The sequence below is a fragment of the Scyliorhinus canicula genome, chromosome 20 (assembly GCF_902713615.1).
Source record: "Scyliorhinus canicula chromosome 20, sScyCan1.1, whole genome shotgun sequence".
NCBI classification, from domain to species: Eukaryota; Metazoa; Chordata; class Chondrichthyes; order Carcharhiniformes; family Scyliorhinidae; genus Scyliorhinus; species Scyliorhinus canicula.
The window spans coordinates 33,381,169-33,447,758 of record NC_052165.1 but is presented as its reverse complement, the minus strand read 5'-3'; the positions used below and the strand labels follow the sequence as shown (position 1 = coordinate 33,447,758).

General features: G+C 47.0%; 1 protein-coding gene across 1 annotated transcript; it reads left to right on the top strand.

Moving 5' to 3' along the window:
• Window positions 1-44,992: 44,992 nt before the first annotated feature.
• avpr1aa (arginine vasopressin receptor 1Aa) lies at window positions 44,993-66,132 on the top strand. The gene is made up of 2 exons (XM_038781124.1): window positions 44,993-45,935; window positions 62,308-66,132. Exons 1-2 carry the CDS (start codon window positions 44,999-45,001, stop codon window positions 62,586-62,588), a joined length of 1,218 nt encoding a protein of 405 aa, XP_038637052.1. The 5' UTR covers window positions 44,993-44,998; the 3' UTR covers window positions 62,589-66,132.
• The last annotated feature ends 458 nt before the right edge of the window (window positions 66,133-66,590 follow it).

Sequence of the window (66,590 nt, the reverse complement as noted above, 5' to 3'; positions counted from 1 at the left end):
TCCTGTCATCTGCTTCCACTGTCTTTTGAGGAAGAGAGTTCCAGAGACTCTGAGAGCAGATTTCCCCTCATCTCTGTCTTAAATGAGCAACCCCTTTTTTTTTTAAGACAGTGACACCCGAGTTCTAGATTCTCCCACAAGGAGAAATAGCCTCTCCACATCTTCCTATGAAGACCCCCAGGATCTTTAAAAGTTTCAATTGTCACCTCTTCCTCTTTTAAACTCCAGTGGTTACAAGCCTAACCTGTGCAACCTTTCCTCAGAAGACGACAAACCCAATCCTGGTATTAGTTGACTTTAGGGTTTCTTCAGCTTTTCCAGCATTTTTCAAATATTATAATTCACCATGACCTGTGGTGGATCCCATGGATGTATCCAATGGAATCCCAGAGTTCCATGGAACCCAGTTTGGGAAACACTGGTCTAGTTAGAAAGACATCCTCTGACACTATTTTGAAGAAGAACAGGAGAATTCTCCATGGTTTTCTGACCAATATTTATCCCTCAACCAGCAGCACTATTGATTATGTGTCCGTTATCACACGTTTGCTTGTGAGAACTGGCTGTATGCAAATTGGCTGCCATGTTTTCTACATCAGGGTCACAAAGTTCCCTGTGTGGCCCACAGGTGTTTGCCGCTATAGGTGACATTTTGGGTCCAATGTGGTATTTGGGATATGACACACACTACTTGTGCTGGCCGTGCAAGATGACAATTTAGACGGGTCATTTACTCGGACACTGGGGACGGGATTCTCCGAAATGGAGGCAGAGTGTCCGCGCTGTCGTAAACCCCATTGCGTTTCACTACCGATTTTTGCACCCACAGGGGGCCAGCAGAGCGCTGGAGCGGTTCACGCCGCTCCAGCCTCCCTTCCCGGCACCAACTGGGTGCTGTGCCAACCCACTCATGCGCGGGGGACTTCCTCACCTTCCCGGCCCCGAAACAATATGGCGCGCGGGGGTCAGGGGCCGGCCACGTAACAAAATAGGGCCGGGGCTGGAGAGGCCGGCCTGCCAATCGGTGAGCCCCGATCGCGGGACAGACCCCATCGGACGCTCTTGAATTGCCCTTGAATTGGCAGCCCGGCCGTGGACAGCGGCTCGCATCCGGCGCAGTGCCAAACGCGGCGGCGCAAATTGCACCGATTCTCTGTTCCTCGGAGAATTGCGTGCCGGAGTTGGGGCGTCGGGGCGCGGATGCGTCGATTCTCCGGCCCGGCGTGGGGCTCGGAGAATCCCGCCCTGGGAGTGAGTGCCTGAAGCATGCACAGGGCAGATAGATCCTGACGTGTTCGTGTGTCATGCTAACTGTGTGTAATGCCAACTTGACTGTGTGTAATACTAACTTGACTGTGTGTAATGCTGACTGTGTGTAATGCTAACTTGCCTGTGTGTAATGCTAACTTGACTGTATGTAATGCTGACTTGACTGTGTGTAATGCTGACTGTGTGTAATACTAACTTGACTGTATGTAATGCTGACTTGACTGTGTGTAATGCTGACTGTGTGTAATACTAACTTGACTGTGTGTAATACTAACTTGACTGTGTGTAATACTAACTTATCTTTGTATAATGCTGACTTGCCTGTGTGTAATGCTGACTGTGTAATACTAACTTGTCTTTGTATAATGCTGACTTGTCTGTGTGTAATGCTGAGTGTGTAATGCTGACTTGTCTGTGCGTAATGCTGACTTGTCTGTGTGTAATGCTGACTTGTCTGTGTAATGCTAACTTGTCTGTGTGTAATGCTGACTGTGTGTAATGCTGACTTGTCTGTGTGTAATGCTGACTTGTCTGTGCGTAATGCTGACTGTCTGTGTGTAATGCTGACTTGCCTATGTGTAATACTAACTTGTCTTTGTTTAATGCTGACTTGTCTGTGTGGAATGCTGACTGTGTGTAACGCTGACTTGTCTGTGTGTAATGCTGACTTGTCTGTGTGTAATGCTGACTTGCCTGTGTGTAATGCTGACTGTCTGTGTGTAATGCTGTCTGTGTGTAATGCTGACTTGTCTGCGTGTAATGCTGACTTGACTGTGTGTAACGCTGACTGTCTGTGTGTAATGCTGACTGTGTGTAATGCTGACTTGTCTGTGTGTATTGCTGACTTGCCTGTGTGTAATGCTGACTTGTCTGTGTGTAATGCTGACTTGTCTGTGTGTATTGCTGACTTGCCTGTGTGTAATGCTGACTTGTCTGTGTGTAATGCTGACTGTCTGTGTGTAATGCTGACTGTGTGTAATGCTGACTTGTCTGTGTGTATTGCTGACTTGCCTGTGTGTAATGCTGACTGTGTGTAATGCTGACTTGTCTGTGTGTAATGCTGACTGTGTGTAATGCTGACTTGTCTGTGTGTAATGCTGACTGTGTGTAATGCTAACTTGTCTGTGTGTAATGCTGTCTGTGTGTAACGCTGACTTGTCTGTGTGTAATGCTGACTGTGTGTAATGCTGACTTGTCTGTGTGTAATGCTGTCTGTGTGTAACGCTGACTTGTCTGTGTGTAATGCTAACTTGACTGTGTGTAATGCTGACTTGTCTGTGTGTAATGCTGACTGTGTGTAATGCTGACTTGTCTGTGTGTAATGCTGACTTGCCTGTGTGGAATGCTGACTGTGTGTAATGCTGACTTGTTTGTGTGTAATGCTGACTTGTTTGTGTGTAATGCTGACTTGCCTGTGTGTAATGCTGACTGTCTGTGTGTAATGCTGTCTGTGTGTAATGCTGACTTGTTTGTGTGTAATGCTGACTTGCCTGTGTGTAATGCTGACTGTCTGTGTGTAATGCTGTCTGTGTGTAATGCTGACTTGCCGGTGTGTAATGCTAACTTGTCTGTATGCAATGGTTACTTGTCTTTGTATAATGCTGACTTGACTGCGTAATGCTGATTTGTCTGTGTGGAATGCTGACTTAGAACATAGAACATAGAACAGTACAGCACAGAACAGGCCCTTCGGCCCTCGATGTTGTGCCGAGCAATGATCACCCTACTTAAACCCACGTAACCCGTATACCCGGTAACCCAACAATCCCCCCATTAACCTTACACTACGTGCAATTTAGCATGGCCAATCCACCTAACCCGCACATCTTTGGACTGTGGGAGGAAACCGGAGCACCCGGAGGAAACCCACGCACACACGGGGAGGACGTGCAGACTCCGCACAGACAGTGACCCAGCCGGGAATCGAACCTGGGACCACTGGAGCTGTGAACCACACAGACAGTCAGCGTTACACACAGTCAAGTCAGCATTACACGCAGACTTGTCTGTATGTAATGGTTACTTGTCTTTGTATAATGCTGGCTTGACTGTGTAATGCTGATAAAAGCAAATTACTGCGGATGCTGGAATCTGAAACACAAACAGAAACTGCTGGACAATCTCAGCAGGTCTTGTAAAGTACTTTGCTTTGTGGATGAGGATGGCTTCAAGGTGTAGTGTCTCACAAGGAACATCAAGCTATGTTTTAAAGAAAGCTTATTTAATTAACACTACAATTAACTAGATTCAAACTTCTTACTAAGATATAAATGTTACAAAATGTAATTAGACTATGATTTTATCTACAGAGCTTCTGAAAACATGATTACTCTATCCTGCCTAATCATCTACTTCCTGAATCATGGGTATCACGTGATCCACATGCATGCACTTGATCACCATCTAGTTGTTGGATGCATTCACATTAAATTGTTAACCCTTAATTTACCAAACAATGTACATATTGTCACAGGTCTGACAGCATCTGTGGAGAGAGAACGGAGCTAACATTTGAAGTCTGGATGACTCTTTATCAAATCTCTTTATGTAACACTACCAACACCCTTCTTAGCCTTAATCACCCCCATTTACATTCCTTTTATCTTCTGTCCTCGACATCTTTGTCTATCTCTACCTATCGCTGGTCCCCTATCCAGCCTCACCACTCCACACCCCCCAACAACAGTATAAATCTGACCCTGTTTCCTGTTCTCTCCAGCTTTGCCAAAGAATCACCCAGACTCGAAATGTTAACTCCCTTCTCTCTCCACGGATGCTGTCAGGCCTGCTGAGATTGTCCAGTATTTTCTGTTTCTGTATGTGTAATGCTGACTTGTCTGTGTCATTTTGTACCTCAACACTCCAACACCGCCACCTCTATTTTCAAGTTTAGCGAGTTTCACGCCTTACAATGTCATTGGCTGTAATGCATTGTGGGATGTCCTGAGGTTGTGAAAGGCGATATTTACATCTTGTCGTCTTCTTTTACTTAACATCTCGCTAATGTCTGATTAATTTCCACATTTAACTGAAGCATGTACATCCTCATTGTGTGCTGCATCGTAACTGATCTTCTTCCAAAGTGTTGATGACAGAATAGTGATAATAAGAGCTTGTCATTGCTCTCCAGTGGAAATACTTGTTTCTCGATATATTTAGCAAACGGTTAGCGACGTCCTGTGAGTGTGATTTAGAATTTCTAACTTCAGTTAGCAGTAAGCCTTAGTCAGTAGCCACAACAAAACTTGCATTAATCATCTTTCAACATTTGTCAAGTGGCTAGTGAGCCTTTTGAAAATGTTTACTAATTCACCTGCAGTGTCTTGAATATGACTGAAAAAGTAAAAAAGATGCAAATGTAATGATGGATCCTATCAAAAATGATGGTAATGTCTGCAGTGGAATAATGTAAGCACAGTTTTGTTCAAGGGAGGATCGCCTCCATGCATCTGGAGATAAGCAAAATGATATTGTCACTGGACTAGTAATCCAGAGACTCAGTGTAACGCTGTTGCACGTTTTACTATGGGCGTAAAACGCGTTTATTGGGGTGTATTAACTTCCAAGTGCTTAACACCACTAGGCTCTGTTCTATGTATTTATTCAGCTTAGGAGTCGCCAGTTGCCGTATAGACAACGTCACGAGTATTCCAAGGTCAAGTTCAAAGTAATAAAGACGATACACCGATTAGTAAGGTCCAAACGATAATATTTATTATACAGTAATAATAAATATTCATGCACACACTAAGAGACTAAGCTATGACTAAACTAAAGTAATCAGAATACTTATCTAACAGGAACAGGCAAGGTCAGGGAGCGAGGCCTTCGTCCTGGTCTTGGGCTGCAACCTTCAGCAAGCGTTCTGGTCACTGGGGGTTCTAGCGGGCTTAGTTCGCGTAGCGAGCGTCGTACTGGCACTTACGGTTCGGCGGCTGGTGCTCGACGGCTGGAGTCAGAGTGGATCTTCAAGTTCTTGGTCAGGGCCGGAGCACGGAATAACAGACCGGACAACACGAGGTCCCTGTCTTTTATAGGGATCCCATTGTCCTTCCCTCTTCTTGGGCGGGCTTTAACCTTTGGATACCTATTGGGTCAATTCCTCATCGATACTGTTTTAATTCCCCAATGCGAGGGGGTCTCCGTGATGGGGGGGGCGTTTCTTATGCCCTTTTGTTTGGAGGTTTCTGGTGCCTTGATGTCTGGGCCTTGATTCAAATGTGTCCATTCAGAATCAAATGTATCTATTGTGTGGGTGTTCAGGTCTGATTGCCTCATTAGCATGCAAAGCGTTTTGCCATTTGCACCTAGCTAAGGTCTTCTCACCTGAGCCCAAACTGGTTTCTGCTACGTGCAGAATGCAAAATGCTCTCTTTGCAGACTGCCGTTCTGGCTAAACTGCCTGTTTCCCTGCAGTCTTAGCGCTTGGCTTATTTTGTAGCTCAGCGTCCATTTTAGGTGGCTACATTCCCTCCTTGTGATCCTCACAATCAAAATATTGTGAAGGATCACCTATGTGCGTCGCCTTGAGTGCATCTGGGTTGCCTTCTTTGTGTCCCCTGACCTCTTGCCAGTTCCTGGGCTACTCTATCTTAAACTACGGGAAGAAATTTTTTTTTACCTAACATCTCTACTTGGCGCTATGTCAAAGGGGACATGCATTACCATAAACGGGAACCTCTACCTATCACAATTATCCTTAACTTAACTTAAACATTTCCTCACACTCTAAAACCTTAACCATTCACACCACAACATCACACTTCCTAACTCGGCAGTCGAGTATAGGACAATATAATACAGGGTCGAACTTTATTTACAGAGTGCTTTAATCAGTGAGGGGCTGAGGGGCTTGGTGAAATCCGAAGATGGGAGATTGAACTCCATAGACGGTTGAGGGGCAGGAACGGGAGGCTCTCCTCTTCCACTTCCTCAACCTGAGGGTCTGTACAAGTATGGCGAGGATCGCAATCACCAGTAGTGATTCAATTACGTATGACATGGAGTACCATGTCATAAATTTTGTGCACCAGGTCTGAACCTCACTGATCAGAGCTGAGCACTGGGGAGTGGTTGTAAGGGAAACATTTACTGTGGGGGTTGTGGGGGAAACGTGTCTTGCTTCCACACAAACAGATATAACAGTTAAAAGCAATAGGTGAGCTTCCATCATCTTCAACTTGGTTTTCCTTCTTTCTTCCTCCTGTATGGACAATCCTTGCTTCGATCCCTGTCTCGTCCTTCGAAAGCTATGGGATCAAGCACAGTATCTGTCAATACACAGTTTAAGATCTTTACCTGTTAGTGCATCTGTCTTTTAAATTCCAATTGACCCTTTAAAAATGACTGGCCAAGTCACACCCTGTGACTCCCCTCATTTTTTTTTCAAAAGCGAATTTGAAGACCAGAATACACCTAACAGTCCTTCTCCTGCGAGCCGTCTCGCAGGCTTTGCTAGTTTACCATCCGAATGTTCCCAGATGTAAATAGCATGTGGGATGGCGGCCGAAGGGCTGCCTAACGAAAAATGAAAACAAAATTTTGAAAGAAACGTCCGAATGAGTTGCGTATGGGCCGCTACGGGTACGAGTTGGATGGGATCCCCGGGTAGGGCGTGCTGTGCCATACCCGAGCTTGGCTGACCAAAGTGGGTTCTCAGACAGGGCGGGTCCTCAGTGCCGTTTGTCCACTGCCTGAGTAACCTGGATTAAACGGGTACGAATGTGTTAACCGTGACTTGCAGCCTCTATTCACCGAATAGAGGGGCACCTAAAAACAATGGAGCCAAGATGCTCCTTTTGGGAAATGAGCTGGGCTTCAGACATTTCAGACGATAAGGTGAGCTGCTCACCATAGAAGTTCTCAGAGGTTTCGGCAGAGAAACTAAAGTGCGTGTAAGGTGGTCACAAGCCTTACAACTTTGAAAAGATCTCCAATCAAACTGGTTTTCTGGAACCGAAGTTCTCAAAGGTATCGGCGGACAAACTAACGTGTATGTGAGGTGGTCACAATCTATTCAGCTGAAAAGAAGATGTCCATCCTCCAGCTGAACCATTTACAGTACTGAGACAAAACAAACATAAAACGATAGACAAACATACGTGCAGGTTCCATCAGAAAGGACATCGTTTCCCTCAAACGATTCCTATTTTACATCATCTGGACACCTCACTTTTCCTCTGTCTCTGTGAACAGGGTCACAAAGGGGTTGCCGTATCGGGATTCAGACACCGTGTCGTCCTGCTCTCCCGGATCCCACACCCTTGTGTGGATCAGGCATGCTATTTTCGAATTGTGTGACCGGGGGTCACTTTCATCATTGCGGACAAGTCTGTATGAATTGTCCCTGTGCCATAGTGTTGTGTCAAGTGTGTTGTCGGGGTAGTCGGGGTCGGGTGGTGGTTCTGGGTTTTTAAGGTAAGTGACTTCCATGGGGTCACTGGAGTCGGGGTCGTAGTTGGTGCAGTGTGGGCTGTATGGCTGTGTGCTGTTGCTGTCCTCAGAGTCAGTGTCTGTCCTGCTGTCTCTGCTGTGGCAGCTTGTGGGCGTTTCGGGGCGTGGTCTGTTGTGGTCTGTGGGCGGAGTCGTGGGCGAGTCCGTTGATGAACTGGTCTGTGAGGGGGATGGTGGAAAAGTGTCTCTAGTGGGCGGGGTGAAGTGTTCTGCTGCATCTAGCAGTACATGATGAGCATGGTTAGACTGTGTTCCATATGCCTTTAACTGGTTGATATGGAACCACGCGGTCTTCCCATTAGGATATTTTACCCTGTAAACTGAGGGGCTAATTTAATCCGAAATTGAGTAAGGGCCGGAATATTTTGGAGCCAAAAAACTGCTGGGGTTGTAAACAGATAACATTACCTGTTGCCCAACCTGGAATTCTGTGGGGTGTACGGTCTTATTAAAACAAGCTGTGCGTTGTTGGCGGCGTTTGCCTAGCTGAACTGCGGCTGCAATCTGTGCAGACCTCACAGTCTCAACCAAGTCTTTAACCGTCTTTTCGTGTGTGAGGGCTGTCACCTCGGGGCTGGTCATGTCCAGTCCTAAAAGGAATTCTGTCCCTTTCATAGGGCGTCCGGTCATGAGTGTATGTGGTGTGTTTCCTGTAGATGTGGAGACAGTGTTCCTTATGAACATGAGTGCAAATGGGAGCACTGAATCCCATGTGGAGTTATTCTCCTGAACCATTTTTCTAAGGGTAGTTTTTAGAGTCCGATTCATGCGCTCCACAATCCCGCTGGACTGTGGATGATACGCAATATGAAAATTTTGTTTTATTCCAAATATTGTCAGGACGTTCTTCATGACCCGTCCTGTAAAGTGAGATCCCTGGTCCGAATCAATACTTCAGGGTAAACCCCATCTCGTGAAGATGTGGTGGGTCAGGATCTTTGCAGCTGTCTTAGCTGTATTTGTTCTAGAGGGGAATGCCTCCACCCATTTGGTGAAGGTGTCGATGACCACCAGAACGTATTTATAGCCATTCCTACAAGGGGGCAATGGTCCTATAAAATCGATCTGGAGGTTTGTCCAGGGGCCGTTAACTGGGCGAGTATGCCGAAGTTGTGCCTTCTTAGAATACCTCTCCGGGTTATTCTGTGCACAAATAAGGCAATTCTCAATATAATGCGTTACATCAGTCCTGAGATTAGGCCACCAACAGAGTTGCCTGAGGTGCCTCGTTGTTGCATCAATTCCCTGATGCCCGTGGTTATCATGGAATAAAGCAATCATTGCATTCCTGTCCTGCTGCGGGACCACATAAAGTTGTTCCTTTATGATCACACCCTCATGTGTGGTCAGTGCGTGTTTAAATCCCTCGTACTCTGGCACAAAGTTGCCTTTAAAAACCTCCCGGAGGTCCTTATCCTGCTTTTGTGCTGCTACAAGATCTTTAATATCTGTCTGTGAGATTTGGACTGCGCTCACAGGGGCGCTAGCTGGTGCGCTAGCTGGGGGGGGTCCATAAGCGTCCTCGCCTGGAACCTGCCTTAGCCAGTGCGTCGGCTTTTACATTCCCAGGGGGGGATGACCTATGGTGACTTCTTACCTTTATTATTCCGAAGGTCCTGTCCTTCGCTTTTTCTAAAATATGCTGGAGTAGAGGGGCTGATGGAAGGGGTTTCCCGTCTGCGGAGACAAAACCTCGTGTCCTCCACAGGGGCAGAAAATCTGTTAAGCTATTGCAGACATATAAGCTGTCTGAATATATGTCTGCTGGGCTGGGGAAAGAAGCGGGGTGGTCCACTATATACGCTATGGCCGCGAGCTCTGCTGCCTGCGCGCCTAAGTGGCCTGGTAACTTTAAAGCTATCTCTTCGAGAGCACGCCCCTGCGCGTCCTCTACATAGATGCCGCATCCTGTGATACGCTCACCATTTAAAACTGTGGAGGAACCGTCCACGTAAATCCTCAGGGGTCCACACGTGTCTGTGGGTTGGGGACTTTGTTTTGGGTTCCCTATCTTCCTGGGGGGTGTTTTTGCGATAAAGGGTCCTGTGTTATGCAGGGGAGCTACAATTTCACAGTCATGGGGCTGTCCGGGGTATTGGAGGTTGTCTGCTAAATATGTGTGTGTGCGGGTCCGTTTTACTGTAATGTCCCGTCCTTGTAAAAGTAGTGTCCATCTAGCTGCCCTAATCTGGCTAACTGAACCGTCCTTCAGTCGACCGTCTAGGAGTAGCTGTGTGGGTGTGTGTTCGGTCAGAATAGTAATGGGGTTGAGTCCGGTAATGTATGAGAAGTATTGTACAGCCCAGAAGACAGCAAGGAGGTGCCTCTCACAGGCAGAGAATCCTTGTTCTACCGGGTCTAACAGTCGGGAGGCATAAGCCACTGGTCTTAGCTGCTCGTGCCGTTCCTGAAACAACACGGCCGAGAGGGTCAGATCGGTGCTCGCTACCTCGATTGCGAAAGGGGAAAGTGGGTCTGGGACTAGCAGCGCGGGTGCTGCGCTAAGGGCTCTTTTTAACTCTTCCACAGCCTCTGTATGCTGCGGAAGCCATTCCCAGGGGGCTCCTTTCTTAAGGAGGTCTGAGAGTGGGGCGGCTTTTGTCGCGAATCCGTCGATGTGGTTCCGACAATAGCCAACCAGTCCTAAAAACGACCGGAGGGCCGAAACATTTTGGGGAAGGGGCAATTTGACGATCGAATCAATTCTTTTGAATTCGATCTCGCGTTTGCCGTGCGTGATGATCGTACCCAAATACATCACTTTATCTGCCAAAATCTGGGCCTTTTTCGGGTTAACTTTACATCCAATTTCAGTCAAGAGTCCCAGGAGTTCGGCCAGAAGCGTAATGTGCTCTGCCTTTGTGTCTGTCTGCAGTAGTAGGTCGTCTACATACTGTACCAGACATTCGGGTCGGGAAAATTTCTCTAAACCACTTGCCAGCTGTCGGTGGAAAATGGAGGGGGAATTGTGGAATCCTTGTGGAAGGCATGTCCACGTATACTGCTGCGATTTGAAAGTGAAGGCAAATTTGTACTGGCACGCTTTTGCCAATGGTATTGACCAGAATCCGTTACTGATGTCCAATACCGTGAAGTATTTGGAGTTGAGTCCCTGCTTGAGCATGGTCTCGGGACTAGTAGCTACCGTTGGGGCTACTGCGGGGGTTACTTTGTTGAGTTCCCGATAATCGATGGTCAGACGCCATGATCCATCGGGCTTCCTCACTGGCCAAATAGGGGCATTATTGGTCGAGGCTACCGTTCTGAGCACACCTTGCTCCAATAAGCTTCCTATCACCTTTTCTATTTCCACCTCTGCTTCCAGGGGAAATCTATACTGTTTCTGTGGTCGGGGGTCCTGTCCGGTAACGTGAACTGGTCCAGTCATTCTGCCGCAGTCATGACGGTGACTGGCAAATGCTGTCCTGTGTTTGTTCAGTAGGGCTTTTATTTGTCTGTCGGTGTGGAGTGTAGTCAGGTCAAATGAGTACTCTCCCACTGCGCTAATCCGATTAGCGTAGTCTCCTACTGTGAGAGTGGCGGGTGCTCTGTCTGATCTAGCCATTCGCCAGACACACTGGTTCACTGGGTCGAATGACAAGCTATGAGCGTTCATAAAATCTATCCCCAGGATGTGTTCTGCTGTCCGGGGAAGATTTACTCAAACTACGGGGTGTCTTGTGGAAATGATCCCTAGCTGGATTGCTACGGGTGCCGTAATGTGTCCCTGCTGCAAGTGTCCTGTGAACCCGCTAAGTGTAATGGTGGATGTGGTCGGCCACGTGTCTGCGTGTGCCGTGGTCGTAGAGTTAATGGTGGTGCGGGAGCCTCCTGTGTCCCACAGTAACTCTATGGGCTTCCCTTTTACTCTCGCTGTGACTACGGGTCTCCCTGATGAGTCCCATAGTGTGTCACAGACCCAAGTGGGGGAGCCCGAACACCGTCAGTTCGTCTCGTCCACATTGGTGGGTCCTGACTGTACTGCTATATTGTGGATGGGTTTTGCCTTACTGCGGTTCAGAGTGCCTGTCTGCTGGCCTCTCTGAGATCGCTGGGGTGCATTGCATTCTTTTGCCCAATGCCCTAACTGTCCACAGTTATAGCACTCCTGTCCTTTCTGTTGTGGGCTGCTCTTCCCTTCATTTACCCATGCGGGTTTCTGGTGCTCTCTCACTGCCTGAATATCTGCGGCAGCCTGAGCCTCTTCTGGGGATCTAACCTTACTCTTTCCCTGAATTGATTGCTCCCAAGCGCGGGACAACCTTTTCAGGACCCATTTCTCATTATGGGCCTCTTCTGAGGGGTCATAACTGTTGCAAGCGCTCTGTCCTGCCTCTGTCGCGTGTGAGATTATGGTGCGCGTCCATTTGACCATATTTTCCCGGTTCAAATGCGCTCTATTTAACTCGCCGAAAACTGCGTTGAAATGAATCCACAGCCTTCCTGCGAATGCTGTGGGGTGTTCGGATCTTTTCTGCCGGCACTTATTCAGTCCTTCCACGGGGTCACCTCGATTATACCCTATGGCATCTAAAATGGAGGTGTGCATCTCCTCTAGGGTGCCTCCGGCAACGTTCTGTGGGTCGGGGAGGGCTGCTACCACGGACTGGTCTAAGCTCAGCACGGTGAGCTTAACCTGCTCTCTCTCATCCAGGTCGTACATGGTCGCCTGCTGTTTTACTTTAGAAAAGAACTGGTGGGGGTCTGCGGTGGGGAGGAACGGAGTGATCTTCTCACATGCGTCCCTTAGTTGGGTTACAGTTAAGGGGGTGGTGTAAGTTATATCGGGTGCGCCGTCTATGGTCGCTTTTCTCTGGGTGGTGACTGGATTCATTGGAATGGTAACTGTGGGGGGTTGGGGTGCTTGCCTCTTCTGCTGCGCTGCTGGCGCACATGTTCCCTGAACATATCGCTGCGCTGTTTCACTTAATTCTTGCCAATCTGGGGCATTTTCTCCATCTAACTGGGTTCCAAAGGTGCTTTGAAACCCATTTTGCACCGAAAGCAGCGATTGCAGCTCTGCAATCTGCTTCCTGCATTTCACGTGATCCACAGTACTTTGCCTTTGCTCTGTGGTTGCAGCATGGAGTGCTCTCAAAGCTGCTTTGAGATCAGAGCATTGCCTCTGCAACGCCTCCACCTGCTTCTCTGATTCCTCTCTTATCAGAACGGCACGTTGCACGTCCTGATAAGCCTTTTCGTACTGGGTCTGGAAACTGCTGAGATGGGCTAGACGAGACTGATGTGCCCTCTTGGCATCATCCACCTCTCTACCTTTCTCTACCAACTTCCCTCTTAGATCCAGATTTTCCTTCTCAATGTCCCTGACATCGACCTTACTCATTCGGTTCCTTTCCTCTAATTCTGCCCGGAGTGTCCTGACGACCTCCTCTGTGCCTCGCAATTGTGCCAAACAGGACACAATCGCCATCGGCTTACGTGCTTTACTGAGGTTCTTTTTGTGAATTTGAGAGAGGTTCTCCCACCAAGTATGTCCTATACTTCCGGGACCTGTCTCCTCATTCAAACAAAACTCTTTCCAAAGGGGCCATCCCTTTCCCTGCAGATATTTGCGGAGTTCCAGCTCCCACGTGGGACACTGACCTACTCTGCTACTGCTGCTGGTCGCTGCGACCACAAACCTTTCTGGATCCATCAGACGTTCCATTGCCTGCATGGCCATTTTCTCTGACTCTCTTTTAGTTAATTTGGAACAGGGGGTTGCTGGGGTTGTGTTTCAAGAAACGGGTACGGCTTACACTATGTTCCGTTCACAAAACTACCGAAAGTTTGTCGCAACAAAAATGCTTTCAGTTTTACCTTACAGCCCTGTTAGTACGCATGCACTAAACACACTTCCGAATTACGCTTATTAGTTTGAACACCTTGAATACTCGTGATTTTCTTTACTTTCTTACTTTCTCTGTAATTTGGAGTTCTAATTCAAATTTCAGGGTCCTGGATGGTGTGGGGGTACCACTTGTAACCGTGTCCCGTCAGGGAGTCGCCACTAAATGTTGCACGTTTTACTATGGGCGTAAAACGCGTTTATTGGGGTGTATTAACTTCCAAGTGCTTAACACCACTAGGCTCTGTTCTATGTATTTATTCAGCTTAGGAGTCGCCAGTTGCCGTATAGACAACGTCACGAGTATTCCAAGGTCAAGTTCAAAGTAATAAAGACGATACACCGATTAGTAAGGTCCAAACGATAATATTTATTATACAGTAATAATAAATATTCATGCACACACTAAGAGACTAAGCTATGACTAAACTAAAGTAATCAGAATACTTATCTAACAGGAACAGGCAAGGTCAGGGAGCGAGGCCTTCGTCCTGGTCTTGGGCTGCAACCTTCAGCAAGCGTTCTGGTCACTGGGGGTTCTAGCGGGCTTAGTTCGCGTAGCGAGCGTCGTACTGGCACTTACGGTTCGGCGGCTGGTGCTCGACGGCTGGAGTCAGAGTGGATCTTCAAGTTCTTGGTCAGGGCCGGAGCACGGAATAACAGACCGGACAACACGAGGTCCCTGTCTTTTATAGGGATCCCATTGTCCTTCCCTCTTCTTGGGCGGGCTTTAACCTTTGGATATCTATTGGGTCAATTCCTCATCGATACTGTTTTAATTCCCCAATGCGAGGGGGTCTCCGTGATGGGGGGGGCGTTTCTTATGCCCTTTTGTTTGGAGGTTTCTGGTGCCTTGATGTCTGGGCCTTGATTCAAATGTGTCCATTCAGAATCAAATGTATCTATTGTGTGGGTGTTCAGGTCTGATTGCCTCATTAGCATGCAAAGCGTTTTGCCATTTGCACCTAGCTAAGGTCTTCTCACCTGAGCCCAAACTGGTTTCTGCTACGTGCAGAATGCAAAATGCTCTCTTTGCAGACTGCCGTTCTGGCTAAACTGCCTGTTTCCCTGCAGTCTTAGCGCTTGGCTTATTTTGTAGCTCAGCGTCCATTTTAGGTGGCTACAACGCGCTTGAGACCCAAACTCGAATCCCACCAGGGCAGATAGTGAAATTTGAACTCAATAAAAATCTGGAATTAAAAGTGTAATGATGACCATGAAACCATGGGGCATGTGAATTTAATACAAAATCTGGAATACAAAGGTATTCTCAGTAATAATGGTCATTATAAGCCCTTCTGGTTCACTAATGTCCTTTAGGGAAGGCAATCTGCCACCCTCACCTGGCCTGGCCTACCTGTAACTCCAGATCCATAGCAATAACTGTCCTCTGAAATGGTGAGGCAAGCTACTCAGTTCAAGGGCAATTACAGATGGGCAACACATGCCCACATCCCATGAAAGTATATATTTAACAAAATGAGGGTCAATACGATACTAAACTCTGCCCTAAACTACTCATGGGATCTGGCTGTGACTTTGGGAAAAGTTGCAGAACTTAAAAGAAATGGGAAATTAAGTTGTAATGTTGCTGGAAAATGTCAGGTAAAGACAAATGCTGGAATGACACATTGAACTGCAGGAGGGTTGATGCAAAATGAACAGAGTTAGACAAATTCCATTTTGGTGTATTACCTTTTGTATTTGTATATGGCATTTGTATGTAGGGCTTTTCACAGTAACTTCATTGAAGCCTACTCGTGACAATAAGCGATTTTCATTCATTTTCATTTCATTTCATTTCATGTGAGAAGGCGTTCCACAGAGCAAGGTATCTCCCTTTGTAGTGCATGAATTGCAGAGAGGTAATCTGGGGCGCAGCAGGTGATAAGGAAGTTATGTGTTACTAATGGAATAGAATATAAAAGTTGGGAAGTACTGTTGTAACTGTATAGGGCATTGGTGAAGCCGCATCTGGAGTCCTGCACACAGTTTTGGTCCCCTTGCTTGAGGAAATCCATTAGAGCTGGCTCAGAGAAGGTTCATTAGATTGATTACAGGGATGAAGGGCTTGTTTTTGTTTCTATAAACTTAGAGTACCCAATTCACTTTCCCAATTAAGGGGCAATTTAGCATGCCCAATCCACCTATCCTGCACATCTTTTGAGACGATTGAGCAGAATTTCAAAATCAATTCACAGCTGAAGTGTGCAGTAGAATTCCCCCTATACCAAAAAGGGTCGATATTCTAAATGGTGAACAGGGATTCTCACTCACTGAATCCGATGCAGGCTTCAGTGGATGCTATTCCGGTCAAACTATATTTTCAAGTTATCCCCTGGTATAACCCATACCTTCACCGAAGATTTTATCTACTTACCACTTAGTAGCATCGATGTCCTGGGTGCTGCATTGCTAAGTAAGTAAAGTAGACTTTAGGAAAAAAACAGTTTTTCAGGTTAAGTTATTTTATTATTATATTTTTTCTTTTAAAAGCTGCAAACACTTTCTTTACAGAAAGGTAAAAAGATCTTGCTTCTGGATCCTGCTGGTTGGTTGAAGGGACCTTTAGGCCCAACTTGACAATCAATCTTCTTTAAAGTCTGGTCTTGTTGAGATGTGTTCGCTGGTTCGCTCTGTTGCTGTGTCTTGTCGATCCCATGTATTGAGCTGTAAGAGCTGGCTCTGCTGGCTATCTCTCAGCTGCCTCTGACTCCTGTTTAAATTCTAATCTTCCTTAGCTGTTTAAACTCGGCTGCTTGTCTTGTCTTTCCCATGACCGAGCTGTGAGAGCTGAATATGCTTCTCTCCTCTCTCTGAGTTCTGCTCCCCTTGCCTTTTTTTTCTGGTTCTGCTCCCTGGGTTTATATTCTCTTTCTAACAATTATTAAGTTTTTATTACCTTGTTGTCAATTAACTTATTTCCACTTTGATTGTTAAAAAGTATCTTTGATCCAAACATTTTAATACAACTAAGTATTCATTTTGGGCGTGGCCTCACCTCTCAGATCTGATTACATTGTCCTTTGTGATATTCAAGGATGCTTTGGTTTCAATAGAGGTGTTACTTTTAATTCTGTGATTTTGACAGTTTAATTTTCCAAATGTCCCCAGCTCATAACTTTGCCTTTGATTTTGACTTTAAATTATGTTTCTCATACAGGTTGTCTCCAATTTTCTTTAATTTACTTGACGTTAGTAGAATTTCACACTTAGAACTGACACCAAATTCGACTGAACATCATCCATTCTTTCCAGCTGTTTACTAAGAGAGTTAATTTCAATGAAGGTGTGAAACCTTTGCTTTTAACTAAAATTTCACTTGGTTATGACTTGAAAGACCTGCCTGTTTTAAATATTCGTCACTTAATTCAATTGAAACCTTCATCCATGCTTTTCCAGAAGCTTCCTAAGATATTTATTTTCAATAAAGGTGTGAACCATTGTTTTTGGTTTAATACAAGAATCCTGAGTTTGATAAGCCTGTTTGTGAGAAAGAATCTGCATTTTATAATCCTGCTCTTTGCAGCTGCTTTTAACCCTTCATGGGATCTTTCCCTGTATCCTCTCATGTTTCTCTCAGACCAGATATTGCCAGACTTCCATGTTTCAAATGACACATTTTTCTGTATTTTCAAGAACACTGGGCTTTCCTATCAAGAACATGCTGCTGCCAGTTCTTGCCACAAGCTTGCACTGCATGTTTGGTGTCTCTGTGGTCCAATTTGTACCACACAGGAATGTAATTTAGCAGTCTCACACAAATCAGCAGGTTGAACTCTTGTTGAATATGGATTTGAGAAAAGATGGTTCACATTACGGTGCTGAACACGATGCCTGGCTGAGACAGTACACTATGTACAAGTTTGCTCGCATCAGGTCAACTTGTTTCTGACATCAAGCTGCTTCAAACTTTCAACGTTTAAAATTAAAAAGTAAATCAGACAATCTCCCTATCATTTAAGAAACTTTGAAGTATAGATTGTAAACCTATTTCTTCCATCTGATCTCCACTTTGAATTTGGCAGGACAAATTGATAAGCCTGTATTAATCGATAAGCCTGTATTAATCATTCAGAGGTTGTAGACATTGATGGTAAGATCAGTATTATCGTAAGGTAAAGTCGCCATAGTCCTCGATGACCGCAGACTGCTTTCCTCTTTGAGGGGAGAGCTGACTGATGTGATTTAACCTGAGGCTCACTACACCTGAGGAGAGGAGCAAGGTTGAGGGGCGGCCCTTCATGAACAATCTTATCCAGTAAGGGAATTGAACCTGCGCTGCTGGCCTTGCTTTGCATCACAAACCAGCTGTCCAACCAACTGAGCTAAACCAGCCCCATATAAATTGCCCTTGATTAATTGTAGTGAGCTGCCTTCTTGAACCTCTACAGTCTATGTAGTGTAGGTACACCTACCGAGCGATTAGGGAGGGACTTCCAGGATTTTGACCCAGCGACAGTGAAGGAACGGAAATATATTTCCAAGTCAGGATTGTACGGTTTGGAGGGGAACATACAAGTGATGCTGAACATGGCCCTTGAGGAACACCTGCAGCGATATCCTGGGGTTGAGTTGATTGACATCCTGCATCCACAACCATCTACCTTTTTCCAGATATGCCTCCGGGAGAGTTTCCCCCTGGTTCCCATTGACTTCAATTTTGCAAGGGTTCCTTGATCAATTATTGATCAAGGGTGGTCACTCTCACCCCACCTCTGGAATTCAGCTCTTTTCTCCATGTTTGGACCAAGGCTGTAATGAGATCAGAGAGTTGAATGGCCTTGGTGGAACTCACACAGCAATAATTTGCCCTCTGACTAAGTGATGCGTGATGGAACTGTTGACAATGCAATAGTTTAATAAACCCAAAAATGAACAAGTTGAGGCTTTTACTTTTGAAGGTGATTTGTGCAGTCCCTTTGCATCTATGACGTATTCAATAGAAGATTTGAAGAATTCATATTTATCCTTGCGTATATTGTAAATACCATTAAGTTACAATAAACCAAAATTGCTTTTTACTAAACTTGTTTTGGACTCCTTGTGGTCTACAAAACTGCCGATAAAACTGGAGTACTGTCGACGCTACTACACTCTCTGGTAAACCACCGCCTTTATGAGGGCAGCACGGTGGTGCAGTGGGCTAGCTCTGCTGCCTCACGTTGCTGAGCTCCCAGGTTTGAATCCCGGCCCTGGGTGACTGTCCGTGTGGAGTTTGCACAGCCACCCCATGTTTGCATGGGTTTCACCCCCAAACCCAAAAGATGTTGAGGATAGGTGGATTAGCCACACTAAATTGCCCTTAATTGGAAAAAAAATTAATTGGGTACTCTAAAAATTTTAAAAAAATATATCATGAAGTATTCAGCCCACATGATGCAATCAGGCACACACACAGGCATACACATACATACGTGTATGAGAAATAAGGGAAGTTAGAGACCCAACAAAAAAAGGAACAATAATAGACAATTAAGTGTCCTTTGGTCCATATGGCATTGATTTAAAACGTTGCAGCCGATTTAGCTTAGTTGGTCTCTTCAGAGCGATCAGATGTAGAATAAAGCTGCTCATTGGGCAGCACTACATTTTCCATCACCTCCCCCAAAGGTAGAGAATAGTGAGGTTAGGCCAATCAGTACAGGCTAAGATTACTTGGTCAGATTTATTTACGAATAAGATGACACATGAAAGCCAAAATACACAGGGTGGGACTCTCCATTGCCAGACGTTGATATCATAATCGGCGATCGGGCGGAGAATCCATTCCGCCGCCAAAATCGGGGCCACCACCGGTTTGACGCCAGTTTGCGAGTCTCCGCCCCCTCTGAAATGGCATCGTCACGCCGCGCGCCACACGTCTTTGCAATGGCGTTGGTGTGTCATAGGCAGACCATCCCACGATGCTCCACCCCGATGGGTCAGTTGATGTGTGGTCTGAGTGATCGGGAATCTGGCGTGGCAGCTGTGGACTGTGTCCAGCACTTCCACATTCGGCCGGGGTCTGCGCTGCTGGCCGGGGGTGGGGGGCTTCTGCGAGTGCTGGGGGACTGGTGGGGAGTTGCCAGGGGTGGCCAGAGTGGGTGGCCTATGGGTCGCGGATGGCGGGTCTGATCCATGCATGGCCGGCGCCATGTTGTACGGAGCGACCGCTGCAGGTCGTCACCGTACGCCTGCGCAGCCAGGGATCCGGCCATTCTCCGGCTGGTTTCAGCATGGGAGCAGGGAGTTTCACCCGGTACAGGAGATAGCCCCTCATCAACCCTGGAATTGGTGAGGATTCGGTACCAATTTTGGTGTCGTAAAACACTCGCAAATTCTCCATTTCAGCTGTCACTTAGCCGCTGAAGCGTAGAATCCAGCCCCCAAGATAAAAGCCCAAATTTTGCCGAAGCAAGGTATTTCCTGTTGTGCCCTATTAGACTTGTTCAAGCATATTTATACTTCCAAGCATTTGTCCACACAGTTGCTGGAAGTGTAAACTGGTTGGTGAGGGCATGTGGGACTTTGTGAAAAACAGGGGGCTTAATTCTCTGCCCTGCAGTGCCACATTTCTGCCTCGACCTCGACCCACTGGTGGGATTCTCCATTGGATTTCCCCAGGGTCCAAAGGTCGTTAGATAGCAGTGGGGAACTCGCTGGCAGAACCGATAGGAAACGCCCAGCAAAACCTCCCACAAATGACGCAGAGAGGGTGGGATTCACCATTGGCAAACACTGAAACTGCGAAATGGGCGGAGAATAGGATACGAATGTCAAAATCACGGCGGCGCCGATTTGGCACCAAATCGCAATTCTCCGTCACCTTGACAGTGGCGTCAATGCGTTCTGGACAGTACATACAGTAGACACCATTTGAATGTCATTAGCGGGCCCGACCCAGTATTCCTTGGGGCCTCCAGCGATTCTCCGCCTCCGATGGGCCAAGTTCCCGTCAGCGCGGTTCACTTGTGCTTTTAAAAAGTGTACATCCAGCGTCTGGTTGATGAGGGAGAGAGGGGAGGTAGGACACAGAGAGGCGTGAATGTGTGCTGCCCGGTCAGACACTGGCCGGGGTGGGGGGGGAGGGGTGTGTTGGCAGGGGTACAGGCCAAGTGGCCGGCGTGACCCCCCCCCCCCCCCCCCCCCCCCATGGGACGAGGGAAGTGTCCAGGCATTGCCATGTTTATCTTGTTGCGCACCCCACTGACCACCCACCTTGGCACCTGGTTCTGCAGAATGACAAAGGCTTATGGGTTCCCCCACCACCCACCTGGCCAGCGGGGCATCAGGCGGCCCACACATGGGCAGTGCCCACTGTAGCTACTATGGGGATGCCGGGCAGGGGCAACGGAGCATACCACCGGCAAGGACAGTGCCAGCTGATGGTACCCCTGGCATCAGTGACAGGCGCGGATGAGAGGCCCCCATGGTGTCAACCACCGACAGGGCCGGGGAATGAGGGGAAGCCCGCAGTGCCAACCAGGGGCACTGTGTAGCCCGTTGGACCAGCTTGTGCACAAGGGTACATATCATGTTAATATGTCGGTCTTTCACCACCTGCAGACAATGGATATTGGAACTCAACCAGCAATGGTGTGGTTCCTGCTAGGCGCTGCAGCTCTGGGGGATGCCCTGCGGCTCTATGAGCTGGTGCTGCTCAAAGAGGAGGAAGCTGCAACTGCAGATTGTGCAGCAGCAGAGCCTGCCCCAGAGAAACAGGAGGCAGCAGCCCAGGATGGAGAGCCGGCTGCCCAACAGGCCGAGATGGAGGTGCCAAGGAAGCGCTGCATAAGGCCTCATGTGTACCGGCAGTGGTTGTTGATGTGTTATCTGTGTTGGTCTAACATAGACTGCAACTGGATGCAGTAAAATGAGAAACAGGCTTCCGACACATGAGATGGTCCAACACTGTTTTATTGAACCTGTTGATTGCTGTACATAATCTGCTGTGGGTTGACACTCTATTAACCTAACTGATAACCTCCTTCTGGCTTCACCAGACTACCTCTCCATCACATGGTGATGATGTTCATTGGCCTGTGCACTGTGACTATCTCCCTAGCTGTGTCCTGTGAGAGAGGAAGAGCCTTAATGCCCTGTGGGCTTTATAGTGGTGGTGTCCTGTCTGGTGATTGGTTGTTCTGTGTCGTGTGTGTTCATTGGTTATCCTGTGTGTCAATCACTGCCTGTCTGCATCTCATGATATACATGAGTGGATATTATGACATCTCCCCCTTTTAAAATAAATTTTGGAACGTGGCTGTATATGCATGCATAACTATGATCAAGTGGGGAATGAATGAACATATGTACATGGGAAGGTGTCTATCGTGCAGATACAGAGCAAACTGAACAAAATTTACAAGATGTAAGTCTATAGATTCAGTCTATGTGGAGGGCAACGAATTCTCGTTGATCGCGGCAGAGGTGGAGGGGGGGACGCCTGCACCTGGACAGGCGGGATGGCTGCCATTTTGATGGCCTTGTGGACAGGTAGGATCGCTGCCAGATCGGTGGCCTTGTGGACAGGCGGGATCGCTGCCATATCGGTCGCCTCGTGGTGCAAGACGTCCGGAGGAGGCATGATGACATGCAAAGAAGTGCGGTTGGGTGATGGGCAGGGAACTTTGCGCAGCGCCCTCCTGTTGTGCCGTAAAATGGAGCCATCAGCCATTTGGACAACAAAAGACTTGGGAGCAGCCTGTCTGACGACAACAGCTGGGGCTGACCAACCTCCCTCAGGCAGCTGAACGAGAAAAACCGTCTGGAGCCAGCGCAGGCAGATCCGTGGCATGAGCATCATTCGTGATCTTTTGCTGGTCCCTGGATCACTGCACATTCTGCAGCACTGTGAGGTGGTCAAGGTCTGGAACATGGATGGCTGGAACAGTCGGCCTCAGGTTGCGGTTCATGAGCAACTGCGCCAGAGACAAACCAGTCGACAGAGGGGTTGCCCTGTGTGCCAATAGCACCAGGTTGAAATCCGAGGCTGAGTCTGCAGCCTTGCACAGCAACCGCTTGACAATATGGACCCCTTTCTCGGCCTTCCCGTTTGTATGCGGGTAGTGGGGACTGGATGTGATATGACTAAAGTGGTAGGATCATGCAAAGTTGGACCACTCTTGGCTGTTGAAACATTGTCACTCATTACCGTGAGTGGTATCCCATGCCTGGCAAACGTCTCTTTGCAGGCTTTGATGACGGACTTGGACGTGAGGTCTGACAGTTTCACCACTTCTGGGTAGCTGGCGAAGTAGTCGACAAGGAGCACGTAATCACGCCCATTGGCGCGAAAGAGGTCTATCCCCACCTTGGACCACGGAGAGGTCACGATCTCGTGTTGATGTTCATTGGCTTGTGCACTGCGACTATCTCCCTAGCCATGTCCTGTGAGAGAGGGAGAGCCTTAATGCCCTGTGGGCTTTATAGTGGTGGTGTCCTGTCTGGTGATTGGTTGTTTTGTGTTGTTTGTGTTCATTGGTTATCCTGTGTGTCAATCACTGCCTGTCTGCATCTCATGATATACATGAGTGGATATTATGACAGCTGTCATTCGAGGACCTGCCGGACCGGGCATGCCGTCGAAGACTCCGGCTAAGCAGGGAGACAGTGCGACATATCGGCCAGATCATGGCACCATAGGGGTATGGGGGAGTACACTCGCTTCTGGTGGCTGGCAAGTTGACGGTCGCCCTGAACGTTTAATCGACGCGGTCCTTCCAGGGGCCCATTGGATGTCCAGGATGTCACAGATCTCGGTGCACAGGTACATCCGTGCCATCATGGAGGCCCTATATGGCCAGGCAGCTGAATGCACCACTTAAAGGTGGACCGAGCCTACAGGATACCTGAGAAGCGGGGTTCGCCACCATTGACTGGATGCATGAACAGGATGCCTACCCCCCTCCAAACATCTGCAGATGACAGGCTGCTCTACACAAATCGAAAGGGGTTCCACACGATGAACGTGCAGCTGGCAATAATCCTTATTAATGTCACAGGTAGGCTTACATTAACACTGCAATGAAGTTACTGTGAAAATCCCCTAGTCGCCACATTCTGATGCCTGTTCGGTTACGTGGAGGAAGAATTCAGAATGTCCAATTCACCAACAGGCACATTTTTGGTATATGTGGGAGGAAACCAGAGCGCCCGGAGGAAACCCATACAGACACGGGGAGAACGTGCAGACTCCGCACAGTGACCCAAGCTGGGAATCAAACCCGAGTCCCTGGCGCCGTAAAGCAACAGTGCTAATCACTGTGCAACTGGGCCACCCGTCAGCTGTGATCATCAGCTGCGCATCATACATGTCTGCACCCGATACCTGGGAGTATGCCTTCATCCTGGCACACATGACAATTCCTGATGCTTCCTGACATGTTCGAGACAGCACACCCCTGCCCTCTGCACCCAGCTGGGGTTTGGCTCCTGGGTGATAGGGGCTATCCACTGCAGTTGTGGCTGATGACACCTGTCCGGAAGCCACAGACCAACGAGAAGACCCACTAAAACACCCATTCAGCAACCAGGAGTGTGATTGAGCGGTGCTTTGGCCTCCTGAAGATGCAGTTCAGGTGCCTGGACTGCTCTGGAGGGGCCCTCCAGTACGGGATGCTCTATTCACCTCCAGGTTCACCAACCAGGGAGGGGGGGGGGGAACTGGCCAGGGTACGGACACCTCCCTCATCCCACCCACACACACCTCTCGCCCACCACAGCCACTCACCTGCCTGAACCCCCTTCTGTGATACTTACATGCAGCGCTATGGGGTGGCCCTGGGTTGTCAGAAATAGCGAGTACGGTCCTTGGGATGGGGGGTGATGACGGCCCGCTCTACAATGAGCTCTGGTGCTCCACATCGTTTGGAAATGTCTGACTCCTGCCCATGGTCGCACTTTTCACCATCCACCGAGGTGATCCTGCATGGATGCTGGCCATTCCATCGCTCGGCCCCAACGAATCCTTGGCATCGGTGAAGCGTGGGGCCACACGTCTTATTGCCATCTTGTTGGCTGGAATGGTGTGTGTGAGGAGTGAAGTGTGAAGACGCTGCTGCAGCTTGTCAGCCTCCTGTGTGTCAATCTTGGACCTGGCGAATCCGGCACCGTTTCTCATTGGAATCCGCATGACGCCTGGGCTAGCCCCTCAAAAGTAGCAGAATTGGTCCAGGTGCAGCGCCGGTTTCTGTGCTGGCGTCAACGCTTAATCTCAGAAACGGAGAATCCAGACAGAAACTTTCGCGTTAGATCACGCCCGAATCTAACAGTGGAGCATCACAAATGGCCAGTACATGCAGCAATTGGTAATTCATGTAGCATCTCTTTCTAGCCACATGTGCTGTTACTTTTTCAGTGAAACCCGCTGAAGGAGCACAAAACGTTTCTGAAACAAAAACCTGAAACAGTCCAAAAGGGTTTCATGCATTGTCTTCACAATGGTATAATTTGTAGATATTGACGAACAAATTGGCCTTGGGAAGTATTGAAGGATTTATCTTTTTTGCTGGACTTCGAAGATGAAGCAAATTCTAGTTTAGCAACAGAAATTGGGCTCCCGCTGTGCGAAGTGACATGTGAAGCAAGACAGCTGATATCTGGTTGACCACCCATTATACACAGTGCTTGACATTCAGTCACATTTCACTGGATGGAATCAAATTTCAGGCACTGCACAAGATCCATTTCTAATCTTTTGCTGGAACTAAATCTTCACCCAATGAGCCACCTTTCATGTTATATCCAATTCAGTTAACCAATCAAGCAATTGTAAGGGCTCAACGCTGGCAGCATGAAGTGTTGCTTCTGCTTTCTCCACCTTATTTCCGGAGGGGCCACCCTGTAGCTCATGTCAGTATTTCATTGAGTAGACTAGGCCTTTATTTCCTGGAGTTTAGAAGAATGAGAACTGATCTAATTGAAACTCACAAAGATTCTTTCGGTGTTTGTCAGAGGGGATGTTGAGAAGATCTTTCCCCATAGCTGGGGATTCTAAAACTTGAGGGGCAAGGATGAGGAGAAATTTCTTCACTCAAAGACGTGAGTCTTGGGAATTCTCGACCCCAGAGAGCTGTGGATGTCCATCCATTGAATGTATTCAAGGCAGAGGCTGGTAGATTTTTGGATACTAAGGGAATTAGGGATATGACGATTGTGGGGATGTTGGCGTTGAGGTAAAGATCATGCTGAGTTGCAGAGTAGACTGGAAGGGTCGTATAGCCTACTTCTCCTTTTTCACATGTTTTTACATTCTTACGGTCTTGTGTCTGAACAATGGAAATCCATTCACGACTGTGAATAAGTCTGTGTGCATGAGCCATGATGTAACAATCCTGTCACAGGACAATATGCTCCTCCCGCAGGCACAGCTAGATGAAGCTATCTGGATCTTTATCAAAAATAATTGGTTTTATGACATCTGAAATTACATTAAAAAATAAATGCAGTCCACCTTTTATCACACTAATCACAATCAGCAAGATCTGGACCAACACTTTCACAGATGCATTCACAGTTCAGTCAACGAGTGATAATTAAAGCTTCATCTACAGGCTGTTATTTACTAGTTAATTAAGATGTTCCCATTATATGTCCTATTGGTCGGAATTTTGCACAATGAAATTCAATCCCCTCTTAATGGGCTTTGACAAAAACACATTTTCAAGCGTAGTTCTAATAGGTAAATGCAGAAACCAATTTGCTGCTTCGATAAACAAGCACTGTAATATCTTTCACATTTAACATGACTCTTGCTGAAATGCCTTATTTTGATTCATAACGTCAAAAACATTCAATAAAAGTACAAGGTTTTCTTAGGAACTGAAGACAAAATTCAGTGGTTTGTTTTTACTTCATTATATTTGAAAATTGAATCAATCTGTTTGAAATTACAATCAGCAGTTGGAAGTTTTGACTCTTGTGTATTTTAGTTGTGGGTAAATGGAACAAATGTACAGTAAGCTGGGGTAGGTTAGCCCCACATAAAACACATGCACATGTCAGTCTCCCATAGATTTTCACATTGGGAATCAAAACCAAGTATAGTCTTCGAGAGAAGATTTTGATTGATTCATGGGATGTGGGCATTGCTGTCAAGGTCCATCCTTTACCTGCCAATAATCCCTCTCAAACACAACTCATACCTGACATTCATACATTGCATCACACCTTCACGCACACTTAGGACTGCCACATCTTCCAGCTTGCACGCATTGCCAGCTATACAACCATGAAGGCCACATCAGCCAAACAGATTGCTCCCATTGGCTGATACACTTCTCTCTCCCTTGCAGGACCAGAGAACACACAATCAGAGACAGCAGGAGCTAACTGGACGGTGGTAGGCAAGTTCAGTCTGCCCTGCTAGTAGGACAAGACTCACACAGGGATGGTGATGATGGTTTCTGGGACATTAGGTGCAAGATATGATTCAGTGAGTATGACTATATCGGGCTGTGGGACAGCTGTCCTAATTTTGGAACAAAGCCCTCAGATGTTAGCAAAGAAGACTTCCCAGGATTGACAGGGTTGGATGTGCCATTGTCGTTTCCAGTGCCTATGTCGATGCTGAGTTGTCCACCTAATTTTATTCCTCTGCGTTTACTGTCATGATCTGATGCAACTCAGTACTTACTAGGCCATTGCTGTGGTTTGGGGTCACATGTGTCCTAGGCTCAACCATCTTCAGCTGCTTCAGCAATGACCTTCCCTTCTATCATAAGTATCATAAAATCAGATTTGGTTCACTCATGTCCTTTAGGGAAGGTCTGGCCTACATATGACTCCAGATCGTCAAGACTCTTAACTGGGATGGGCAATAAATGCTGGCTCAGCCAGCGATGCCTGCATCCCATGAATGAATAAAAGCTAAACTACCAACCCACAGTTCAGCACCATTCGAGACTTCTCAGATACTGAAGCAGTCCATCTTCAAATGCAACAAGTGCTGGACAATATCCTTTATGGCCTTTATGTGACTCCAGACCCGCAGCAATGTTGACTCTTAACTGCTCCCTCAAGGACAATTAGGGTTGGGCAATAAATACTGGCCCAGCCTGCGAAGCCCACGTCCCATGAACGAATAAAAAAATTGAAGATTGAGAGAGAACTATAATGGGCAGTTGATCTATTGATCAAAGTCAAAATTCCCCAAAGTGATAATGTTGCAAATATGGCATCCATGCACATGCTCTGATAACACTCAATAAAATGGGTGACTGGTTAATCTGCTTATGGTGGATAAAATGTTCCAAAGTTTGGCTACCAATATCTTCTCCCTCCCTCCTACCCATGTTTGAGACGGATGCCTGAAATCGCAATGTTGAACTTTGACACAATGTAAAGGAACTGTAAAGGAACAGTTTGGTTGGACAACCAAAGTGATGCTTTCCATAGGGAAGTCCACCGGTGATACCTGATCAGTGTCTTTCAGGGTGAGCGCTGGGGGTGACTTTGGTGTTGGTATTTCAAATAAGTTGGCACATATCAATGTGGATCAGAAAACAATACGGGCAAAGGGCTGAGCGTGAATTGGGAAAATATAGTGAAGTGAAGGAGCAGGCATGAATAATGCTAGATAATGAGCAGACTGAATGAATGAAGGCTGAGCTGTACATGACGCATGCCAATTTGCATTCAGCACTTCATGAAAGACTTAAATACCAGACTCAAACAGAAAACATTTTTTGCATAATTACAAAATGAGAAATCAGATTAGTGCAGTCAAAGAAGTGTTTTTAGATATCGTGACATGGTTAATTTACTATTGTCTCTCGCATGTAGCCCAGTACAATCAGGATACTGTCTGTCCTGTGTGGTGATATGCATCACTGTAAATACACAAGGGGTTAATGTAAATACACTACAACTAATTAAACACTAGAAGGAGCACTGGAGATGTCATGATATGCAAACATGCAGCTAATGAACATTTAGAATAGGACACAACCAATGAGCAGTCAAGACACCCAGAGGTGGCATTACCACAAGGGGGCACTTCACAACCTATATAAAAGGACAGGGCACACATGTTCTGCCTCTTTCCACAGACAGACATCTAGAGAGTACATCAGGGTTGATCAACAGCATCACACCCAGCACGTGGCTTACAGCAGACTGGTTTAGTTATACTGAGTTACTACAGTTAGATTAGCAGGAGAGTCAAACTCATTTAAGAACTGTGTTAATAGTTCAATAAACAGATTGAACTCATTACAAAGTCTGGACCTTCCTTTGTCAAAGCATACATCAAGGAAGTAGCTTATGATACACGAAGAAGCATAACACAACATCCTGTACTACAGTGCAGCCTGTGCACGAAACAATTTTGTTCAAGGTTAATGTGCACTTTGCAACTTCAACTAAACAAGCAATACATACATTCAGACTTCCAAAGGCAAAACAACTGCAATGTGTCTATACTGCCAAAAAAAAGCAACAAACAAATTGAACTGCCAGCTGTATTTCCAAACACTGCAGTAAAATAAGTAAATACATGCAGTGAGGCAACTCTTAATGATCAGCTCGTTCGCGATGATTTGGGCGTGTCTGCCTGCTTGTCTCTAGCTAGAGTGTCCATCATCAGTATCAGAAACATCTCTCTCCAATACCAGCAAAAACATCACCCTTCCTTAGTTATATAAGTCCAGTAAAGTACTGAGGGAGCATTGCACTGCCAGAGGTGCCAGCTTTCAAATGAGATGCTAAAGTGAATGGCACTGTTGTGAAGTAGAGTTAGGGAGTTCTCCCTGATCTCCTGGCCAGATGTAAATTCAATTTTAGTTATAATAAAGCTGAAAATTGTTTCATAAACAAATGATTTGAGAAAGTGCCCAGTCCAAAAACTGCAATTTACTATCATAAAAAAGTTTATTTAAGTTAAACCATTTAATAATTTCACTGGTGTACACTAGTTAGAGGGGTCCGTGTGGTGCAATGGTTCCTACCTCATTTCTGCCTCTGAGCCAGAAGCTCCAGGTTCGAGTCCCACCCCAGGATTTGATGGCCAAGGAAGGTGTGTTCATGATGTGGCCAAACAAGCTGAGCATCAACCCGCAAGAGGGTTAACATTAGAAGACGGTGTCAGATGATTACTTTAATAGAAACAATGTGCAGGGGTATGGGGACAAGGCAAGGGAATGATACAAAGTCATGATCTTATTTTGGAAGACAGTACAGACACGATGGGCCAAATGGCCTCCTTCTGTACCGTAACAATTCTGTGATTCTGCAAATTCTTCCAACACATGCAATGGTAGGTGGTAATTGCTGGTCAGCCATGTGATTGGACAAAATTGGAACCTGTACTTGCCTTTGACAAGGTCCCACATGGGAGACTTATAAAGAAGGCAAATACACATGGGGTACAGGGCAATTTGATAAGGTGAATTCAAAATTGGCTTAGTTGTTGGAGACAGAGGGGGATGACAGATGGCTGCTTTAGTAACTGAAAGCCAGTGTCCTGTGGTGTACCACAGGAATCTGTGCTAGATATCCTGTGATTCATCAGCTATACAAACGACATAGATGACTATGTGGGAGGTAGGATCAGTAAGTTTGAAGGTAACACCAAGATTGGCCGGGTGGTTGAGTGACTTGAGTTACAGGAAGACATAAATGAAATGGTCAAATGAGCAGTTAAGTGGCTGATAGAATTTAACCCTGAGAAGTGAGTTGATACACTTTGGAAGGAGAAATTTGATAAGGAAGTATTCAATGAACAGCATGACACTGGGAGTACCAAGTAACGAAGGGACCTCGGCGAGTTAGTCCATAGAACTCTGAAGGCAGAGGGCAGCTAAATAGGGTGGTGAAAAAGGCATATAAGACACTTGCCTTTACTAATCGAGGCATAGATTGCAAAAGCAGATGGGTCATGTTGGAGTTGTATAAAACTTTGATGAGGTCACAGCTGTAGTACTCTGTGCAATTCTAGTCACCATGTTATCGTAATAATAATATTCTTTATTGTCACAAGTGTAATGATACGTATATATGTAGATAACTAAAGGGTTAATTATCACATCTCCGTGTAACACAGCCACTAGGCAGCACCACTGGATCCACTATAAATAAGAACACCAAGAGGATCTTGGTCGTTCTTAAAACCAAAAGTGACTAGACAGCAGAGTGTAAGATAGATCACAGCATAGTTTAGCACGTGCAGTTTGAATTAGTTAATACTTTAATATAAATTACATGATTGCTAGTATAGTTCTATGGAGTGTGCAAATTCAATATTAATCAATCGGTACTCAATAAATTAGTTTGCTTTAAGTTGAAGATATGTGTTTTCGTCAGAATCATAACATTAGACCATTCAGGATAAGAAGCAAAGAGTAACGAGATATATTACCAAAAGAGTGACATAACATGGTACCAGACTTTTAGCTACAGAAACAAGCTAGTATAATCTAGTAAAATAAGAAAAAAGTAAAAACTTAGCAGCTATTCGACTGGCGAAGCATCATCTTCCAATTGCAGAACTTCGAAGAATCCCAGCTCAATAGACAAAACTCAAGCTCCTCGACCTCTAAGGATCACCGGTGACTTAAATGTAAACTGCCGTTTATTCAAACAGCAATTTCAGATTTATTTAGAAGCTCCTAACTTAACTAATGCAACAGATGCTCGTAAAATTGCTCTGCTATTAACTATGGCTGGTCTACATACAATTGAGATCGACAATTTGTTTTATTACACTGCCGGTCAAGGTAAAACAAAGTTTGATGTAATTCTTGAATAAATTGAAAGCCATTGTAAAATTCAAACTAATAAAACGTTTGAGCGCTACATATTTAAGAGATTACAAAACAAAGGTGAGTTGTTTAACAGCTTTGTAACTGATCTAAGACTGCTAGCACAATCCTGTAACTCTTCTGCACTTAATGATTCGATGATTCAAGACCAAATAGTGTTTGGCATTAATGATGAACATCTAAGAGAAAGATTACTGAGGCAAAAGGATCTAACTCTCGAAAGCGGGATAGAAATGTGTATTGTTCACCAACAATCTAAAAATCAGGACCAAGAGTATTTTATCCGTGAAAAGGGTGCGAAAATTCACCATGAGGTAGAGTGTGTTAAAACAGTCAAAAGATGCGAGACGGACAAAAGCCAATCTGCGCATGCACGAAGAAGTATTATGCGTAATGACATCGACGTCTTGACATGTTCAAGGTATGGAATCTCCCACTTTCAGAAAAAATGCCCTGCCAAAGGAAAACAATGCTCACAATGTGGCTAATTAAATCATTATGCTGCACATTGCAGATCTTCACTCACATTTAAATCTGCTCGACCGATTTCAAGACAGATTAATGTTTGCAGTGTTGAATCCAAGGGAGAAGATTTAGAACATAATTTTTCAACAGATTCAGATAGTGACCTGGAAAATACGTTCTTTGTAGGGATCATTGAAATATATGAAGACTGAAGTAACATCGGGCAGCGTGGTAGTGCAGTGGTTAGCACTGTGGCTTCACAGCACCAGGGTCCCAGGTTCAATTCATGGCTGGGTCATTGTCTGTGCGGAGTCTGCACATTCTCTCATAGCTGCGCGGGTTTCATCCGGATCCTCTGGTTTCCTCCCACTAGTCCTGAAAGACATGCTGTTGGGTGAGGTGGGGGGGTTCAGCGATGATAGCTTTTAACACTAGATTAGTTTTACATAACTTACTTTATTTTATTTTATTTTATTTTTTAATTTAGATTACCCAATTATTTTTTCCAATTAAGGGGCAATTTAGCGTGGCCAATCCACCTACTCTGCACATTTTTGGGTTGTGGGGGCGAAACCCACGCAGACACGGGGAGAATGTGCAAACTCCACACGGACAGTGACCCAGAGCCGGGATCGAACCTGGGACCTCAGTGCCGTGAGGCGGTTGTGCTAACCACTAGGCCACCGTGCTGCCCTATAACTTACTTTATTAAGGATTGGGATGAATTATAGAAAGAGTACCGAGGAATCATTATGAACCATTAAACATGTATTTTTAGGACATAGCAGTAGTAAGTAATCAATAGTGAAACAATCCAGGGTGCTGGTTCTGTTGTTCTGTTTCTCACAAACAGCACAGGATATTGCGATTGTACATAGCTGTCAGGATGAGGATCCTGGCATCAATCATGGGTTGGTTGTGATTCTATTGGGTGGAGTTTAAACATTGCTTGGAATTCTATTGGGTGAAGGTTAAACATTACTTGTGATTCTATTGGGTGAGTTTAAACATAGCAGCTTCAGGGATTGGATCACATTCAACTGGGCCGGGCTATTGATTTTTGAATATTGTATATATGCTGAGTTTGTGTCTTTGTTCTGTAGAAGGACCTTGGCAGCTTTCCAGGTCTATCTCTCATGTACATGAAAGCAAGCTTGTAGAATATTAAACAGTCTTCAGGTTGTTGATGTGTCTGCTGCTCTTTGTACTGAGAAAAGCAGTACACAGGAGAAAAGCCCACGTGGAAGCCGACTCAATACACAGGCCTTGAAACCGCTCCTACATTGGGTAATTTGGACATTCTGAATTCTCCCTCCATGTACCCAAACAGGTGTCGGAATGTGGCAAGGGGCTTTTCACAGTAACTTCATTGCAATGTAAGCTTACTTGTGATAATAAAGATTATTACCATTATCACCTACCAAATTAACTAATTCCATTAATTCCGACACAGAATGGAACACAGTGTTAAAAGTTAACGACTGCCCAATTAATTTCAAGTTGGACACAGGTGCTTCAGCTAATTTGTTTTCAAAGCTTGATCTTACAAAGGCTTAAGCAAACCCCTAAAATACTTCCAGCTGCCTGTAGATTAAAAGACTGCAATGGCAATTCAATCTCATCAATTGGATCATCCTATTTGATAGTTTCCGACAAGGATATTGAGACAACACTAAGATTTGAGATTGTCAAGTCAGATACATTATCACTCTTAGGTGCACAAGCCTGCAAGGAGTTACACCTAATACAGCGAGTTTCCAACAACGATATTGAGACACCACTAAGATTTGAAATTGCCAAGTCAGATAAATCATCACTCTTCGGTTCACAAAACTGCAAGGAGTTACACCTAATACAGCAAATTTATACTGCAGCTTCATCTCAACCAGTACTGCATGATGATATCCAAGGTATCCTTGATCAATATCCAGATGTCTTCAAAAGCATGGGCACGCTCCCATTAAAATACAAGACTTTACTAAAGACAGATGCAAAACCTGTAGTTCATCCACCACCTAGGAGAATTCCTGCTCCACTAAGAGAAAGGTTAAAGCTAGAATTAGAAAGGTTCCAACAGCAAGGAATAATTTCCAGAGTCACTGAACCAACTGACTGGGTTAGTTTGATGGTTTGCGTAAAGAAACTGTCAGGTGATCTGTGGATATGTATAGACCCCAAGGATCTCAACAAGAATATCATAAGGGAATACAATCCCATTCCAAAATGCAAGGAAATCAGCGAGATCTCAAAATGACATGCATCGCAAGGTTTCTGGCGTATGCAATTTGATGACTCGAGCAGAAAACTCTGCGCCTTCAGTACACCTTTTGGCAGGTATTGGTTTAATAGAATGCCTTTTGGAATAATCTCTGCATCTGAATGGAACAGATGACTGAGGGAATACAGGTGTTTGTGTCCATGTAGATGAAATTATCAAATGGTCATCTACAAAGAAAGAACATATCTCGAGACAGCAAAGTTTTTCAGCACATACACGAGAATGGCCTTAAGCTGAATCAATCTAAGTGTAGCTTTGGCACTTCTTTTTTATTAAAAAGTATTTTTATTAAGGTTTGGCAGAATTTTTCATAATAAAACAGAAGTAACAATAATAACAAAACAAACTAGAGTGAACATTAACATAGTGTAAAAAGAGAATATACAATAACAATTAAATCTCATCAACTGTCTTCTACCCCAAAAAACTTGCTCATTCTCGCTGCCGTCATGTGTGCCCAGTGGACCACCTTAAATTGAATTAGACTGAGCCTGGCACATGATGAGGAGGAATTAACCCTGCCCAGGACCTCTGCCCACAGACCCACTTCCAACTCCTCAATTAGCTCCTCCTCCCACTTGCCCTTGAGCTCCTCCACCGGGATTTTCTCCGCCTCCAGTAGTTCCTGGTAGATATCCGACACCCTCCCCTCCCCCACCCAGGTGCCGGAGACTACCCTGTCCTGTATCCTCAGTAGCAGCAGCGTCGGAAAGGCCATTGCCTGTTTTTTCAGGAAGGCTCGTACTTGCAGATATTTAAAGGTGTTTCCTGGCGGCAGATTAAATTTGTCCTCTAGCGCCTTCAAACTGGGAAAGCTTCTGTCTATGAACAGATCTCCCCTTGGCCTGGATCACAAACAACTCTCTCTTTCCCATGTTCAGTTTGTACCCTGAAATACTACCAAAATCCCTCAGGATCCGCAGAACCTCCCCCATCCCCTCTACAGGGTCTGAAATGTACAGGAGCAAATCATCGACGTATAGCGAGACCCGATGTTCCACCTCACCCCCCCGAACCACTCCCCGCCAGTTCCTCGAGGCTCTCAGCACCATAGCTAGTGGTTCTATAGCTAGGGCAAATAGTAACAGGGAGAGGGGACACCCCTACCTCATTCCCCGGTGAAGCTTGAAGTACCCCGACCTCAGCCAGTTTGTACATACACTTGCTACAGGCGCCTGGTACAGCAATTTCACCCAGCCAATAAAGCCCTCACCAAACACAAACCTCCCAAGCGTTTCCCACGGGTACTCCCACTCCACCCGGTCAAAGGCTTTCTCTGCGATCGCTGTTACCACCTCCACCTCCCCTCCCTCTGAGGGCATCATAATAATATTCAAAAGTCTCCAGACATTGGTATTGAGTTGTCTGCCTTTAACAAACCCAGTCTGGTCTTCCTCTATCACCCCTGGGACGCAATCCTCAATTCTTGTGGCCAGAATCTTAGCTAGCAATTTGGCATCCACGTTTAAAAGCGAAATTGACCTGTATGACCCGCAATGTTCCGGGTCCTTCCCTCGTTTAAGAATAAGTGAGATCAAGGCCAGTGACAAGGTTGGGGGGAAGGTTCCTTTCTCTCTAGCCTCATTGAAGGTCCTCATCAGGAGTGGGCTCAATATTTCCAAAAATTTCTAATAGAATTCTACCTGGTAACCATCCGGCCCCGGGGCTTTACCCAATTGCATGTCCTCTATACCCTTGACAATCTCCTCTAATTCAATTGGGCCCCCAGCCCCTCCACCAGGTCCTCTTCCACCTTTGGAAACCTCAACTGGTCCACAAATTGACTCATCTCTTCTGCTCCCCTCGGGTTTACTATAGAACTGCTGAAAGATTCCGTTCATCCCCCCCCCCCCCCCCCCCCGGATCCAAGACCATGTTACCCTCCTTATTCTTTACTCCCCCGATTTCCCTGGCCACTTCCCTCTTTCGTAGTTGGTGTGCCAGCACTCTACTCGCTTTCTCCCCATACTCATAGACTGCCCCCCTTGCCTTCCTCAGCCGTGCTACCGCTTTCCCTGTGGTCAGCAGTTCAAACTCCGCCTGCAGACTCCGCCGCTCCCTCAGGGGGCCTCCGCGTATCTCCTGTCCACTCGGAGTATCTCCTCCACCAGTCTCTCCCTCTCGGCTCTTTCTCTCTTTTCCCGATGGGATTGAATTGAGATGAGCTCCCCTCTGACAACTGCCTTCAGAGCCTCCCAGACCGTTGCCGGTGCTATCTCACCCGTATCGTTTGTTTCCAGGTAATCCTGGATGTTCCTGCTAATCCGTCCGCAAACCTCTCCGTCCGCCAGCAGCCCCACATTCAGTCTCCAGAGTGGGCGCTGCCCTCTCTCCTCACTAAGCCGCAGGTCCACCCACTGCGGGGCATGGTCCGAGACGGTGATTGCTGAGTATTCTATCCGCACCACCATTGGGATTAACGCCCTGCTCAAGACAAAGAAGTCTATGCGGGATTAAACTTTATGAACGTGGGAGAAAAAAGAGAACTCCTTCGCTCTCGGCCGCACCAACCTCCAGGGATCCACCTCCCACCATCTGCTCCATAAAACCCTTCAGTTCCTTAGCCATTGCCCGTCGCTTCCCTGTCCTAGACTTCGACCGGTCCAGCTCAGGGTCAATGACTGTGTTAAAGTCTCCCCCCATGATCAGGTTGTGTGACTCTAAGTCCGGGATTTTGCCCAGCATGCGTCTCATAAATTCCACATCATCCAATTAGGAGCGTAGACGTTCACAAACACCACCCGAACCCCCTTCCACTTTCCACTCACCATTATGTACCTGCCCCCCTTATCTGCCACAATTCTCCCAGCCTCAAATGCCACACCCTTACTGATCAGGTCTTCGAATCCAGCCCTGAATGGAACACCTGGCCTACCCATCCCTTTCTCAATCTCGTATGATCTGCGAGCGTTAAATGTATCTCCTGAAGCATTGCTACATCTGCCTTTAACCCCTTTAGATGCACGAACACAGGCGCTCTTTTGACCGGCCCATTCAAACCCCTCACATTCCACGTGATCAGCCTGGACGGGGGGCTAACCACCCACCCCGCCCCCACCCCTGCCGACTAGCCATCGCCCTGTTTTGGCCAACCTCGAGCCCGTGCCCTTCGCTTCCTCGAGCGCCCCCACAGGGAGCCACCACCCCCGACCCTCAATTGATACCCCAAAATTGATACCTCCTCTGTCAGCAAAGCAGCATTCCCCCTCCCTTCCCTCCCAACAGCCCCACGACCCAAAGCCCCCTGCCAAGCACCAGCTCACCCCCCACTACGCTCCCGAGAGTGAGCTGACCCATGCTGACCCCGGAAGCTCCCGCCCCGCCGCCGATCAGACTGTCGCCTCATTGTCCAGACCCCTCTCCCCAATTAGTTAAACCAATTAAACTACCTCTCCAGCCCCAGTGAGTAAATAGTAAAACGAAATGAAAAATAAACAGAAGACACCGACATTGCCCCGTGAGGAGACACTTGTTGAACCAAGGCTCCAGCGTCCCCAAAATTCGCACAAGTACAGGCCCGTCCCCCACCCCCGTATCTCAACTTTGCCGAAAACACTGCACCCTCCAGCCACCACCACAGCCCTGACACGCACCCAACATCATATACAATCTTATATTAGAAACGGTACCGTGTTACCCAGCCCCACCGCCGCATTCCACCAAAGCTTTAATTCGAGTCCAGCTTTTCTTGTTTGATGAATGACCACGGCTCGTCTGGCATCTTAAAACAGTGATCAGACTGTCGCCTCATTGTCCAGACCCCTCTCCCCAATTAGTTAAACCAATTAAACTACCTCTCCAGCCCCAGTGAGTAAATAGTAAAACGAAATGAAAAATCAACAGAAGACACTGACATTGCCCCGTGAGGAGACACTTGTTGAACCAAGGCTTCAGCGTCCCCAAAATTCGCACAAGTACAGGCCCGTCCCCCACCCCCGTATCTCAACTTTGCCGAAAACACTGCACCCTCCAGCCACCACCACAGCCCTGACACGCACCCAACATCATATACAATCTTATATTAGAAACGGTACCATGTTACCCAGCCCCACCGCCGCATTCCACCAAAGCTTTAATTCGAGTCCAGCTTTTCTTGTTTGATGAATGACCACGGCTCGTCTGGCATCTTAAAACAGTGATGCCATTCCTTGTATGTGACCCATAGCCTCGCTGGGTGTAGCATCCCAAATTTCACACCCTTGCTGAAGAGGGTCGCCTTCACCCGGTTGAATCCAGAACGCCTCTTGGCCAGCTCCGCACCCAGGTCCTGGTAGATGTGTATCACGCTGGTCTTTTGCCCATGGCAAGACAAGGTTTTTTGTCCGAGAAGCAATGAACTCTCACCACCATGGCCCTCGGCGGTTCATTCACCTTGGGCTTCCTTCCGAGGGCTCTGTGCGCCCTGTCCAGCTCCAGGGGTCGAGGGAATACCCCTGTCCCTATCAGCATCTCCAGCACCTTGGACACAAATGCTCCCGCATCCAACCCCTCCACACCTTCGGGGAGGCCCACTATTCTCAAGTTCTGTCTCCTGGACCTGTTTTCTAGGTCGTCCAGCCTCTCCTGCCACTTCTTGTGGAGGTCATCCTGCACCTCCACCTTAAGGGCCAATACGACCAACTTGTATAGTCGGATAGCTTTTTCTCCATCTCTTTAATCGCTTTCCCTTGTGTCGCCTAGTTGTGATCATTTGGTCTATTGATGCCTTCATCGGGGCCAGCAGGTCCTTTTTAAGATCAGCAAAGCAGCCCCCAAGGAACTCCTGTTGCTCCTGTGCCCACTGCGCCCAGGACCCTGGTCTATACCGGCCGCCATGCTGTGCCTCGGCACCCGCTCCGCACGCTTCTGCTTACTGGGACTTAAACGCTTCACCCGGCCACTCCTGGCCCAGCTATCCATACAACAGAGGGGGAATCCTTTTGGCAGTGTTCACTTCACTAATCTGGCCCAAAAAGTCCGTGCAAACTCCTGATCAAAGGTCTGAGAGTCCGTTTCAGACAGGAGCTGCCGAATGTGCGACCTACTCCTCCATGGTTGCCACCGGAAGTCTCGTCACCGCTTCTTCAATGGCCTTGGCGAGATCTTTTCACAGTTTTTCCCTCTGCTGCTGGAATTCAGCTTTAATAAAGGCCATCAAGTCAGTTTGAAGCCTGTGGTAAACCACTGTTACACCTGTATTAGGTGATGTTAGGTAGGACCTGTACTACAGGGTCGCCGGTAGCCTCTGCCTGCTGGCTCCATCCAGTAGGAGGAGCCTGTCCACTATTCAGCAGCCATTTCGCCAGCTGCTGTGGGAGGCCACACATCTTACTGCAATAAAGCCACAGTTGTATCCAACCTTAGTCTTTGTACAATTGATTGTGCATGAAAGCCTTTGAGCTTGCCCTTCCCCAGCCTGCCTGCTTTAAGAGGCTATTGTCTTTGCTACAGCACCAATCAAATCCATCACTGTTTCCGCCGGGTCTGGTAACCAAGAGACATACCATTCCTGGGGGAAAGTACTCCTCCAACATTCACCTACATCTTTTCATCAAAATTCCACCCCGTATTGATTAAAAAAGAGCTCTTTTCTGTAACCTTGGGCAGGAGCTGCCTTGTATGTGACCACTTACTCCATGGTCCACACCAGAAGTCACTGAGCTTTGGCACTTCTTCGCTCAAGTTCCTTGGAGACCAAATTTCTGAAAACGGTGTGCCTGACACTGACAAAATCACAGCCATTCAAGAAACCAAAGTCCCAGAGGGCAAAAAAGCAGTTCTACATTTTTTAGGCATTGTCAACTTCTTAGGCAAATTCATACCTAATTTATCAAACCAAACAACAGCTCTTAGAAACTTGATCAAGAAATCGACCTCTTTCGAATGAGTAAGTTATCATCATCAGAGAATCATCATAGAATGTTCAGTGCAGAAGGAGACTATTCGGCTCATCAAGTCTGCACCGGCCCGTGGAAAGAGCACCCTACTCAAGCCCACGCCTCCACCCTATCCCCATAACCCAGTAACCCCACTTAACCTTTTTGGACACTAAGGGCAATTTAGCATGACCAATCCACCTAACCCGCACAGCTTTGGACTGTGGGAAGAAACCGGAGCACCCGGAGGAAACCTATGCAGACAGTGGGATAACGTGCAGACTCCGCACAGGCAGTGACCCAAGCCGGGAATCGATCCTGGGACCCTGGAGCTGTGAAGCAACTGTGCTACCATGTTGCCCCAAAAATATCATCAAAAAGAGTGGCTTGATTTGAAATCATAACTAACAACTGTGCCAATATTGGCATTTTTCAATCCAAACAGGGAGACAAAAATTTTCACTGATGCGAGTCAGGAAGGAATAAGAGCAGTGTTGTTGCAGAAAGATGACAGTTCGTATTGGGTTCCTGTTGCATATGCATCCAGAGCGATGACACCAACTGAATGTTGATATGCTCAAATATAAAACGAATGCCTTGGTCTACTAACCGGCACATATGAAGTTCCATGACTATGTCTATGGACTCCCCACTTTCACTGTAGAAACAGATCACAGACCGTTAGTTCACATTATACAGAAGGATCTCAACGACATGACTCCACAACTCCGAAGAATTTTGATCAAGCTCAGAAGATACAACTTCGACCTCATCTATACACTAGGAAAAGATGTGATCATAGCAGATGCATTTCCACGCTCCAGCACTTCACAAAGTGAACCATTTGAGTTCATACAACATGCTGAATCTCAAGTATAACTGCGTGCAGACAAACCTCCAGCCTCGGATGAAAAGATCAACCTTATCCGAGAAGAGACAAAGAAGGATGCATTGCTACGTGTCACACACCACATCAATAATGGATGGCCGAAAGGGCAGTGTCCTCAATTTAGAAACGTTCAAGCAGATTTGACGATCGTGGATGGTCTACTTCTTCGACTCGGCCGGATAGTCATACCGCCACGTCTCAGACCAATGATACTCAGTCAGATTCATGAGGGTTATCTCGGAATTTAGAATTATAATAGAAGGGCTGGACAAGCAGTATACTGGCCAGGTATAAATCGGGACATCACTGACATGGTACTTGGATTTGAGGCACGTCAGAGGTTTCAGCCTACGCAGTATAAGAAGACTCTACAGCAACATGAGTTGGAAACCTCTCCTTGGGCCAAAGTAGGTACAGACCTATTTCATTCAAATGGTCGTGACTATGTGCTCATTATCGACTATAACTCGAATTATTGAAGCTATTGAAGTTACCTGATCTGACATCCAAATCTATAATAAAAGTCAGCAAAGAAACCTATTCCAGACATGGAATACCTACCACTGTCATGTCAGACAATGGAGCGTGTTTCAACAGCAATGACTGGGCTGAGTTTTCAAAACTCTACAATTTTAAACACATCACTTCAAGTCCATAACTCAGAATAAGAAGAGCCCTTATCATAGAATTTCATAGAATTTACAGGAGGCCACTCGGCCCATCGAGTCTGCACCGGCTCTTGGAAAGAGCACCCTACCCGAGGTCAACACCTCCACCCTATCCCCATAACCCAGTAACCCCACCCAACACTAAGGGAAATTTTGGACACTAAGGGCAAATTTATCATGGCCAATCCACCTAACCTGCACATCTTTGGACTGTGGGAGGAAACTGGAGCACCCGGAGGAAACCCACGCGGGGAGGATGTGCAGACTCCGCACAGACAGTGACCCAAGCCGGAATCGAACCTGGGACCCTGGAGCTGTGAAGCAATTGTGATATCCACAATGCTACCGTGCTGCCCTAGCAGTTTGGGTCAGGTAACTTTGTTGCCACACAGTCTCGACTCACAAGTGTCCCCCATAAGTGAGGGAGGAGCAGTGTGTTTCTCCAGGCAGGAAGAGCCAGCCCAGCCTAAGTAGGTGCAGCTTATAACATGGGGGAACCATCATCATTTCTGCTGCTGTTTACTCCAATGGTTGCGAGTAATTTCTGCAAATATTCAATGGTGAGTGATATGAAGTCACGCTGGGAAAGTAACTTGCCCATCGTGGTTTTTTTTTTGACGGATCCAAGCGCTTCACCATTTCATTCTCAATATCGAACAAAGGGTCATCAAAGTTTCCTCAGTGACACTGAATGAATCCAGGGAAATTTCCAGCACTGTTCACTGTTTGTGTCGCATTAATCCTCTGCCTGTGCCTTATGGTAGCCATGATGTGGAGATGCCGGCGTTGGACTAGGGTGAGCACAGTACAAAGTCTTACAACACCAGGTTAAAGTCCAACAGGTTTGTTTCGAATCACTAGCTTTTAGAACACTGCTCCTTCCTCAGGTGATTCACAAACCTGTTAGACTTAAAGCTGGTGTTGTAAGACTTCTTACTATGCCTTATGGCAGGCATTTTCAAAGTCGGGGGCACGACCCGCAGGTGGGTTGCGGGCGGGTGTCGGGAGGGTCGCGGAGACGTCCGCCGCGGCGTTCCCGATTGCGCAAATTCGCACACAACAGCCGCAGCAGCCGGCTTTTAACAATGCCGGCTGCTGCGGCCTTCAAAACGGCTGCGAGCATAGAAAAAAATGCGGCCACATCCACAGCGTGCCCACTCGTCCGTGCACATGTGCAGAGTATTGCGCATGCGCACCGATGAGCAGGCAGGCATGTGCAGTGTGGCCGCATTTTTTTTATGAGCTCGCAGCCTTTTTGAAGGCCAAAGAAGTGGCATTGTTAAAAGCCAGTTGAAAAAAGTTTGGGGAGAATGATGTGATTGGTTACTTTCTGAACTTTGATGCTGATGAAGTGGAAGTCTCTTACTCCAAGAATGGTCAGGATCTGGGTGTCGCATTTAAGATTGGGAAAGACAGTCTCGCTAACAGAGCCTTATTTCCGCATCTGTGCTACAATTGTACTGTGCAGCTTAACTTTGGACAGATGGAGAGTCCATACTTTCCGACACAGGAAGGCTTCACCTTCATCCAACAGGTTCCATTGGGACCCAAAGCCATTCCCTCCATTTTGTCAGTAGCAAACAAGGTAAGAGGAAATGGTGGGTCGTGAAGATCAGCCATCGTGGGTCACGAAGGTCGCTTCGGTGTGGGTCGCGAAGGCCGGCGAAAGTCAGCCGGGTTGGTTCCCAAAGGTTGGCCGGTTGGAAAAATGGGTCCCCGGGAAAATAGTTTGAAAAAGACCGCCTTATGGGGTTCACATCACTGGAAAGAGAAATCGAGGGAGAGATTGATGGATGGTTTCCCCTCAAAACCCATACCAGCATCTCAAACAGGCTCAGAAAAGAACCTTTTTATAGCCTCCTCACCAAAAAAAAATACTTAATTCATAATCGTATACCAAATTCATTTGGTTTCAATGGAAGGGGGTGGGGTATCATCTCTAATTGATTCTGTGGAGGAGTCAGTTTGTTTTTACAGGGTTGAAATCCAGCAGTATGTTGTTGGACAATGTGGGGGTAATGCCGGGTTATAGCTCACGGGAAACTGGCGCCATTCCAACATCTGGATAGTTGGTGTGAGCTGTGAGCTGATTTGCTAGTGCACTGTCCTCTAGACCAGACGGCTATGGGTTCAAATCCCACTCTAGCATTGGGAATAAAAACTCCACAGTACTGAGGGAATGCTGCACTGCCAGTGGGGCTGTATTTGGACTGAGATATTAAACTGAAGCTCTGTCTTCCCTCTGTACTCAAAAGATGCCATTTGTTTTAGAAGTCTCAGAATCGTTCTCCCGGGTGTCCAGGCCAACATTTATCCCCAAGTTAACAACACGCCCACAGAAACAGATTCTCTGCTCACTATTGCTGTTCCTGGGAGCTTCCTGTGCACTTCATTGATTGATGTGTTTCCAGCATCACAACAGTGATCACACTTCAAAAGTTAGTCCGTGGCTGTAAAGCACCTTGGGCTGTCCGGTGGTTGTGAAAGGTGCTATACAAATGCAATTCTTGCTTTGCAGGTTTTGGTTTTCCACCAAAGTCCCTGTCCAGGTTTATCCTGACATTTATAAAAGGCAGTTTGGGTACTGCTAAAACTCATCGTTTCTTTCACAGGAAATATCGTTGCAACCACCCCCCACACACACACACACATCCCCCCCCCCCCCCCCCCACACACACACACACATACACACACATCCCCCCGCACAGACATCTCCCTTTCCCACATCCCCCCCCCCCCCACACACACACACACACACGCATTCCCCTTCACCCTCTCCACACTCCCCCCCCCCCCCCCCCACACGCTCACAGCCCCCAAACACACACACACCCCTCACACACATGTACACCACCCCACCGCACCGACACACACACACACAGATAGTGTGGTTGCAGATTAATTCTGTCTTTATGGAATCAAAGAATCACACCGGACTGTAGCCCAGGGGCTATACTGGGCGCAAAACAAACTCCAGCCAAATACTTGGAACATTTCCTGTCTGGAAAATTAACGATAAACATTACAGGGTCATTCCGCGGTGGAAATTATTCACCCAGTGGTATTTTCGTCCCAACATCAGCAGTTCATGGTGGAATCGTTCAGAATATTTCAGGATTTGAATAAAAGACTAAACTTTCCGCACTCTGCTGAACAATTTTCTTGTTCAGAAATCGAGTTTGCTTCATGAGAAACATCCAAGACATTATTTCAAGCTTTCCCCACTTCTGCGAAGTTGTTCTCCTCAGGACCACCCCCCCCCCCCCCCCGTGTGGGTGGTGAAGTGGGAGTTGCTGATGTTGTCCGATTGATCGCTTCACGCGTCCCCACAAGTTGAGTTCTGTCAGGAGATGTGCAGAGCAGACTCCCTGCTCCCGCCATCCAGTAGATTGTGCCTGTGAGACCCTCCTCCCTCGTCCAACCATTGGTCCCACCCCTTCCCTCTCCCCCCGCCCCCCTCCCCATCACCAAAAAGGATTGAGTGTCACCCCTGCCACACTCTCCTCCCCTCACACACCCCTCCCGCTCCACCATGCAGCACACGGGAGGCTCTGGACGGGACCTCGGCGTCTTCAACTTCACTCAATCCCACCTTCCTCCGGCAGCCTCCACCCCGGGCGACAATCTGACCTCTGCCAACCGCAGCGACCCGTTCGCCAGGGACGAGCGCTTGGCCAAGAGCGAGATCTCGGTGCTGGCCATTATCTTCCTGCTGGCCATCATTAGCAACCTCGCCGTGCTCCTGGCTTTGTACAAGACCAAGAAGAAGATGTCGAGGATGCACCTCTTCATCAAGCATCTGAGCCTGGCCGACCTGGCGGTGGCTGTGTTCCAGGTCCTGCCCCAGTTCTTCTGGAAGATCACCTACCGGTTCCAAGGTCCCGATGCCCTCTGCCGCATCGTCAAACACCTCCAAATCTTCGGCATGTTCGCCTCCACCTACATGATGGTGATGATGTCGGCGGACCGCTACATCGCCATCTGCCACCCCCTGAAGACCCTGCAGCAGCCCACCCAGAGGTCCTACGCCATGATCATCAGTACCTGGGTGGGCAGCCTGCTCCTCAGCAGCCCCCAGTACTTCATCTTCGCCCTCCGGGAGATCAAGGAGGGCTCCGGGGTCTACGACTGCTGGGCAGAGTTCATCTACCCCTGGAGCATCAAGGTGTACATCACCTGGACTGCCATCGCGGTCTTTGTCATCCCCGTGCTCATCATGGTGGCTTGCTACACTTGTATCTGCTACAACATCTTCCAGAACATCAAGTACAAGACCAAAGCTGCGTCTGAAACTTCCTTCAAGAACGGCCTCATCACGTCTGGTGTCAATAACGTGAAAACCATCTCCAAAGCCAAGATCCGAACTGTGAAGATGACTCTGGTGATTGTCTTGGCTTATATTGTGTGCTGGGCTCCCTTCTTCATTGTCCAGCTGTGGTCTGTCTGGGACAAGGGGGCTCCGCAAGAAGGTATGTGCACGCTCGATATTTAAACAGGCAATTCCCATTCTCAGTTGAGGACTCAACCCCCTTAAAGGGACAGGCTACCCGCATCCTCCTTTATACAGCAGCCGAGCTGGCGATTAAATAGCTAATCATTAGCTGGGAACACAGCAAAATTCAGGTCTACCTCTCATTATTGTAAAGTGCAACTTTAGATTCCTTTTGTTTTCCAGAAGTTCCCCCCCCCCCCCCCCCCCCCCCCCACACTTTTTTTTTAAGTCTCGAGACACCATGGGACTGGAATTAGATTTAGAGTCTGATACTGAAGTTTTAGAATGACATTAACTAACGTGAGTAATGGTCTCTTAAACTGAACTGAGCAACCTCACAATAGTATCGGTAATTCTAATGATATTTAATCATGAACTGAGCAGTACTGAAAAAGGGACATCTTGTCAAAGCTTTTTGTCTTGCACTCATCAGGTCGGATTCGTAAATCCCAATGTGTGCAAGAGGAAAAGCTTCAACAATGTGTCTCTTATTTTCAACAATACTTAACCTCTGCACTACCAGGTAACTAATAAACTATCGTATTAAAATGTGAATAATAATATTAAAAGGCGGAACCCGCACCTATGCCTGTAAACTCACACTCCTATCTGGTCTCCCAGATACTGCCATCCAAAAAATTGAGGTCTTTCAATGATCTGTCCCGTTCACCTATTGCCTCACTGCTTACTGATCCACATTGGCTCCCTGTCAAGCAACATCTTGATTTTAAAATTCTCTTCCTTGTTTTTAATGGCTGTCAGCTTCCCTATCAATATGACTGCTGAGATATCTGGGCTCATACTGTTCTGGCTTCTGGAGCACTATTGGTGGCTGCACCTTCAGCTACCTCGACCTGAAGCTCTGGTATAGTCTCTGTACAATTCCCTATCTCTCTATCTCACTTTTCTCCCTGAAGACACTCTTTAAAACCTACCTTCTTTGATCAATCTTTTTGATTATCTGACCCAATATCTCTTCAAGTGGATCCCTGTCATATTTTGTTTTAGAATACTCCTGCGAAGTACGTCGGGATATTTTAATTACTTCCATCGTGCTCTATACGTTGTTCTTGATAACTCAGGTTACTAATAATTACATTTATTTGATCCCTGGGGATAGAACATAGAACAGTACAGCACAGAACAGCCCCTTCGGCCCTCGATGTTGTGCCGAGCAATAATCACCCTACTCAAACCCACGTATCCACCCTATACCCGTAACCCAACAACCCCCCTTTTAACCATACTTTTTAGGACACTACGGGCAATTTAGCATGGCCAATCCATCTAACCCGCACATCTTTGGACTGTGGGAGGAAACCGGAGCACCCGGAGGAAACCCACGCACACATGGGGAGGACGTGCAGACTCCGCACAGACAGTGACCCAGCCGGGAATCGAACCGGGGACCCTGGAGCTGTGAAGCATTTATGCTAACCACCATGCTACCGTGCTGCCCCATGAATACCTCTTGCCTATTAATTTACTTAATAGCTAGATTTTTGCCAGTGAGGATAAAGAATTTCAATTACAGTAAGAAAAAAGTTAATGCTCTGAAGAAGAATCATATGGACTCAATGTTAATTGTGCTTCTCTCTCCACAGATGCTGTCAGACCTGTTGAGGTTTTCCAGCATTTTCTCTTTGATTTTAGATTTCCAGCATCCATAGTAATTTGCTTTCATTTAGGTTAATGCTCATATTGCATCCTTTACACTGCAGATACTGGTCCCTGCTTTGAAGCAGTGAAATCTGCTCACATGGGAGTTATACTGTTGGCCCCTCAACAGGATTGTATTTAACCTTCAAAAAGCAGAACTCCATGCGCAGTGTGCTGGTGAATATTAGTGAAGGCGAGTCTGTCCTGTTGGTTCTCTATTAACAGTAAGAGTTTTTAAAATTAATTTACAGGATGGGAAATGTCACTAACAAGACCACCATTTACATCCATTTTTCATCTCGCATCCCAGTGGTGCACTAAGGCAGACTTTCATCTGTTTCCATAGTTGGTTAATGCCGGGACAGTTCGCTAGTCCGTCGCCAGAGACTTATAGCTTGTGGGGCACTACACCATATCATGCACAGCTGACCAGGAGTATCTCCCACTCTTATTGGTAGCACAGTGGTTAGCACTGTTGCTTCACAGCACCAGGATCCCAGGTTCGATTCCCGGCTAGGGTGACTGCCTGTGCGGAGCCTACGCATTCTCCCCGCGTCTGTGTGGGTTTCCTCCGGGTGCTCCAGTTTCCTGCCACAAGTCCCGAAAGATGTGCTGTTCGGTGAATTGGACATTCTCAATTCTCCCTCAGTGTACCCGAACAGGCACCGGAGTGTGGCGATTGAGGGTTTTCACAGTAACTTCATTGCAGTGTTAATTTAAGCATACTTGTGACATTCATAAAGATTATTATTGCCATTGACATGTTTGAAGATTTTGCAGGTTGACACTCAAGCTGTTTGACTGTGTTATGAACACCCTGGGGTGGGACCTGAGCCCAAAGCTTCTCGCTCAGTGGCAGGGACTCTAACCGCCGCACCACAAGACCTCTTCAATATTTATTGCACTTCTCTAATTACCCTTGAGAAGGTGGCAGTGAATCTTGAAGAAAACTGACAAGCTTACTGGGGCAGCTAAAGTCACCCATATTGCTGGAGGTCTGTAGTTGCATAAACAGTGGACCAAGTAAGGATGACAGATTTCCTTCCCTATAAGACATTCGTGAACCAGATTGGCTTTCAAAAAAATCTGCAACTTTCATAATTCCCATTACTGATGCTCCATAATAATTCAATTAAGTGAATTTAATATTCCAGATCATTGTTTTAGATCTCTGGATTACTTATCCAGTACTATAGTTACAATGCTACCATACCCCACAAAAGGATGGCTGGGAACTTTGTGTGACTTATTTTTTAAGGTTCATAATGATGGTTCTACAGCAGTTGCAGTCCATAAGACTCCCTCTTCTATGAAGTCTGACACCCTGTTGCTCATTGTGTTCTCTCTTTAATTGGCTCTGTTTATGGTCGCCTTCCTTAGTTCTAATTACGTTTGCTCAAGAGTCGCCAGGTATCTTTCAATACTGCCACAAGGTTCAAAACCCAATACTGATCAAAGATTCGATACACCAGTTAGTAAGTTCGAAATCAATGCTCATTTATTTACACACACAGTCAAATATACTCATGCACAAAACTCTACCAACTAAACTATCACTACTACTAAAGCCTATAATTAGCTTCGGGCAAAGGAACAATGGCCGTTGTCCGGTTCTGAGGCTGCTGGGGTTAAGCTGGTACGGAATAGTAGATAAGAGTGTCTATCCCGTAGCGTGCGTTGACTTTGGACTTACTTGTTCTGGTGCAGCTGCTAGGCAGGTCTCTCCTCGCTGAGAGCCAAGGCCAAGAGAGCGATTCTCTCTTGGGGGCTTCTTCTTATACCCAAAAGGGGGCTTTGCGTGCTTTTGGGCGGGCCTTGAACTTGGTCTCAATTAATTGGACCGTATCTTGATCATCGGTATCGATTTCCTCCAATAAAGGGGTGGGTGCCCTGATTGCTGGGCGGGTCCTAGGTGGCCGTTGGCCTGCTTTGTTCTAGTCTCCTCTGGCGAAGGGGTGTCTGCTTTAGTATCGTTTACCTAAATGTTACTCTTTTGTCCCCAGAGATGGTTCATTAGTATGGTAATGGCTTTGCAGTATCGGTCTTGTCTGGGAGCTACAGCTCCAATCAACAGACAAACCTTGCACCTGCTGGCTTTCTCAGCATTGTCCATTTTCCCTGCAATCTTTGCAAAGTGTCCATTTTGTAATCGGGACGTGGCCACCCCAGCTACAACCCTCTACCAAAATTTGAAGAACACGTCCCTCAAATAATGACCTGAACCACCCCTGGGCTGTACTGGGCACAGTTTTGATCACCTTACTTAAGGAGGGGCATACTTGCATTGGAAGAAATTCAGTGAAAGTTCACTAAGCTGATATACTGGGATGAGGGCTTTGTCTTATGAGTGGGTTGCATCTATACTCATTGGAGCTCAAAAGAATGAGGGGTGATCTTATTGAAACATACTAAAATCCTGAGGAGGCTTAACCATGAAGATGCTGAGAGGGTGTTTCCCCTCACGGGGAATCTGGAATGATGGAGTACAGTTTCAAAGTAAGGAGTCTCAGACGGTCCTTTGTGTTTTGGATGCTCTTTCCCAGCAAGCAGACAAAGCTGGGTTTTTGAATATATTCAAGGTTGAGTTAGACAGACTTTTGATTGACAAGGGAGTCAAAGTCCATTGTGGGGGGGGGGGGGGGGGGGGGGGGGAGGGGGGGAGCTGTCGGCAGGAAAAGTGGAGTTAAAGCCACAGTCAGATCAGCCAGGATCTTATTGAATGGAGCAGCAGGCTTGAGGAGCTGGATGGTCTATTCCTGCTCCCATACCTTAAGTCCCAATGTTCTTATCATCAAGGCAGAACGAGCCTATGTAATCTATTAATGACTATTTGAAGGATCATTTCATATGTACAAATAGTCTGACGATTAATATGCAATTTTTTTTGTGGTTGATCACAAATCACTAATGAAACCATGAACACCAGAACAGGAGTAGCCATTCAGCCGTTCAAGCTGTTCTGTTAGATCACAGCTGAACTTCAATCCATCTCCATTTGCCTGCCTTATCTCCATATCTCTCAATACCTTTACCCATTACCAATCTATCCATCTCATTTTGCGAGCTCCGATTCCAAAAGCTTTTGGACAGAGCATTCAAGATTTCCATCATTTGTTTTGCAAATGAAATCAGTCACATCCCAATAAATCGCTGAACACATGACTTGAAGCAAGAGACAGGACAGCAACAACTATGATACCGATTTACAAATACAAGGGGCTGATCGAAAACTTAAGCAATGCTAAACCTATGAACTTATGCCAGTTGTGAATTAGATAACAGAGAGCATTCTGAAAAAATGGGTGCGATTTTAAGACACACCTTCTGTGACAAATTGCTGGTTAAATAGTAACCTTTGAGGCTAATATTTTAGTTTTAGAACAATTTACTGCTTCAATTAATTCATGAATGTAGCTGGCAGCAATTAGCGTTAAGATACTTATCACTTGTAAATTTGGATGGAAGAAGATTAATTTTCAGAGATCAACCTGTACAGATTGTGTTGCATTTAAAGCAGGAAATTAAAGAAAATTCAATGAAAATTGATTACTTAAAATAATCAGAATATTTAATAAAAAGAGAAACAACCTGTATCTGAGAAAACTGTAAGTTTATAATTTAGACACCTTGATCTATAATCTAGATTCTCCATCCCAGCAGCCCAGTTTTCCGGCACACCCTCGCCAGCAGTGGGATCCTCCATTCCAGCAGCTGGCAAATGGGGTTTCCCATTGTGGCCATTCCACACTATCGGGAAATCCACGGGCATGGGTGCAATGCTAGTGAAGCGGAGGATCTCACCGACAGAGAATCCTGAAGAATATTCTTAAAGAAGAAATCGAAGAATTACCCTTGGGTACCACCCTCATCTCTGAGTCAGAGAGTGTTCAATTCCTACTCTAGAGGCTTGAACACAGAATATACACTGACGTTCTTGGTACAAAACTGCGGAGCATTGCAGGCACAGAGGTTCCATCTTTCAAATGCAACGTTAAACTGAGGTTCTGTCTTCCCTATAGGGTGTATGTTAATAATCCCATGGCACCATTGCAAAGAAGGGCAGAGAAGTTCTCCGTCATTCTGGCTAATATTAACTCTTCAGATTTTCTGGTCATTATCTGGTTGCTGTTTGTGGAATCTTGCTATGTGAAAATTATCTCTCATTACATTACAACAGTGAGCACACTTGAAAAGTAATTTATTTTCTATAAAACACCTTGGGAAACCTTGAGGTCATTACAGTTGCAAAAATAAAAGCAATCCTTTATTTTCTTCTGCATAGAAATCCATAATATTTTGAGCCTTAACTTCTTCAGAGTGGCAATCAGTGATGGATTGCCAGTCCGCACCCGCTTACCTGTGCCGAATTTTATCAGTGGCTGTCTTGCCTGACCTTCCTGACTCAGGCCGGACGAGGTCCATGCAGCGTAGTGGGTCGCCGGGTCCAGCATCAGAGTCTAAAAGCATTGTAGCAAAGGAAGACAGGCTCCTTTTTTACAGCACTAGCTGCCATAATGCAGATGAGTTTATTAATAATAATAAAGAATAATCTTTATTGTCACAAGTAGGCATACATTAACAGTGCAATGAAGTTACTGTGAAAAGACCCATTCCGGCACCTGTTCGGGTACACTGAGGGAGAATTCAGAACTCTCAGTTGGTACGGGAATTGAACCCGCGCCTGCTGGTCTTGTTCTGCATCACAAACCAGCTGTCTAGCACACTGAGCTAAACCAGAGTTTAAAGGTCCCACTGAAAATAACTGGCCAGGGAGAGGGGAAATGTCTAAGTTAAACAGATGGGATTTGGGGGGATCGGACATTGGGGCAGATCGGATATCAGAGTGGGTGGGGGTGCTGGACATCGAGAGGACTGGGTCAGACATTGGGGGGGGAGGGGGTCAGATATTGGGGCTGGGGGGATCAGATATCAGGGGTTGAGTTGGGTTGAGTGGCGGAGAGTTTGGGTCAGGAAGGGTCAGTTCGGGGAGAAAGGAATAAAAGGATATCTGATAGGCTGAGATGAAGTAGAGCCTCATGCAAGACATGAACATATAAATTGCCTCAATGCCAACTCTTCACTTGCACCAGGACTATTCATACCATCCCTTGTCCTCACTGACTCCTGGTCAAGCAACATCTCCTTATTCACACTGTCAAAACCGGTCATGATTTTGAACACCTCTCTCAAATCTCCTCTAAGCCTTCAATGCTTTAAGGAGAGCAGCCCTAGCTTCTCCAGTCTCTCCGTATAATAGAAGTCCTGCAACTCTGGTACGATTCTAGTAAAACTCTTCTGCACCCCTCCAAACCTTGATATTAGTAATAAGTTAAATGACCTTTTCTTGCATCCTAGTATCAGCAGGCAGGTCTGAGTTGCCTACTTTAATGCTGCAAGCTCTTAGGTTCTCGCTCACTGATTCAAGGTAATCTAAACAGAACATTGACTGTTTGGTTCATTTAATCTTTGAGTCTTTTCACTGGTTATTGTTTTACATTTTTGGGACATGATTTTCCTCTTGGCCTCTTTCTGTCCTTATTAACGTCTTCTCAAAGTTTCTGTTAATAAATTCCTTCCGGTCACTATTGATAGGACTGGAATCTTTTGCCTGAGGGTCTCATCGTTTCTGATACTATCATGCTTGCTTTCACTACCTGTCTTTGTAAAGTCACCAGATGACCATAGGCTGCTTTCCCCAGTGAACCCTGCACTGTTGGCCTTCCTCTGCATCACAAACTAGCTATCCAACCAACTGAGCTAAACTGGCTCCCAATTATCTTTGCAACAAGGTACAAAGTCTCTTCTTCCTTCTTCGGCAGTCCTTCAGGATTGAGGATGATTTGTTTCCATTGTGGTTCAATAGGTTCTGAGATTGATAAATAGAAGATACCTGTGCGTGATATTTTTTAAATACGTGGAGTAATGTTAATTGCAGAGACTTTTACATTGAATTTCCCTTAACTTCCTGGCTCTGCAGTGTCAGATACGGGGGATACACCAATGATGTGCTGAAGAATTTCTCTTGGAGGTTCCCAGGTCAGGGTTTATGCAGTAATTGTCCAGAAGCATTAAATTCCCCTGGACAATTGTGCTATGCTGGGAATCATTCGATAAAACTATTTCAATTGCTAACTTTGGATGGTTCAGCTACTAGTCAATCTGAGAAAATTAGAAGAAATAAAGTCACTCCAAACTTCAATGTAATTGTCTGAAATACCTAGACTGAACCCTGTATGTGCCTCGCCCAACACACACAATCGTCCCCGCAGGGGATTCACTACTGCCCCACTCAGCACCCCTCCATGGTATTCTCCAACCTTGACTCCCCCCACCACCTCCATGAGATTCCCCACTCCACCCTCACCCCCTCGACCTGACTCCTCCCCAATCCAACCCAGTTAGATACCCCCCACGTGACCCAACTTAACCCAACCCATCTACCCCCCCACCCATCCAACCTGACATTCCCAACCAGACGCAGCTAAATAACCAAACCCCCGGACCCAAGCTGGCTGGGCTTTTGTATAGTGCTGTTTACATCCACTGGGTTTATAAGCACTTTACAGTCAATGAAGTACTTTTGAGGTGTATAGGAATATTGGAAATTAAGTAACCAATTTACACTTAGTGAAGTCCTTCAAATAATGATCATGGACAAATAATCTGTCTTTGTGATGTAAATGGAGGACAACTCCTCAGCACTTCTTCAAAATAGTGCAACATGGGATCCTGTCCTTATCTACCTGAGCAGGTAAGTTATGCCTCGATTTTACATCTTATCAGAAGGAAAGCACCTCCTAAAGTGTTGCTCTCCCTCGGGACTGCACTGGAACATCAGCCTTGATTTTTGTGCCCCAACCCTGAAGTGGGGCTTGCACCCAATGACTCAGAAACAAGAGAGTGCTATCAACCGAGCCTGGGCCGACACTTAACATCACAGTCAGATTTATTTAGGCAAGCTATACTTTTAGAATTGCCACAAGCTGTGGCCATTACAGGACACTTTACTGTTAAAGACAACAACCATATCCCACATTAATCATGGGGTAAGCAGCAGCTTTAGCACACAACAGATTCAATTCCAACCTTAGTTGTGACTGTCTGTGTGGGGTTTGCACGTTCTCTCCAGGTCTGCATAGGTTTCCTCCCACAATCCAAAGATGTACAGGTTAGGTGGATTGATTACAATAAATTAATGTTGAAAACATTAGGTTGGGTTACGAATGTAGGATGCTCTTTCAGAGGATCAGTGCAGACTCGATGGGCCGAATAGCCTACTTCTGCACTGTAATGATTCTATATCTCCGGGGGCATTTGATCTACTCTGTCTAAAAATCTGACTCAGATAAATTCCACCTGTTAATCTTAATCAAATCCAAGCGTTAATTCCATTCGCAGCATTTCAGACCCATATCACAAACAATTGCAATTTGAAATATTAGGTGCATCAGTTCTTGCATGTAATGTAAGCCTTTTGGTCTTCCCTTTCACAGGCTCCCCATTTGAAATGAAAACTTTTGTACTTTTTCCAAACACAGCTGAAGTCCTGTCAAATTATGCCTAGATATATTTATTGGGTAATATTAAAAACATATTGCCTGTTCAGAATTCATACCTCAGTGCAAGTAGGAAAGAAGTTTGTGTCCTGTCAACTTCATAAGCATGATTGATGGCATTGACAGTACTTTCTTGTAAAGTTTCCATTATTCTATTCCCAATAAATATTTTTATCCACTCTTAAAAGGTTGAAATTACATCATGCCAATCTTCAGTCATGTAGGAATTTGGAGCTAATTTTCAGTCAAACCAGGGCCAGTTATTTTGAAGGTTCTGTTTGTGAGGTGGAAAAAAATAGAGGTTGAGACCAGCACTTAAGTGCATGTTTTTTTAAACATGGAACGAGGTACACACAAGTAAACGTTGGAGAGGGGGAATAGGGACGGTTCACAAGTTGAGAATAAATGTTTACAACTTTGTTACTTTGGCCCTTCCCGCCAGTGAGACGTTCCAGTCCCACTGAAGACAACCGCGCCCACCCCGAACGATATGGCCATTGATTTTGCCGGGACCAGAAAATTCCACCAGTGGCCAAAGGCGAGCCTCTCCCGCCGTCAGAGACCCACCGCTGGGCGGGGAGGAGGACCGGAAAATCCCGGCCTTTGTTGTGGTTTTGGTTAATGTTGTAATGCCATGTGGTGCGCACACATAGAACATAGAACATACTTGCAAATGTAATCCCTCCCTCGGAGGAACAAACCTTGTCATTAAGCAACGCATATATGATTGGCTCAAAATCGTCGCACTCTCATGTCCTAGCCAGAAAACTGTGGACTCAAATTTCCACTTGAGGAGTGCTCCATTGTCAAAGATGATGGGCAAAAATTCTCCATTTGGGATATCTCCCGCGAGAGGAGAATTCCAACCCACAGCCGGCCAAGCCCCTTGCCCCGCAAAGCAGTCCCCTTCTCCCCCCACTGCAGAGCAGCCCCGCCCCTCCCCCCCACTGCAAAACAGACACCCACCCTCAGATTTCCTGCCCCCCCCTTCCCCCAGGTATGGAGGTGACCCGACCTGCCCCTCCACAGGGACTCCCTCACTAAGAAGATTCCCCCCCCCCCCAGGGAATCCATGAATAGGGAGACGCCCCCCCCCCCCGAGGGACCCCTTTCATAGGAGACTCCCCCAGGGACCCCTAATAGGGAGATCCCCTCAGGGACTCCATGAATAGGGAGAACCACTCCAAGGACCTCCTGAATAGGGAGACTCCCCCTCCCTAACAACACCGGATTAGCTGAGCCTTTTATTGTTCCTGGGGTCTTGCTGTGTGCAAAGTGACTGCTGCAATTGTCTATATAATAACTGCAAATGCATTTTAAGCTATGAAGCATGTTGAGATGTTTTGAGAATTTTGGGAATGTTTCTGCCACCCCAGTCTTTAATTGCCTCGGTCTTACCGTCTATGTCAATTACAGAAAGAAGAGCATTTTCATCAGATTGTACACATTGTTTGGTGCTTCTACTGAGCACAGGCACTCTCTTTAAGTTGTTTTTCTACCCTGAAAGTATCAACTGATGACGGGAATTCTCCAATTCCAAGACAGGATTCTCAGTCCGTTCACGGCAGCTGGACTCTCCATGAATGGGAGATTTGGCTGTGTGCCAAATTCTCCGTCCTGGCTAGCAACAGTAGCGGAGCACATGGGAAACGGAGAGTCCAGGCCATTCTCCGGCTGCATTTGCCTGGCAACCAGAGTATCCCGGCCAAGGTCAATGGCTCTTTCCATTGTCGGGGTCTCGCCCGTGGATTTCTTGCAGCAGGCCGGGTGGAAGAATCCAGCCCTGTTACAGTGTTTCACTGAATTGACCATCAGTTATATGTGAACATTAAAGGTGAATATCAACCTTGGGATGCATCATCTCACCTGTCCTTATCTAAATCCACGCATTTGCATTTTCAATAGTAGTCACGGTTGAGTGAAGGTTACCATTTGAATTTTGAACCAATTTCATGTTCCTTTCCTTTCTCCCTCACGAAGATAGGAGGCGGGATTCTCCAGTCGCTGAAATCGGGGCGAAATTCTCCAACCCCACGCAGGGTCGGAGAATCGCCCGGGGACGCCAATAATCCCGCTCCCGCCATGTTCAAAATTCTCCCACCCGCCATAAAACGGCGTTCTTCAAATCCCGCCGCCTGCCTCGGAGAACGGCTGGCGCCGGAGGGATGCCATTGTTTTTTGAGGCTTAATTATTCTCCGGCCCGAATGGGCCGAAGTCACGTCGGCGAAAATCAAAGTTGGTTTATAACGGCGTCAACCATTGATGATGGTTGACGCCGTTCAGCTTGGAGGTGGGTGACAGGCCGGGGAGAAAGATAAATTACCTACCGAGTGCCGGGGGGGAGGGGAGGGTTTGTGAAGAGAGAGAGTGAAATCACTTACATCGAGTGCCGGGGGTAGGGGTGGGGGGGGGGGGGGGGGGGGGGTGGGGGGGGGCGGGGGTTTGGGTGATGGGGGTGGGGGGGTGTTGGGAAGAGAGAGAGATAAATCACTTACTTTGAGTGCCGGTGGGTTGGGGGGAGGGGTTTGTGAAGAGAGAGAGTGAAATCACTTACTTCGAGTGCCGGGGGGGTGGGTGGGGGGGGGGGGGTGGTTGGTGTCGGGGTGGGGGGGTTGTTGGGGGTGGGGGGGGTTGTTGGGGTGGGGGGGGTTGTTGGGGGTGGGGGTGGGGGGGTGTTGGGAAGAGAGAGAGTGAAATCACTTACTTCGAGTGCCGGTGGGTTGGGGGGAGGGTTTGTGAAAAGAGAGAGTGAAATCACTTACATCGAGTGCCGGGGGGTAGTTGTGGTGGGGGGGGGGGGGGGGGTTGGTTGGGGTGGGGGGATGGTGGGGGTGGTGGGGGTTGGGGGGGTGGTGGGGGGTGGTTGGGGTTGGGAGGGGTGGTGGGTGTTTGTGAAGAGAGAGAGTGAAATCAATTACTTCGAGTGCCGGGGGTGGGGGGGGGGGGGGGGGGGGGGTTGGGGGGGGGGGGGGGTTGGGGAGGGGTGGTGGGGTTGGGGGGGTGGTTGGGGTGGGGGGGTGGTTGGGGTGGGGGGGGTTGGGGTGGGGGGGTAGGGTTGGGGTGGGGGGGTTGGGGTGGGGGGGTGGGGGCGCTATTTATATCATGTTTCGCCGGGCGGCGTTGATGATGTCGCCCGACGTCAACCGACGCGCCACTTCCGCAGCGGGTGAAACTGACGCGTACAGCGTCACTCCGCTGCTGGGCATTTCGGGACGGGAGATTTCAGGCTGATAAGCGGGCCCCGACGCCTGAGTCACCAGCGCTGTTTTTGCCCGCCGGTCAAGGGCGTCACAATGGGGGATTCGGCGATCAGCCGCAAAATCCACATTTGCGCCAAAATCGGGGGACAGCGCCACTTTTGTGACGCACAAAAATGGCATACTCGAACGCCGCACGGCCTCAGGACGTCACCTGAGGCCCTCCCCCGATGCTCTGCACCCAATGGGCCGAGTTCCCGATGGCATAGAACAATTCTCCTTTTTTTCCGTGGACCCCTGTGGCGGCTACGGACTGAGACCAATGGTGCCACAGTCAGGGGGGGGGGGGGGGGGGAGAGCTTTTCCGCTGGCAGGGGGGCCTTCGTCAGGGGCTGCGAGGACTGGTGGGGGGTGGTCCGGGGGTGACGAAGCTGGTTACAGGGGGGTAGTTTTTGGCAGACCGTATCCTAACGCGGCCGGCGCCATATTGAACGGCGCGGCCACTGCAGTCCGCTGCCGTGCGCATGTGCAGCCACGGACCCGGCAATTCTCCAGCTGTATCGCAGGTAAAGCGAGGGGCTTTACGCTGCGTGGCTGTTACCCCCCCCCCCACCGGACGGAGGATCGGTGCAGCTTTTGCGCCGTTTTTTCTGGTGTAAAGCGTCACTGTTCCCACGCCAGCGTCAGCACTTAGTCTGCAAATCGGAGAATCCAGCCCAGGGTTTTGGAGCACCCCCAGAGAGAACAGACAAGTTAATATTTATGGTTTGGACCCTTCAGCTGAAGTGCTCAAACCTGAAATGTTAACTTGTGCCTTTCTCTGTACATAGACTAGTGGTGGGATTCTTCATTTGTCGACGCTGAAATCACATAACGGGATTGGGCGGAGAAAAGGTTCGATGCTAAAATCACGGTAGGCGCCGATTTAACACCAAATTGCAATTCTTCGTCACCTCGACAGCGGCACCAATGCGTACTGGAATGCACATAAAGTAAACAATGTTTCCATATCATTAGTGGGTCCGACCCGGTATTTTCCCGGGCCACCATATCCTGGGTGGCACAGTGGCACAGTGATTAGGCTCACTGCTCCAGCTTCCCAGGTTCGATTCCCCGCTGGGTCACTGTCTGTGCGGAGTCTGCAGGTTCTCCCCGTGTCTGCGAGGGTTTCCTCCGGGTGCTCCGGTTTCCTTCCACAGTCCAAAGATGTGCAGGTTAGGTGGATTGGCCATGATAAATTACCCTTAGTGTCATAAACGGTTAGGCGGGGTTACTAGGTTGTGGGGATAGGGTAGAGATGTGGGCTTAGGTGGGGTGCTCTTTCCAAGGGCTGGTGCAGACCTGATTGGTCAGATAGCCTCCTTCTGCTCTGTAAAGTCTAGATTTTATGATTCTCCTCCTCTGTTGCGAAAAGTTCCCAATGGCACAGTTCACTTGTGCTTTTAAAATAATAAAATAGACGTGATGGCTGATGAAGGTGAGAGAGAGGAGGTAGGACAAGGAGAGGAGTGACTATGGGCTGCCGAGCTGGACACTGGCCGGACTAGCTGGGGTCAGGAGGGGCACCACTAGGGCCGGGAATGGGAGGGGGTGACGGAGGCACAGGTCGATTGGCTGGGGTGACCCCCTCGGGACTGGGACGGTGACCAGGTATGGACCGCTATTACCGTGGCCATCTTCCTGCGCATCCCATTGACCACCCACCTTGGCCCCTGGATCTGCAGAGAGACTACGGCAGTCTGGGTGCCCCTACCCCCACCCCCCACACCCTGCCAAACCTCTCCCAACCCAATCCACGCACCTCTGCCATACCCCCTCCCCACCCGGCCGCCAACCGCTGGCAGCCCACCCAGGAATATACCCACATTAGCCCCTGCGGGGGCCGCGGTGCATACCCCTGGCAAGGGCAGTTCTAACCGACAGTACTCCTGGCATCAGGAATGGGCTCCAGGGCCAGATGCCGCCACGGTGCCATCCACCGATGGGGCCAGGTATGGGAATGGAGGTGGGAGGGACATGCGGGGGCAGAGCCCGCAGTGCCAACCAGGGCCACCATGTAGCCCGGTGGACCGGGTTGGACACGGGAGTACACACCATAATAACATGCCAGTCTTCCACCCCCTGCAGACAATGGATATTGGAATTCAACCAGCAATGGCAGACCTTCCTGTTAGTCACCACAGCCCTGGGGGATGCCCTGCGGACGAGCTGGTGCTGCTCGAGGGGAAGGAGGAAGCTGCAGCACCGGAGCGGGCAGCAGTGGAACGCGCCACAGAGGGACAGTGGCAGCCGCCCAGGTTGGAGAGCTAGCCATGCAACAGGCCAAGGAGGAGGAGGTGCCGAGGAGGCGCAGCATTAGGCCTCGTTTGTACCAGCATCGCCAGCCATTCGAGGACCCCACCCTGCCTATTCACCCCTGAGGAGGTCGTGCAGTTTTCCCCGGCACTGCTGGCCGGTCCGGACGGTGTTGCTGGTGGCACTAACCACCTCTGCCGCCTGTGCCCAGACATGACAAAGAGCGACAGCTGGCAGCCTCCTTCCCGGGCTGGGGTACAGGGTCACCCTCCTTTCCTCCACAGCGTCCAGCTCGGTGTTGGTGAAACTGGGTGCCACTCTCCTTGCTGCCATCTTGTTGGCCTGGTTGGTGTTTGTGGGGAGTGAAGTGTGTATATGCGGCTGCAACGTGTCAGCCTCCTGAGTGACAATCACAAATCCGGCGAATCCGGCACAGTTTCTCATTAGAATTAATTGTGTTCCACGTGCCGCCGGTGCTAGCCCCTACCGGTCCAGGTGTGGTGCCAGTTTTTCTGTCAATCTTTCTTAATTTGTAATAACTTTCTTAGTTTCTGTAATTTATTTTAATTTAATTTAATTATCTTTATTGCCACAAGTAGGCTTACATTAACACTGCAATGAAGTTATTGTGAAAAGCCCCTAGTCACCACATTCAGGTGCCTGTTCGGGTACACTGAGGGAGAATTCAGAATGTCCAAATTAGTAACAGCACGTCTGAAACCGGAGCACCTGGAGGAAACTCACGCAGACATAGGAAGAACATGCAGACTCCACATAGACAGTGACCCAAGCCGGGAATCGAACCTGGGACTCTGGCACTGTGAAGCAACAGTGCCACCCACTGTGCTACCATGCCACCCATAGTGTTCAGCAAAACAGAGTGTGCCTCCAGGAATTTGTTCACACCACCTTGTTTTGGAGTCAGACTGAGCTCTGATTCCGGATTCAGACTGTATCGAGACGGTATCTCCTGTACTGGTGCGAAATGAAACTATTTCACACAGAATCTGCAGCCATAACGTTAATGCCTTTTTACAAAAACAATTGCTGTCATTTAAAAGCATAAATGGGAACGTCAACCTTCTTTGCCTGTTATCTGATAATGCGTGGTTCAGTTTGCATCATCTTCAAGATGCACTGCAGCAACTTGGCAAGCTTCTCTCTGCAGCGCCATCCAAACCCACGACCTCTACTTCCTCGTAGAACAAGAGCAAGTTCCTCTTTAAGTCACTCACAGTTTTGACTTGGGAATATATTGCCATTCCTTCACTGTTGCTGGGTCAAAATCCTGGAACTCCCTCCCTAATGGCACTATGGGTGTGCCTACACCACATGTTCTGCAGCGGTCCATCACCACCTTCTCAAGGGCAATTAGGGATGGGGCAATAAATGCTGGCCTTGCCCATGACCCTCACACACTATGAATGAACAAAAAGTTGCATTGGATGATCTGTTTTTTGCTTCTATAATTTGTTTCTGAGTTTGATGCATGCCGTTCAATAAATGGTCCGAGCAACAGATACAATGATAAAGGGACAAATTAAATGGTGCCTATCTCTTCCAGCCTGTTAATATCCCAATTGGGTGATATCCCAAGGAAAGCTCAATAACCTTTGCCACTGTGCTTTTCTGATTCTACAGACACAGTATTCACTCTCACCATACTGCTCGCAAGTCTGAACAGTTGCTGCAACCCATGGATCTACATGTTCTTCAGTGGCCACCTCCTCAGCGACATTGTCCATTTTTTCCCCTGCTGCCACAAAATTACCCAGAAGCTGAAGAAGGAGGATTCGGAAACCAGCATCAAGAGGCACACCCTCCTGACAAAGATCAGCCACAGGAGCCCGACATTCAGCTCGCACAACTGGAAGGACAATGACACATCCCTCCACTCATTCCACCCTATGCCAGAAACCTGAGATTTGACTTGTTGATTAGTTTCCTCTTCACCCCCATTAAAATTGTATATATCATCTTTAAATGCACTGCCATTGAGATGGCGATCAATGACCAGATTATCCAAAGCTCACTCTTACATACATGGTACTTTAGTAATCCAAGCGCAGGTAATAAGTTCATGACATGGACTGAACCTCAAGCATGACAAAGTCATGCAATCGCACTCCAAGAGCATCGCATTTATTTTTGTTGACTTTTTTTTAGTAAGATAAAATGGTCAGATCGTGGTGATCAGCAAGCTTTCCATGGGCTGTGGGTATAAACTGACAAGGTCAGCATTTATTGTCCATCCCTAATTGCCCTTGACCTGAGTGGCTTGCTAGAACTCTTCAGAGGGCAATCAGGAATCAACCACGTTGCTGTGGGTCTGGAGTCACATAGAATCATAGAAAGTTTACAGCACAGAAAGAGGCCACTTGGCCCACTGCTTTTGTGCTGGCTGAAAATCGAGCCACTCAGCCTGAATCGTCTTTCCAGAATTCGGTCCACAATCCCACTTTCCAGAATTTGGTCTTTAACCCTGCAGGGTACGGCACTTGAGGTGCACACCCAGACAACCTTTTAAATGAGCTGAGGGCTTCTGTCTCTACTACCCTTTCAGGCAGTGAGTTTGAGACCCCCACAACTCTCTGGATGAAAAGGATTTTCCTCACTTGCCCCCTAATCTTTCTACCAATCATTTAAAATGCTAAATGAAATGGGCCCTTCCCATCCACTCTATTCAGGATCCCTCACTATTCTGTACCTCTCATTCAAATCTCTGCTTACCCTCCTCCCTTCCAAGGGGAACAACCCCAACCTATACGATCTCTCCTCATAGTTGTAATTGTCCATTCCTGGCAGCATCTTATTAAATCTCCTCCGTACCCTCTTGAATGTAATTACATCCTTTCTGTAATGAGGTGACCAGAACTGCACACAGTACCCAAGTTGTGACCAACTGACACTTTATACACTTCCAGCATAACCACCCTGCTCATATTCTAACTCTTGGCTGATAAATGTAAGCATTCCATTTGCATTCTAAACCACCATATTATCCTGTCCTGCTACCTTCAGGGATCTGTGGACATGTCGGATAGACCAAGCAAAGACATTAGTGAATCAAAAGGGGTTTGTAAACAACAATCAATTACAGCTTCAATTCCAGATTTATTTTATTAATTGAGTTTAAGTCCTAGCAGTTGCCTGAGGTGGGGGGGTGGAATTTGAACCCATAACACCACAGAATTAGCCTGGCCGTCCAGATTACTAGTTCAGTGACGTTACCACTTTGCCGTGGCTTGTCACATGAATAGTAGATTAATTTTATATCTGCATGTCAAACAACTAAACTTGCATAGCACAGAATTTAATTTAATCAAATACACACTGAAAGAACATTTCAAGAATTTGGAGTATAATTATTCCCAAACGTCAGCAAAATCAGCTGTCAATATAGTCCGATAGTCTATCTTTTTTAATTCTTTCATAGGATGTAGGAGTGACTGGCAAGGGCAGACTTTGCTGCCTATCCCTAAATGCCCTTGAACTGAGGGGCTAGCTCGGCTACTTTAGAGGGTAATTCAGAGTTAACCACAATGGGAGCTGGTTTAGCACAGTGGGCTAAACAGCTGGCTTGTAATGCAGTACAATGCCAGCAGAACGGGTTCAATTCCTGTACCGGCCTCCCCGAACAGACGCTGGAATGTGACGATTAGGGGCTTTTCACATTAACTTAATTGAAACCCACTTATGACAATTATTATTAGCTATTATTATTATTAATTAGTAACAAATGAAAATCTACAAAAACTCACAGATTAAAGATATTTGATTCAACCATTCAAACACCTCAATTTGTAATCATGTTGGATTATTCTGCTATGCTGTGAATAACTAAAGAAGCATGCCACGCTTTCCCTTAAAACATTTCTTCTACTTTCCTTCCTGCCCATCAACCCACCCCCAACATTCAGAATCAATGACAACCCACCAGCACCTCGCCCAGTGGCGTTCATCAAGTGTGACCCTGGATCATAATTGTTGGTCGTCTATTCCAGTATGGAGTGATTCATGGCAACTTCCAACATTCCCAAACACAGGCCTTCCATTGGTTATCATTGTATATTGCATCACTAGATACTGATTGCGAAGAAGAACTCCAGCTGATTTAAACCCTATCGCCCACTTCCCAGAGAATTGAGGTCAATTGTAGAACCATCATTCTACTCTCGCCACAACCAATTATCCCAGTACAGACCAAAATTCAAACCACCTTTTGGCTCAGTATTAAAAGGTACAATGCATTTACATATGGAGATTTTGTATACTATGGGAAGCTTTAATTTGTATAGTTTAAAGTGGTTCACCACAGCAATGATGAATGTAAACAGGTATTGCTGATAATCTCTATGGATTTCAAGGTTGTTATCAAGTTGGTCTCGCCAATTGACTACCAGTTAGTTACATTAATGAGACTGGTTTCACTCCTGAGTATAACTTGGAGTGTGTGGCTCCACAGCTAGTACAGCAGCAGTCTACACTCTCAGCTTAGACTGTATTAGCTTAGACTGCCAACCAAATCTCTACACTGTCGTTTTAACTTTGCGTGCCCTCCTGTGTACTCTGTGTCACAAGGGTGGAGGCGGATTGTAAAAGATGAAAGATGAGCTACAAAGAAGTCTAAATATAAAGTCTGAGAATGGAAAATACACACCTTCCGGAGGAGCATGATCCAATCTTTGGGAACAAACTAAAAGAAAGTCAGTAAGGTTTATATAAAGTGGAAGGCAAATGACCCTCTTCAAAAGCATTGCTGCAAAGGCAACAAATTAATTGACGAGGGAGAAACCTGAGGAATAGACTGGGAGAAGACACCTGGTAGACACAGATGACACCTGGTAGACACAGATGACAGGTTTGAAAATGACTGACTGGTAAGGGGGAGAAAACGGCAGTAAAAATATGGGGCTTGGATGTCAGTAAGGATATGATCGGATGTGACTGAAAAGTGTAAATACATAGTTATGCTGGGATGAATGGCAGATATGAAAAAATACTCCTATTTAGTAAAGAAGTAGCATTATGACCTAGTTGACCTAGACACCAAGATACGATATGATACAAAGCAGAATGCTGCTTTGCTCGAGATCTCCTTTGTCCTAATGGGGGAGATGCCAGTCAGAGACGACAGGGAAAGAGACTGTGGAAGTAGACGGAGCGGCCGGTAGCACCTCCTCTTTGATCATTTCGAGTAACGTTACAGGAGACCTGGGTATAGATTCTCTCACCTGGTCATGATAGGAACAGGAAATGTATGGCACAGAAGAAGGCCACTCAGGCCACCATGACTGCCAGAATATATGGGACAAACATTTAAGATGGAAAAGGAAGGAAATATTTTTGAAATAACTTAAGAAAATAAGAACAAAAATGTACATGTGTTTGTGTGCCTATGTTTGCATGGGTGCGTTTGTGTGGCTTTCTTTGTGTGTCTGTATGGGTGTGTCTGTGTGAATGTGTCTATGTTAGGGGCCTCACGGTAGCATGGTGGTTAGCATCAATGCTTCACAGCTCCAGGGTCCCAGGTTCGATTCCCGGCTGGGCCACTGTCTGTGTGGTGTCTGCACGTCCTCCCCGTGTGTGCGTGGGTTTCCTCCGGGTGCTCCGGTTTCCTCCCACAGTCCAAAGATGTGCGGGTTAGGTGGATTGGCCATGCTAAATTGCCCGTAGTGTAAGGTTAATGGGGGGATTGTTGGGTTACGGGTATATGGGTTACGTGGGTTTAAGTAGGGTGATCATTGCTCGGCACAACATTGAGGGCCGAAGGGCCTGTTCTGTGCTGTACTGTTCTATGTCTATGTCTATGTCTGGATCTGTTTGTGTGTGTGTCTGTATGGGTTTGTCTGTGTGTGTGAATGTGTCTATGTCTGGGTCTGTTTGTGTGTGTGTCTGTATGGGTGTGTGAGTGACTGTGTCTA

Coding starts and splice junctions, on each gene's coding strand:
- avpr1aa (XM_038781124.1), top strand. CDS start 44,999: ATGCAGCACACGGGAGGCTCTGGACGGGACCTCGGCGTCTTCAACTTC. Junction 45,936..62,307: donor CAAGGGGGCTCCGCAAGAAG/GTATGTGCACGC, acceptor CTGATTCTACAG/ACACAGTATTCACTCTCACC.